At 37.7% G+C, this 72,089-nt stretch overlaps 1 protein-coding gene across 1 annotated transcript; it reads right to left on the bottom strand.

Moving 5' to 3' along the window:
* Positions 1 to 22,223: 22,223 nt before the first annotated feature.
* TRUB1 (TruB pseudouridine synthase family member 1) lies at positions 22,224 to 58,625 on the bottom strand. Its single transcript, XM_019806031.2, has 8 exons — positions 58,290 to 58,625; positions 54,911 to 55,009; positions 46,506 to 46,561; positions 37,138 to 37,219; positions 27,377 to 27,449; positions 25,783 to 25,922; positions 23,672 to 23,728; positions 22,224 to 22,922 (listed from the first exon to the last, which is right to left on the bottom strand). Exons 1-8 carry the CDS (start codon positions 58,573 to 58,575, stop codon positions 22,663 to 22,665), a joined length of 1,053 nt encoding a protein of 350 aa, XP_019661590.1. The 5' UTR covers positions 58,576 to 58,625; the 3' UTR covers positions 22,224 to 22,662.
* Between the last annotated feature and the right edge of the window lie 13,464 nt (positions 58,626 to 72,089).

The raw sequence follows: 72,089 nt of genomic DNA, 5'->3' as shown, positions 1-72,089 counted from the left end.
AAATAGTTCACTTTGATTAAGATCAAAATTCCCAATAAAAGCCACATCTGATGGTTCAATTGATGGTCCAATAAACAAGTTTAATCCTAAAAGTCTCTAAGCAGGTGTACTCCACTAATTTTACTCTGTGTTAAACGATGTCAGAATTGGCTCAAGTTTAACCATGATCCTGTGCAAAATACTACCTCCTCCTGATGCTTAGGTAAGATTTCGTTTTCATGGGGCCAAAAGGACTAGTCCACTTATTTTTTAAATATGAAATGCTTCTACATTGAATGCGAAGGTTGAGTTCATTATTTGATGAGCCACGTCCCATAGTAATGCGCCTTCAGAGAGTGAAGGTGGAATTTATTAAAAATAAAATTATTTAAAAAATTGATATGCTTTGGAAAAGTGGGTCTGTTTTACAGTTCTGCATTTTTATTTGATTAGTGGCATGGCTGGTTCCAGCAGATATTCTAAAAAATCTTCTCAGTATATTTAGCATACACACAAATATTATATCCATCTCTAATTTATTTCGTATAAGAACTTAGGTAGGGCATCAGCTTATTTCTTTCCAGTGACCAGCCAATTATCTCAATACCAATTATTGCATTTCCCCCCACTGGTTTGCCATGTTACCTTTATTTTACATTAAATTACTTTATGCACTTGAGTCTATTCCTGGACTTGATGTCTGCCTCACTGGTCTGTTGGTGTACTCCTGCAGCAGTTCTGATTTAATTACTGTCGCTTCATAATACATTTTAATATTTTATATTTTCCATTACAGAAATTTGATTAATCGTTCTTAGGATTGGGATCTTTTGCTGTACAACACTGGGAAGGATTTAGAATGCTGGAGATGGTTCAGAAGCACATTTTAAACTTTTTATAGCACCAAGCTTCTCTTTAACAGAGTGGTTTTGTTCTTTTTTATCTAAGACAGTTGTGATTTGGGGGAGTGAATGGGAAGAAATCACGAGTGCTCTGCCAGTGAACTGCCTGCCTGCTCTTTCTCTCATTCTGTCTTCATAATATCTTGATTATATTAAAGTTGAACCAAAAACTCTTCATAGTTTGGAGGAGATGGGCAACCACTCCAGGGGGTTCAGCACCTGCCATGGTTTCACACTTCTTTGAATCTCCTCTTAATTTTACTCACAGCTCTGATTACTCCGAAATGATTGAAAAAGATCTCTCTATAAATTTTATTCTATAGAAATATACGAGTAGAAACAATATCCATTTTCTCTGATGTTGCTTTTCTAAAAATAGGTCATCTAGGCTATTGTTTTGTTTCTCTCTTTCCTCTCTTTTGCCCTTTTTTTTCTCCCTCAGTTTTTAAGTATCTTTTCATTGCTACTAGTATCCTACCTAATTTATGCTGTCATTTTATGATCAATTTTTAGCTCTTTTACTTCATTCAGTAAAAGGTAAGTGATTTCCATGTCTTTCCATTTCCAACAGAGAAGAGGGAGAGGCAGAAATCATAGCATAACTAAAATAGGTTCCGAAGGTACAGAGCCCAGAAAGAGGGAGAGAAGGAAGGGAGGGAGAGAGGAGGGAGGGACAGACGGACGGAAGGAAGGAGGAAGGTATTTATGCCTTTCCTGTCAAGCTGGTTGCCAGGAGGGGTGTCAAATCCTTCCAGGTGTCAGAGAGTCTATCTGCCAAGGAATAAGATGAACCTTCCATCTGCCCTCTCCCTCCTGCTAGGAAAGGCCCCTGTGTCTTGCCTTGTAAGGGCAGGATGACTTTCCAGTACACGGTGTGCTCCAAACTCTGATTCTAAGAAAGAGAAAGACAAAAGTAGACCTGGCAAAGATGTAAATATCCATGGGCCCCTGGAGTCAGAAGGCCTTCTCATAAAAATGGTCAGGATGGACTGAGTGGCCCACGGGTTCTTCCAGTGAACCAGTCTCTGAGTAGGTGATGGTGACAGCCCTTTTCTGGGAACCTGTTTCCATGTTGGTGTAACTGCTCTGCAGAGAAGAGGATCTGACACCTGTGGGTCTCTGAAGGGGGTCAAACTGCAACGCCAATGAGTAGATGTGGGAAAGCTGCCCCAGAGAGCCGGAAGAGCAGACCTAGAGTTTCTCCGTCCGCTGGCTGTTCAGAGGCTGCTTTCTACAAAAAGCCCCCTCCACCCCAATGTGGATCCAGCTACAGCAAGCATGTCTCTTCCATCCCTCCTCTGTGCTTCATGAGCACAACTTGGTCTGTTTCACCTCAGGACCTTTTGGAGACTGGGTCCAGTCTTCATCCATTGCTCAGGTCCAGAGGGGCCTCTTTCCTCCTAATTTTTGTTATGTCCATGTTGGTTTGGATACTATGTGATTTTACTGCTTTCAGCAAAAGAAGAGCCGTCAGCATGCAGTGTGGAATATTATAAAAGACCCAAACGGTTAACAGTCTGTTGTTACTGGCATGCAGTCAAAAGATAAGACATATTAGAAAAAGAAACTGTTAGAAGCTCCTTATTCGAACAGCCAATTACACCTACAAGGTAATAGGAGACCCAGAAGCTTGATGACAAGAAGTGAAGACTGGTCAATAAAAATTAGACCTGTGGCTCTACATCCCAAGTTAGAAAAATGAATAATTTGAAAGAAACACACTATCAGCGGGACTGAAGATTTTTTTGTAAGAATAAGAAAGGAACCAGAGAATATTCCGAAGATACTCAATTGTGGAAAATCTTACTTTAATGTGCTACTTCCAAAATGAATATGGAAATGGCTGCCTGAGAAACATGAGAAAACATGATCAAATACTTCCCTAGAGAGTGTCAACACTGAAGCAAGCTCTCTTGTCACGCATGGCAAAAAAAAAGAAAAAGAATAAAAAGAAAAGAAAAGAAAAGAAAGGAAAGTCTTCCTATATTGGGTTTTGGAGCATTTCATGCAGTATGATTTGGAAATTTCCCTGGGTATGGTGCTCTGAGTGCAACTGTTGACAAAAGTTTTAAGAACGAGAGCACATTTATTCTACCAGATCCATGCAGGAGTAGAGACACAGAGCCCAGTGTTGGAGCTATATCCGCACAGGGGTTTATATTCTCCACGAAGAGGAATCAAGCTCTGCACAGTTGTGATCCACAGTCGGAGCTTCCAGCCTCTGGCACAGGCTTGGGTGGGCAGCACTCACGGACAATCCCATGTCTCTCCGTCCCACCTGGGCTGCTGCAGATGTGCATCCTGCTCGAAGCTCAGAGTTCCTCTCCTGTCCTATTGGAACCATGAAGCTTGGGCCTGGGCCAAGCACACAACGTCCAAGAGCCACTGAAGCCAACCCTTGGCCTTCCATAAGACGTCTCTTCCGAGAGGACGGCCACAGACGTCCAGCGCCATGTGGCTCCTAAGGTATCGTCTGCTGTTTGACCCAAAGGAACATGACTGCCAGAGGGAAGGAAAGAACTACTGTTGAGCTGAGATCAGCAGTGTTTAAAGATCTCCAAGAAGCCATGAGCACAGCAGACCCTGAGTGTGCTGAGCGAAGACGGCCTGGCTATTGGCACATCCGTGTATCACTCTGTTGAATCCCCTGTTGCTATTCTGACTCATTTCGCTCAGTTTGGGATTACTGCCAAAATTAGGGTACCCCGCTCCTCGACTGTGGGTAAGATCAAATGAGATAATGCATCTGCAGCGCGGCTTTCTAAACCTGGCGTGTCGCGAGCACCCAGCGAAGAGAGAAAATCATGGAGCTTCTGCAGCAAGTAGAATCAATAGATTAGAAATACACAGAGCAACAAGGATTAATCTTAAAAACCTAGTTGAGTGAAGGAAGGAAGAGAAAGATCTGTAACGCCATACTATTACGTAGATTGATTACACAGGTTGACAGGATTTGTAAGAATACATGCAAATAACTAAATACGTGCGCATTAGAACAATTACCTATGCGGGGGGGGGGAACAGGGTGGCAAGGGGCGCAGTCTGTGAGAGAGCAGGAATGAAGAATAAATACATGAAAGCAGAGCGAGGACTGGAAAATATAGCAATGCAAATGTGCCACGAACTGAGGAGTGTAATTAACACAACTTCCTGCATCTGAGCTTAAAAATAAAAAGATAATAATAGTTATTATTAATAAGACTCCTAGATCTTCCACATCCTTTCAACTGTAAAATGTTGGAATATCCTTCGGATGGCACCCTTTTTGAACTTGCTCAGGCAGGGGAGCATTTCCCTCCAGCTTTCTGGGTGATTTAACACATCAGGGAACGAGTATATAAAAAGGCATGGTGCTCTCCCGTGTAGCCATTCTGGACTTCAGAGCTAAATTGTGAAGTCGGCTCTACACATGTGATTTCATCTATGAAATTAGGGCAAGGTGGGAAACTGACACAGAAAAAACGTGATTTATTATATTGTTACTATCCCTTACAAGTAGAGGGTCAGATGCCTGTTTTTGCCCATTAGTTTAAGGCCAGCTTGACTTAACGTGGCTATTATCACAGTCCTTCAAAAGCCCCCCTCTGGTCCAGTGTCTGCAGGAGCCGTGCGCATTCCCCATCTGCACGGACAGGGACACAGATGGTGCAAACTCTCGCACTATGCTTGATCAGTGCTGACACAGCAGAAAACAATGGATCGAAAAATGTTTGGATTACAAAGGTAACAGAAAGAAGTTGGAAAATAACTACAGGCCAAGCCTGAGAGGTTTGGCGGAGCCTAGTGCAGAACTGTATTTTTCCGTTGACTGCTGAAAATGAGCCTGGCTTCAGGGGAGCTTTTTCCCTTCCTTCCTCAAGGTTACCTACAACTCTAATAATCAGTTCTCTCGGGAAAGCAAGAAAATAGATTTGGGGGTTGAGGTCTGTTGTTGTTCTATCATCTGTTAGAGGATGGAAATGTGCTTCCCCCACCAAGTTTTCTGCTTGACACAATACTCTTTTCCTGACACTGCTGCATATGCTCTGGTGTTACTGGTAAGGGGAGCATGGACTTAGCAGCCCCCAAAGCAATCGTGTCCTGCCACATCCGACAGTGCTGCCACTCTCCCCTGGGACAAAACATCTCACCTCTGGCGCTTTGCTGACAAAGTCCTATCCCTGTTCCCCATTCGTCTCCCTCCATCTCTTTAATGGCTCATTTCTGTTCAACTCTCTCCTCCCACCAGCCCCATCAGAGATATTCGTGTGTGTGTGTGTGTGTGTGTGTGTGTGTGTGTGTGTGTGCGTGTGTGTGTGTGTTGTCAGTCTGTGTATAGATACATGTCAGAATCTGGGAATGGACATAGAATTTGAAACCAAGCAGCACTTTGTCCCCTTGCCTTGATTTCAGTCACAATATTTAATATGACTTGGATTATAAATAATATACAAGGGAGGATATGAAGTCTTGTGCTCATCAAAGGGGAGGTGAGTTTTTAGGAGTCTAAGAAACCTGTCTCTGTATATAATTTTAACGTTTAACCTCCAGCCAGTGATGAGTTCACTGCTTCTGCTGTTGGTGGGTCTGTGTTTTCGTCACTCTTACTTTCTGATTTCACCTGCTCTGACAGCTTTCACTTTTACTCCCATGTGAACAAGTCCTAATTCTCAAGTCCCGAGGCATGAGCACACTCTGCCATCATCTTCTGTGAGCATCAGTCTCGTAATTAAGAGCGTGGGCTCTGGAGTCAGGCTGCCTGGGTTCAAATCCCAGCTCTGCACTAATCAGCTGGTGTAACCTTAGGCCAGCTACTTAATTTCTGGGCCTCAGTGTTGTCATCTGTAAGCTGGGGACGATGGTAGTGACCTCGGAGGGTTTCTGTGAAACTTCAATGGGAGTAATACAGTGCCGGGCAAGTAAGAACCACTCAATAAGGACTTGTTGGTTTTCTGGTCTCTTCTGCACACATTCAACAAATCTTGCACATAATTTTAAGGGGTTTTCAAGATTACTAACAAACTCAAGTTCTCCAGGTCCAAGGACCGCCTCTCCGTTCCGGTCTTACTAGTTCCCTCAGTAGCACTGACCAGTCCCTCCTTGAAGAACTTTACCCCTCCATTCTCGGGATTCCATCGTTCCTGGGCTTTCCCCCTGCAGCATCAGACTGACTTGGAATAACTAAGGATTCAGAAACTGTTGAGCCTCTCCATCTATGCACTCACAAGGATGATGACCTGATCCTATCCCACGGTTTCAAACACCTGTCATACGCAAGAGTCTCAGCTCTTCAGCCCCCATCTCTCCCTTGAGACTCATCTGACTGCCAACTCGTGGATATCTAACACTTCTGTCTAACACTTCTCAAATCAGCATGTGCACAACAGTCTTATTCTCCTCTACACTTTCACACCTGTTTCTCCTCCCTGCAAGTTGTGTGGGAAGCAGAGTGCACAAAAGAGAGAAAGGAACCCATTGCAGGAGTCCAGTCAAGAGATGTGTGTGGCTTGGACCGAGTTGTGCAAAGGAAAGATGAGAAGTGGGCATATCCCCAAATCCTCCTGGCAAGCGATGGAGTGAGGAGGAAGGTCTCCTGGAGCCGCGTGCCAAAACACAACGCACATGACACAGGCAAGGTTAAGAGAGAAAGGCAGAGGACATCAAAGGCTGATAAGGACAAAACAGCAGGGAATGTCCTGGGAACCCCAAAGAACGTGTGTTTGGCTACCTATGATGGAATGGGTTTGTGAGAAAGAAGTCTCTTTTCATAAGTGGTTTTAAGAAAGCCAAGTTACAGGGAAGGTGGCAGAAAGGGGAAAGTCATCACAAATCCTTATAACCAGATGTGATTTTCCACTTCTCTAAATCTTCATGGTACTACATAGACATAGATTCCTTTTGAGTTTTTTTGTTTTTTTTTTTTTTTTAGTAGTCTCTACACCCGACATGGGGCTCAAACTCATGATCCTGAGATCAAGAGTCCCGTGCTCTTCCAATTGAACCAGCCAGGCACCCCCAAGATGCTTTTAAATTATAAGATATTTCAAACATGCAGTTATTATTATAGACTAATGTTATAGGTATCTTTATTCCTACACCCGGCTTTAATGTATGCTCCTTTTTAATGGTACCTGCTATGTTGTACCATGTTTTTATTCATTTTATTTCCTTCTATTACAGAAAAGTGCCTTGAGGGCAGGGGTCACTCTCCCCTTTGCATCTTAGAAGCACCTTACACAACAGCTTACACACATTAGGTCTCCCGAATATTTGCTGAACTGAATTGTGTTCTTGAAAGACCTCAGAAACCTTCAGGAAAAAGGAACGTGTGGCAAGTAGCATACACCACTCTTACAGCTTTGAGGAGCTGCAGCTATTTTAAGGTATATGAATTCAGAAGGAATTACTGTAAGTGAAAATAGGACAGTGGCTGCATCTCGTGGCATGTAACAGTGAAAACATATTTCATTTGCTGACATCCTTGGCTAATGTTTCTGATTCTGGAATCAAAGCCATAGGCAACCCAAATCCCAGCTCTCCCAGTAGACAATTTCTGTGCCCTTCTCCATACTAAGTGCATCTGATTTATTAAGAAAGATGGTTAGCCAATAACAATAATTTACTGTCAGCTGTAGCAGGTTTATTAGACAATGTTTACACCCTTTGTTAAGTCCCAGTTGCTTTGTCTTCTGCCCTAACATGCCTCTTACCTGCTACAAATCCAGAAAGTATTATATTGCCTGATGTATTAAAATTCCTACCGTATCACTCCTTGACACCGAGCTGCATCAATGACTTACCAAACCCCCAGAATTCCCAGAAGAATGTGCTGCATATCACGGTAAATAAGACCTTTAATGGGAGTGGCAAGCTTCCCAGTTAGGGTGACAGTGGCAATCAGGTTTGTCCTGGATGGTCCCAGTTTACAAACTGTTGTAGGTCAAGTGATGTCTCTTAATTATTTAGCATTCCCCTCTCACTCCCTGGGTTTAGATGATAAGTTCTATGGTCATCCTATTGATCTCGCCACCTCAACTTTTCACATCACCTGACTGCCTTACGTGGGTGGACTGCCATTTTTCTTATTTGTGCAATGTCCTGACAGACGGGTGAAATAACACCCTCTGCGTTGTGAGAGGGAGCCACACTAGACTCACAAACAAGGCTCCATTTCTGGCAAGCTTTCCCAACATAACACAAACTAAAATAAATCCGCTCACCCAGATGTTACCATCCTGAGTTGTGCTGACAACACCACAGGGAAAGAGTAAACCACCCCAAACAGTAGGAACTAAAACTTCAATTACACAGTAAAAATATTCACATTGAAAGTGCAGGACTCTGCTGGCTGATGTAAGTCAAAACCAGCTTAAAATTTTAAAACAACAAAATCCAGGGGGGCTTTTTATTAGACACAGGATTCTCTCCCTCTTTTATTTCATCTGCATCGGCTCCAGAAAAGGAAAAATAATACAATATTAGAATAACATGGAGTTATAACTATATTTTCAGCCCAGCAATTTCAGTCCAATTTCCAGCAGTAATGTTCATTAGAATCAAACATTTCCTAGATGGTTTAAAAACACAATGAAAATCTGGCACTTTGGGAGCTTATGTGAATACAGCTTTAACTTCTTAGTTTTGAAGAAAAATGAGATTTAATATTAAAAAACTAAAGCAATGTCCCCAAAGCTTCTTTAAAAAAAAAAAAAAAGGAAACAACTTGCTGTACACATTAAATAATTCAAATCAGTGATCCTTTTAAGCCCTTAGCAATGCATGAACCAATGGGGGCAAGCAATCTAATACTTCATGCATTTAGGGGACTGCATCAGAAAGACTTTTAGTCTGTTTCTGCTTTTACAAATGCAAATGTATGCAGAGCAGACAGATTGGGATCTGTACAATTTAGCAATGATCAAAACTTGTAATTTTTGAAAATGGGACAGATGTCCACACTAGTTTTATTAAGATGCTTCTTATTGAGGAAGAAACCAAACAAACAATCCAATTCTTCCTCCTCCTTAAAAAGGAAACAAATAAACAACGCTACCACCAATTAGGATAAGTTACATATCACCTTGTTTCTTTCATAGATTCATATAGTGAGAGGCAGCTTAGGGTAGTGGAATAGATACCTCTAGCATGTAACACTGCATTACTCATCCTTCTGTCCCTAAGACATAGAAATGGGGGGAAATATTTTCTCATTCAAGGACCAGCAATAGGCTCAAGGTTAACTTAGAGGTCAGCTAGATCCCTGGTTCTGTATATCATGCTCTTCTTGAACTACAGACAGGAAAGCAGCCTGGAAAAAAAAGTAAACAGTCAGTAAATATGTGCTGAATAAATGCCCCTCACTTTAGTCACTCACACTTGTTGAGTGCCCATCATCTTCCCATCCTTGGAACACCACAGCTCGCAAGGTTTATCTGATGATAATGACTGCCTAGAATGTACCAGGCAGTGGGGGAAAAGAGATGAAATAGTATTTGCCCTCAAGCGGCCCACAGTTCTGGTGGGGAAAATGGGTCTGATTAAAATGGGTTGCTAAGTATGGCAATGAACGTATATACGAGGTGCTACGACAGCCAAGATGAGGATGAACTCATTCTGCCTGGGCCATTGGAAAAGACTTCGCTACTATAAGTTGAGTCTTAAAAAATTCCTGAGTGGACGAGGGAAATAGCCACCTTCTGGGCAGAGACTGTGAAGTACAAAGGGAGACAACTGGGAGAGGAGAGGCATTGAGGTTGCGTGCACTGGATCAGATCTTCACTGAATAATGTCTACATGCCAGGCAAGGTGTGAAGCACCAGGGAAATAGTAAAAACTAAGATATGGTCCTTGTCATATTTTATCCTGTAGGTGCTAAGAGTTTAAATAGAGCAGTGACACAATCAGCTGTGTTTCAGAATAGCCACTCTGGATGGAAGGTGGAGGATAAAGGCATGAGGAAGAGACTGGGGGTAAGGAAGCCCAATTATGGCGACTGTATAGCCCTGGTAAGACATGATAAGGGCCCGAGCTAAGACAGTGACCCTGGGCTAGAGAAAGGATGTCTGGTCATGGGATGGCCTCAACCAAATATGTCCACCATTCAGCATCTGCTTCATTTTCAGACAGCCCCAGTGGTTACAGGGTCCATCTTTACACTCAGCTGGAATCAGCCTCATTCCAGCTGTCACGTGCTGGCCTATTTGTGCACTTTGGAAAAATTCAGACATGACAGGTCCTCAAATACCAGGTCTGTGTTCATGCTTGATTGCTACCAGTGAAATTCAGATAAAATATTTATATTCCTCTACAAACAAAAGAGAAGAGGGCATACATTCCACAAGCTTCCTAACTCCCCTGCCCTAAATATTTAGATCTGCCTAGAGAAGCTAAGGGAGAGAAGATGGTTTTTTAAAATCTTCTTTATGCTTTAGCTTCACAGATGACTGCTAGGTTTTGAAATCTTTCGTTTTATGAATTACCCCCTTCTTATTTTTCAAACTCAACAAACAAAAGGGAAAAGTGTTTCTTCACTGAAGAGAACAAGATTTGTCCATTCCAAGTCACCTAGACCTCTGCTCAATGGCCAGTATTTTCCATAAACAAGGGAACAGAGAGGTCAGTTGCTGATGGTTCAACAACCCTACTCTCTGTTCTTGTGCCTTAGAAATTCTACCTCCTGCAGCTACCACTAAAGGCTTACAAGTAGAATAATTTTCTTTTACTTCTATCTACAGTTGTAGAGTCCTTCAGCCCAGCTCAATCTCCAGTGCCAGAGCAAGATGGTGAACAGAGGCACCTACCCCCACACTGAAGGCCCTGGTCAACCAGAAGTCTACCTGTGTGGCAGGAAGGCTTTTCTATTCAGGGAGGCCAGGGATTAATATACTACTGAGTTTTCTTGAGGAAAATATAATTTAAATTTTTTTATTATGGAAGTTTTCAAACATACATAAAAGCAAAGAAAAAAGTAAAATGAGCTCACACGTTGCCTTCCTTTAGATTCACCACTATCAGCACTTCGACACACTTGCTTCATCTCTTTTCCTTTAATCTTTTTTTCTCCTTCTTTCTCTTCCTCCCTTCCTTTCCTTTCTTCCCCTCTCTCTTCCTTGCTATAGTATCTTTAAGCAAACCTCTTACATCACGTGATTCTACCCTTATATTTCAGAATACTTCTAAAAAGCGACATGTTTTTGTACAACCACAATACTATTACTACACCTGACCAAATGAATAATAATCCTCTCATATCATCTACTTCCCAGTTTCCAGGAAAGTTTTAGAAGTCATAAGGCTTGAGATTTCTATTGCTTCTCTAGGGAAAGGCTATGCCACAGATAGCCTTAATCAATTATCAAGCAATTTTTCTTTACGCTCAGCTTAAATTTTCATCCTATTACTGCATATTATACTCATGTATCACGCTAAATAATTAATCTCCCTTTTTAATGTCTACACATTTCAGATATTTGTATACATTTAGTTTGTTTTTCCTTAGTCTTTGCTTAGCTGAGCTATACATATTTAATTCTTTTAATCTTTCCTTATTAATCAATGCCATCAGCCTCTTAATCATTTTGGAGCTTTGCTTTGAACCTCGTCCAGCTGGTTTCCATAAGCCTAGTAATGAGTAGCCCAGAACCAGATGCAGCGTTCCAAGAGCAGTGTCACCCAAATCAAACCGCTCCCCATTTCTTCTCTGAATGTTCAATCCCAAACCACAAGAGCCTTATTTTCTGTCATATTATAACAGAAACAAATGCCTTGTTTTCTGCTTTTATGCCCAGTTATTTTTTGGCATTACAGCATGTGTTTCATTCCTCCCACTAAACATCTGTGCTTCAGATCACTTTTCTCCAGATGTAACATAAACAGTATTTTGGAACCAGATGAGTACAGAGACCCAGCTCTGCCACGCTGGCTATGCTACTCCTGGCAAGTCACTTTGTCCTCAGTGCCATGCCAAGTTCTTCACCTAAATGACAAGTAAAGACTGATGCTTCCTACTTTACAGGATTGTTGGAGGGTCAAGTAAGATGATATAAATGCAAAAGGTTTACTAACTTGCATGGCCTGTGTGTGTGTAATATACAGATTTAATATACACTTAATATCAAAAGGTAAACATCTACCTTCTCTAAAGACTTTTTCTACTTGCATCGATAGCCTATTGCACCATTTAATCATCTGTACTGTCAGGAGTTCTTTGTTTCAGCTCAGTTCTTCCTACCAAAACAGTATCTTAGAAAGTGTTTTTTGAAATGTATACTTTGAATGCATAAACCATGAGAATTTCAGGTTTATCCATCTCTTATGTATAAATAAGGTATATGGCATTTGCTTCTTACTAAGTTCTAAGTCATGCTAAACACTTTACGTGAATGGCCTAATTTAGACTTCCTAATTCTATGAAGTAGACGCTATTAATATTCCCACTTTACAGAGGAGGAAAGGGCCTCAGAAAAGCTAATTAACTTGCCTAACGTTAACAGTCGGTGAAAAGCAGAAGAGCCTGGAAAACCTACAACCATAAGCATGATTTACTATTTCACATAATTATTGCGAATCCTTAACTACAGATGAAATTCAACAAACCTACTACGTGCCAGGCACTGGAGTGAAGTGAGAAGGCACGGCTCCTTCCAGGAGGCTGTTTGCTCACAGAGGAGCTCATGGCTGATTAAAAAGGAATAAGGCACAATAATGGTTGTCGTTAGCAAAGGCAATTACACCAATTACCCAACTCCCAAGAAAATACTACTCTTATACAAAAATTCAGATTCATTCCTTTTAGGTAAGCTATTTGATGGCTATCACTAATCATTTTGCCCTCCAATTCCCTGGCCCTCAACTATCTAATAAATAAATTGAATAATGTCAGTTTTCCTTTAAACTGTTCACTCAAACATCCATTATCTGATGATACTCTGGTTTGGAGATTTTTATTATCTCAGTCCTGGATCAGTGCACCAGACTCAGTTCTAATTGGGCTCTCTGCCTCCTGTTTCAACCTCTTCAGTTCTGGCCACACATCACTGACAGATTAATCTCCTTAAAATAAAGCTTCCATATAAACCAGTCCCTCCTCTGAAGCTTTACTCATTTCTGGCTTTCAAGATTCCAAACGATGTAATGCCAATCACATCTTCACACAAGTGCTCCTCTCCACCTGGACTTTCTCTTTCCTCACTGAATATGCCTTGTACACGGCCCTCTTTGCTGGAACTACTTTCCCCCCCGAACTCCTCACCTTTCTTAACTCTTTGAAAATTATCTATTGTTTAAGGCCTTGTCCTCTATGCACCTATCCTGATCACTGGACATCCTGTGTTCTCCGTCCTCTGTTCTCATTAGGAGCTTAACAGATGTTTGCAGAATTAATTATTGCTCCATTAAACATCACTAGCATTTTCTGGCAATATCACTTACTGATACTCATGTATTGTCTTGTACCATACTTATCTTTTTGTATGTAGTCAGTAAGCAAAGTAATTAAGTGAAAGCTTCTTAAAGGCCTGGACTGTGTCTTCAAGACTTCTTTTGCATGCTATATATTGTTTCCCCATGCAAAAGTACTCATATTTGACAACTGACATATTTTAATTATATAAAACAGAACACATATATGTCACCTTTAGATCATATATCCAATTCCATGAGCCAAAGGATTATTAATGACAAGCTATCTGGCTTCTAAGTTCTATTCTTACTAATGCATTAATTTGGAGTTGGGAAAAGTTACTTCTCTATGCCCTAATTTTCTCACCTACAATAGAAGAATCTGAAGTCAGATGATTTCAAAGCACCCTATACATGTGAATGCTAATTTATTAAATGCCTTGCCATGAGTCAATGGATCGACAGATTATTTTCTAATCATGTAAAATTAACTATGACGTTAAGAGTATTGCACCTCAGGTACATTCCCCTCACTACTCTTTAGATATGGAGAGTTCTGTTTCTAGCAAAAACAGGGAACAAAACAGCCTCAAAACCCTTGCAACTACATATGCTGGGAAAAATATTAAAGCATCATTTAAGGTTCTGCTTGCACTTAGGACACAGAAAGCTTCAAAAGAATGTTAATCCCACCCTAACAGCGAGAAAAAGCTGGATAACTTTTTGAGCCCATCAGAGAGGTAAAATGAACTCAAATGCGTAACAAGCTCCTCTGACAAGAGACGGGAAAGATGAATTGTTTCAGTCTTGGCATAGTACAGAAGACAGTCATCAGAAAAGCAGGTTAAGACGAAAACAACTGAAATTGTAATAAATTCTTCAAGGCCAAGAGTGACAGCTTAGGAATTTGGGAAGTCCCAGACACAAAAGAAGTCGCTTCCTAGCTCTTTACCTTGGGTCTCCATCTATAGGATACACTGGGGGCAGGGCAGGAGACCTGAGAGAGACCCTGTGGGTGGCACAAAGGCATGAAAGCCACCCCCTACATGACCCCTTCCCTCACATGAAGCAAAAGCCATAAACTTTGGGCAGGCGAGAAGAGGCCCAGGCAAAGACCCATTGCCTTTGAAGGGAGGGCAGAAGAAAAAGCTGCCTGCCACTGCAGGGTAAAAAATGAACTTGGCTCAGGATCCTGAACTGACACAAAGCAGAGATCTGCAACCACTGGTGAAGGGGCAGAATTGCTGAAAAACTCCACCCCTGATGTCTAGGAGCACAAGGCCTAAGACTGTGAGGCTGGCATGAGAGAACCAAGAAATACTTCCTTGAAGCCCACTGAGTAACAAGCAACAGCAATTCCCCCTTGTGAAAGGTGAAAAAGCATGGGTCAGATTCCTTCTATGGCATATGTATGAAGGACTTGCTGAAATGTGAGCATGTAGAGAAAAACTGAGAAAAACCCTCCCACAATCCATGTGTCCACTAAACACAGTAGCAGCAGCAATCAGAAGGCTGGTATGTGGATTGTAAGATTAACAACAAACCCAAACCTATCTCAACTACTGACTCGAGTGCCCCCCAACGCCCCACACTAATGGCTGGAGAGAAGATGTGTGCCCATTTCCAGATGGAAATACTAAGTAGCTCAGTCTGTCTTATGCACGATATTTGGCAATCAAGAAATATGAAACACACACAAGTAAGGAAAGACAATGTGACAAGGCAATCAATATAACTAGACTAAGATACGGCCCAGATGCTAGAACTATCAAAGATTTTAAAATAACTTTAATATGTTAATGAACCTAGTGGAAAGGTAGACAACATGCAAGAACAGATAGGGAATTTCAGTAGACAGATGAAACCAGAAAAAAAAGAATTAGATCAAAATACTAGAATTAAAAACATATCAGTGATGAAGAATTTCTTTAACAGGTGTATCAGCATACTGGACTGAGGAAAGAATCAGTGAACTTAAAAATAGGTCATTAAAAATTACCCAAACTGAAATATAAATTTAAAGCAAGAGCAGAGCATCCAATACCTGTGTGCCAATATCAAATGGTAAATATAACAATAATTTGAGTCCCAGGGTAAAAAAAGAGAGCATGGAGTAGAATAAATATTTAAAAAGATAATGGCTGAGAATTTTCCAAAAGTGATGAAAGAAAACAAACCAAAAATGCAAGAAATTCAGAGGCCCAAAGGGTAAATACAAAGCAAAACATACCTAGACACATCAGAGTCAAACTGCTAAACACCAAAAAATAAAACCTTGCAGGTAGCCAGAAAAACTACAAAAGTCAGAAGATAATTGACATCATTAAAGTGCGGAATGGGAGAAAAAAAAAAAAAAGTTAACCAACCCAGATTTATATACCCAGCAAAAATAGCTTTCAAAAATGCAGGTGAAATAAACATTTTTCAGACAAAAGCTGAGAGAATTCATTGCTGTCAGACCTGTGCTATAAGAGATATTAGGGGTATCTGGGTGGCTCAGTTGGTTAAGCGTCCAACTCTTGATTTCAGCTCAGGTCACGATCTCAGGGTGCTGAGATCAGGCCCTGCATTGGGCTCTACCACACTCAGTGGGGAATCTACTTGGGATTCTCCCTCCTTCTCCCTCTACCCCTCCCCTTGTTCACATGCTCTTTCTCTCTCTCAATAAGTTGAAGTCTTCAAAAAAATAAAAAATAAAAGAAATACTAAAGGAAGTTACTCAGGGGGTGCCTGGGTGGCGGAGTCATTAAGCGTCTGCCTTTGGCTCAGGGTGTGATCCCAGCATTCTGGGATTGAGCCCCACATCAGGCTCCTCCTCTAGGAGCCTGCTTCTCCCTCTCCCACTCCCCCTGCTTGTGTTCCCTCTCTCGCTGGCTGTCTCTGTCAAATAAATAAATAAAATCCTTAAAAATAAATAAATAAAGGAAGTTACTCAGGAGATAGAAGTATGATAGCAGTAGAAATTTGGTTCTACGTAAGAAAAATGAAGAACACTAGGACCTAGAGAAATATAAAAGATTTTTTTTAACAATTTTTAATCTCTTTAGGATAACTATCAGTCTAAAGCTGGGGTCAGCAAGCTACAACATGAGGGTAAATGTATTTTATTGGAACATAACCACATCCATTCATTTATATGTATTGTCTATGGCTGCTTTCATGCTACAGTGCCAAAAATGAGTAGCTGTAAGAGAAACCATATACCTGCCAACTCTAAAACATTTACAATCAAGTTTTTTACAGGAAAAGTTTGCTGAACCATGGTTTAAAGTAATAAAGTAAAAACAAAGAACAACAACAAAAGCCCAATATATTATAGGGTTTATATCATATGTTAAAGTAAGATGTAGGAAAAAAAGCACTAAAAAATAGGAGATAAGAAAAGGAAATATACTATTGCTAAGTTTCTACATAATATACGCAGTGCTACAATGAAGGTAATTTGTGATAAATTAAAGATGTATATCATGAATCCTACAGCAAACACTACGACATTTTTAAAAGAAGCAGAATATAAAAATGAGACAGAATGAGTGAAATATAATGGAATACTAAAAAAATATTGAAAGCTGAAAGCTAATCAAGTGCCCATCATTCAGTAGAGTCAATAAAGGGTGGTATATTCACACGATGGAATACTAAACAATAAGGAGAACGAATAACTTACAACCACAGGCAACAAGATGGCAGAATCTCATAAATGTAATTTTGAGCAAAAGAAGTCGGACATCAAAGAGTATATACTGCATGCTTCTATTTATATAAAGCAAGAAAGCAAATTAATAATCTATATTAGAAGTGATTATCCTTGGTGGTGGGGTGAGGGTCAGTGGCTAGTGACTGGAAGAGAACTTTGGAGGGCTTTTGGTAGACTAGTAATGTCCTGTTGCTTGATTGGGTTGCGGTTACACATGTGTTTGCTTTGTGAAAACTCATCAGGCTATACATTTATGGTATATGCAATTTTCTGTATAGATATTATCAGTAAAAGTAAAGAAAATGGATACTGAAACTATATTTAAATATATATGCATATTTAAACTAAAATCTGATGAAAGAACAAGACAACCCACAAGAGGGATTTTGAAAAAAAGGTGATATTCTAGAACTTTTCTAAAAACACAATAATCATTAAAATGAATATATAAGTAAACAGTTAAGTAAAATAGCAGAAGGGATTCATCATCTGGAAAAGATTCAAGGAAATTCCCCAAGCTACGGCACAGAGGGATAGAGATAGAAAATATGAAAGAGTAATCAGACACATAAAACAAAATGAGGAGATAAGACATAAATCTAGTACGACAACTGGATGGAAGAGATGCAACATTCAAAGAGACGAAGGATATGAATCTGATGAACAACATGAAAATTCAGGTTACAAGGAATGAGTTTCTGAACAGAATAAATACACATTTATTTTGTATTCAGAAGCCTACTATTTCAGAGCTGGGAAAGTTCTTAGACTAGTCCGGCCCTTTGTTTCAAAGATAAGAAAACTGAGGCCCCAAAAGATGGACGTGATTTGCCTGGATCAAAAAGCTGATTAATAGTAGAGACAGAAATGATCTTAATATGTTATATTTTAAGAGTCATGGATAAGAAGAAAATAGTTATTTCTGACTTCAACTCTCCTGCTGGTATCACCATTTACAATAGCAATCTGAAATATTCTTGTTCATAGAATTTAACTCAAATTGAAAATATGAAGGCATTACTGATTCAAACGCCATGTAATAAGTGTTTAACAAATGACACTTAATGATTAGGCCAGACTAGGGCTGCCCGCACATAATGTAAAGAAATAGTTTTAAGACAAGTCTTCTACAGATTAACTGTAAGGCCATCATAATGATTTCAATACATAAACTATCTATTATATTCCTCTATTTAAATTTTTCAACATTTCAGAGTGCTTTTTGAATTACATTTTCTCTATTATATACATAATGACAGAAGGTAAATTACTTTCTTCCTTTGAAACAGAACAACTCACTATTGAAATGAACCTCTAAGTGCCCATTGTAAGTCTGATACAAATTTCAAACTGGTCAGGAGTATAAAATGTACTGAAGACCTGATATAAAGCACTCTTTATTTTATTTTATTTTACAAAATTAATCATTTCTGATGATGGATTAGTAGCTTGTACTAATTCAAGTATTTAAGAAGAAAAGATCTAGTCAGTATAGGAAAATGTGAGTTTAGCCCTTATTCAAATTTTATAATTTTGAATTAGCAGAGAGAAAATCTGTATTATTTTATGCTCATGAATTTTAAAATCAAAAGTAAAATAATCCTAGGACCACCTCTGACAACTTTTAAGACAAAAATATTTTTCAGAAATAAAAAAATTTAAAGTGTAAAAATTAAATAATTTGGTATGTTCCAGGTTGAAACATTTTCCAGAAGTTCTTTTTCTTACAAGCGAAACACCTTTATCATATTATTAAACTTCAGGCCTAGAACTATATAATGAAAAAAAACAAAATAGTTGGTACTTAAATACTAGCCTCTCGGAAGAGAACGAATCTGTTTTACTGATGAGCCCTGAACCTTTCAGAGCCTCTTGATCAGTTCCAGGTGTTTATGACAGTTAAGAATATTTTAAAATTAAAAACCTTTAACTATTTGTATTCATAAATATGATAACTATAAAAGGGGAACAGTTACTAAAATTAATTAGCAAATGTAGTAAAAATGAAAAATGAAATGAAAATTAAAAAGACAACAGCCCATGAAAATACTTCTACCAAATATTTTCTGCATAAATAACTCATACAAATGTATCAAGAAACCATTAAGACATTTATTTCTATAAATGAACAAAGTATATGGAAAAGTCACACCAAAGCTTAAATAAGAGCAATTTTGAACTCTTATACTTACTGAATTAGCAACAACATATAAAACCCCCACCCAAAGCTGTAAACTTTTAATGAACAGATATACTCAAATGGTGCCACTGTAAAATGTTAGAACTCTTTGGGAAAGTAATAAGGCAAACATATTAAGAGCCATAAAACTGTTCTTATTATTCCACTTAATACTCCCATTCCCAGGAATTGATCCTAATAAAATCGAATGTAACTTAAGTGTTCAGCAATAGGGAAATGGCTTAAATAAACTGAAAATGAAGTAATATGATTAAAATAATAATTATCAAAACTAAATACAAATGAGTTTGATATCATGAAATGAAAAAACAGTCAATCAGAAAAATCTAGGTGTCAAGACTGCAATCACGTCAACAAAAAATGGGAAAACAGGAATACAAAATTAAACCTCTGAGGTCACTGCATCAGGATGGCGAGGCTTATGGGTCATTTTTCCATTTGGCAAAATTTCCTTCAGTATTTTCAATATAAAAAAAGATATAATCTCTACTCTTCTCCACTAGTAAATTATACATGCCAATTTTTAAGTTAAGAAAGAGGGCACAAATGGCTCAGTTGTTCTCTAAAACCGGAATTTTCCTCTATTTGGACCTTAGCGGGCAGTGCAGGAAGACATACCATAAACTGTGCGGTTGTAGCAGGCAGAGGTAGCCACTGCCACGTCCAGCCAATGCGAACTGCAGGGCACGAGATATGAATAAGTAAAATTGTAAACTTTCAACTTATAACTATGTATTTGGTATGTTATGTTATGGCATCAAGATAGCTAACTCTTTTTCTTATCATTTTGTGCGTCATACTTAGTTTTCATATTTTCATTTAAAATACGTTGCCGAGGGGTACCTGGGTGGCTCAGTCAGTGAAGTGTCCGACTCTCGACCTCAGCTCAGGTCTTGATCTCAGGGTTGTGAGTTCAAGCCCTGCGTTGGGCTCCATGCTGGGCATGGAGCCTACTTAAAAAAAATAATAAATAAATAAATATAAATAAATAAATAAATAAATAAATAAATAAATAAAATATGTTGCCAATATGATGAAAATGCTCTACTGAAGCACAGAACTTTTTATATTGAATTCATATTAGGTTAACTACAAATAAAATCACATTAGTTTACATGTTTAAATTTTTGAGTTAGAGGTTGAGACAACTACTTTTAAAAGAAAAGCAATCCATAAAAACCTAGAAACTCCTATTTACGAAATTTTCAACTATTCTTCCCTTAGAAACTATATTTATCTGAATTAGTGAAGCAGGATTTGGACATTTCTAAAGACTGACCACATAATATATTCCTTTCCCAAAACAAAAATATGAAGCACTCATTATATATGAAATTTGCCATTTTGTAACATGACTACTTTTCAAAATTATGTTAAAAAGGGACCTGGAACTTTCAGTAAGCTATCTGAAGGAAAATGTTTGAGAGGCACCTAGGTGGCTCAGGCGGCTGAGCATCTACCTTGAGATCAGGTCGTGGTCCCGGGATCCTGGGATTGAGCCCACATCGCATCGGGCTCCCTGCTCAGCAGGGAGTCTGCTTCTCCCTCTGCCTCCCCCATCTTGTGCTTCTGCTCTCTCTTTCCCTCTCAAATAAATAAATGAATGTGATCTTTAAAAAGAAAAAAGAAAACATTTGAGAATAACTTTTAAAATATTTAGAGCAGGAGAGATTAACTGGAAATGCAGGGCAGCTATCTCAACATCTATAAATATAATTTGAAACAGCAAACTAACCCCCCCCCAAAAAAAACCGAAAAGAAAAAACAACCAATGTCATGGCGATAAATGCCCTGTAGAGATATAAATACTAAAAAATAAAGAAAAGAAATTCTAAATTGAAGACACATTCTTTAGCTTACTTTTTAAAAATTACACTATTTAATAACCTGGTACAGGGTGGCTGACTGTGTTGATGAAATCATCAGGAAAGATCACATAGCTGCCAAAATATAAGCCACAGGGCTGTCCTTTGCACTGATGGTAGAGGTGAATCTAATTATTAGTCTTCTATTTACATTCTATTAGTGGTAGCAGCAATAATTTATTTACAAATATTTATTATAAAAGTTTATTAGTTTCCAAGATCTAAACAAACATACCTATTACCAGGGTAGCACAGCCTTATCAAATAAATGTTCTTAATAACTGTAAACTTCAAAACATGAGTTAAATAATGGCCTTTTCAAACATAAAGAATTTCAATACAATAGAGCCACTAGGAAGCCAAAATAAAGTCAAAGTAACACTAATTTACATTCACTTTTGTGACACCAAAGAAACATGTAGCTCATGTTTCTTTTTTCATTGATTAGAAAACGTGTTCACATGAAAAAATGTTCAAAATCATTAGCCATCAGGGAAATTCAAATCAAAACCACACTGAGATACCACCTTACACCAGTTAGAATGGCAAAAATAGACAAGGCAAGAAACAACAATTGTTGGAGAGGATGTGGAGAAAGGGGATCCCTCCTACATTGTTGGTGGGAATGCAAGTTGGTACAGCCACTCTGGAAAACAGTGTGGAGGTCCCTTAAAAAGTTAAAAATTGAGCTACCCTATGACCCAGCCATTGCACTACTGGGTGTTTACCCCAAAGATACAGACGTAGTAAAGAGAAGGGCCATATGCACCCCAATGTTCATAGCTGCATTGTCCACAATAGCCAAATCATGGAAGGAGCCGAGATGCCCTTCAACAGATGACTGGATTAAGAAGCTGTGGTCCATATATACAATGGAATATTACTCAGCTATCAGAAAGAACGAATTCTCAACATTTGCTGCAACATGGACGGCACTGGAGGAGATAATGCTAAGTGAAATAAGTCAAGCAGAGAAAGACAATTATCATATGATTTCTCTCATCTATGGAACATAAGAACTCAGATGATCGGTAGGGGAAGAAAGGGATAAAGAAAGGGGGTGTAATCAGAAGGGGAATGAAACATGAGAGACTATGGACTATGAGAAACAAACTGAGGGCCTCAGAGGGGAGGGGGTTGGGGGATTGGGATAGACTGGTGATGGGTAGTAAGGAGGGCACGTATTGCATGGTGCGCTGGGTGTTATATGCAACTAATGAAGCATCGAACTTTATATCGGAATCCGGGGATATACCGTATGGTGACTAACATAATATAATAAAAAATCATTAAAAAAAAAAAAAGAAAACATGTTCAACTTTTTCCAGGAAAAGACTTGGAAGAAAAATCAAATCAGAAGATGTGATTTTCCTGAATCCAATCTAACAACATAATAACATCCTAAAAGAACATTCCGTAGTAGAGCAAAGAACTGAAAACTAACTGCAAGGCTATTTATAATGTAGAGCAGATTAACTGTACACCATAGAAACTGTAAATGATGGACATTTTTCTTCACACACACACACAGACAAAATCATGTGGAAAAAAAAATAGTTGTTTGTCTTTTGCACGTAGCTTGTCATTCTGTACACAGGATTCAAATGTCAACCAAGAAATGACGACAATCCCAAACCAATCTTAAGATGTCTTAATTACATCATCTTCTCCCTTTGTCTCACTTAGAGTCATATATTCACAGCTCAAAACTTGTTCATTAGACTCCTCAGGTTTTGACTTTTTAAGTGCCAACTCTGCTGGGAGAAGAGATGAGCAATGTTCCAGACACTGTGCAATGTCATCAATAGTCCATTTGTCTTCAGGAAGGGCATGCTCTTCTAGTGTAAACGGTCCCTGTTTGGTTCGGGTCAGCTCTAGGACATTGGCACAGGAAGAGAGTTCTATAGCAACAAAAAGGGAAAAGAAAATCCACAGGGCAAATGATTCAGTATCATAGTCATGCTCGTGTTCAAATGACAGAAGATCTTGATTCAAACCTCTCCAAACCACCTCAAATGTAAAACTGTAATAATCTAATCTAAGAACCAAGAGCCTTGAGATTAAGAAATGATAAAGTAGCAAAATAATATCTAGTAACTCACCTTATAAACTGCTTTAAAGTCTACAAGGAACTGGCACATACTTTTCTTATTTAGCCATGAAGCAAGCCCACGAGGTAAGTATTACTCTCATCTGCAGGTGAGGTAATCTGACCTGTCCGGTGCCACAGCTGCCAGCAAATGGCAGAGCCAGAACCGCAACTTTCCAGCTGTTTGTAAGACTGTGGCTTCCGGTTTTTAAAAATTTTTTACTTATATCAATGAAAGTAACTTGGAAGGATAAATCTTTTAATCTTACCCCTTTGCGCTAAAATATTTTATATCTGAAATAATGTTGGCTCTTACATTGATTATCCCCATCTTCATTTCCTGCTCCTTTTTCTTTCTCTCCCGTTACAAGCATTTCACGGCAGCTGCTGATGCTGATAATTGTAAGCCATAAACCTTCAATGCTTCTGAAGCTGAAGGCAGCAAGAGTACAGCTCCCTAAGGCCAGCACTCAGAGATATGAAAAATAGAAAATTCCCTCTTCCCATCAAAAAAGAATATTACTCTCTAAATGATAATTCATAATTCATCTTTATGCTTACCTTTGCCAATGTCACTGACCAAGCTTCTGATATAAAAACCTCCTCCACATTCAACATCTGGAATGTTAACAGTGACATGGTAAATTGCTAACCTCCTATGAAATCCACTTTACATAGAAATGATGCCCCTAAACAAATGTAAAAATGCACTATGCAAACAATCGAGTGATAAAATATTTATGCGCTAAAACATAAATTATTCATCCAATAGCATATGTGTTTGTGAGATTGAAAAGTCAGAGTGTGGAGAGAGCAAACAGCAGAAACTCATGAACACATTTTAAATTAACTGGCAAGTCACACCAATGTTAATACTTCAGCCTTGTTCGTCTAATAGGTTTTAAATAGTTGGAAATCTCAGCTTTGCTATTGTGAGCTGTACATTTAAAAAGTATTTTCATATTTGTACACCTTGTTCACTTAATTAGTTTTAAATAGTTGGACATCTCAGCTTTGCTATCAAAGCTGTAGATTTTTAAGATATTTTCAGATTTACACACTCAAAAAATACATCAAACAAAAACCCCTTATCAGGGACAATAATTATGTCTGGGAAAATATACTACATGGAGAGCTCAGTCTATTTAAATGTTCTCTTGGAAATATTACTAAAGAAATCATAAAATAACTAAAATTACACAACGTTCCAGAGTGAATGCATATCTAAACATCTTCTTAACACAGTATATTACACGTTTATTGGTTAAGAGCAAGACTCTGGATTGTTTTTATTCATCCACAAGATATCCTGAATTTCCACACAAAAGGACTACATTCCTGCTGCTTACAGTCTTACCATACAAAAAAAGCCACTTGAGGGAATTAACCAAAACTCACTAGATAGGGATTTTAATTCTTTTTTTTTCCCCATCAGCTCAAGGCTGGGGCCCACTGCTGAGATAAAAAATGAGCACTGGGCTCAAAGCAGGTATATAAACATTCTTGCACTATATTTGACTTTGGTGAAAAGACAGCTCTTTCCGCCTATGACAACCTCCAAGTGAACAAAGTAAGTGTTTACAACTTAAATGCAATTGGAAAAATTCAAGTTTCTCTTCCTTTCATAGATAATATCTACTGTGCCAACCCAGCTGCTGCATTTTCATGGAATGAAGCATTTTTTAGTATGTTTTTCTCATTATCTGTCAAACATTTTAAAGTCAGGACACTAAAGGAAAGAAGTGACTTCATTTTTTAACTGTACAAAAACCACATTCTATAGGAACTTTATATACATTAAATACTCTGTCAAAGCAACAGAAGTTGAGGGAAGAAAATTTGGGGAAATTATCTCTAAAGGGAATTCTATTTAGTGGGCACTGTGAAATTAAGAGCAGGATCAGTTTAAGCAAGCCTGAGAATTTAGAGGAACTACAACTTTTGATTCTTCACGGCTCGTATATGTTCATGACTTCAGCTACTACTTTTCGCATCTAGGAGATCATAAAATTTCCAAACCACAGAAACAAACTTTTTGTTTTTTAAATTTATTTCAAATATAGATTTATAGATAAATTCAAATTGATAACCTGAATTAAAATTTATCGCATGTCCAAGAATACATTTTTCCCTTACCCATTATTTCCATGTTATCAGGATTTTTAGCAGTAACTTGCAGGTAACATAGAAAGGGGAGAAATAATCACTCCGCTCTTAAAATTTCCTGCCCCCAAAAAACTAAAAATGCTTTGTTTTAAAAAGACAAATTAATTTAAATTTTAAAACTGAAGGTAAACTACCAGGTACTAGCCAAAATGGGGGAACAAACATCCATAAGATAATAAAACACAAACTATAAAATTTTGAAAGTATATACCCCTTATCTACTCTTTGCAATTAGAGATGGAAGGTATGTTACTGCCAACTTTAGAAGATAATACGATATACAAAAAATTCAGCCTATTTAGAAAAGTATTTCTGAACTTCCATGTAGGTATCAGTATTTTCATTAAATGTGTTACCAAAAAAGTATTAATAAAATCCTAGCCTTACTTAAATTCAAATTTTAAAAATCTCCAATATACTAGGGATCCATTAAATTACCCAAAAGCAGCCAAATGCAGAATGAAGGTACAGGTCACTACAAATGATTTCAGATTTTCCCACCTTACCTAATGTGAAAAACGGTGGCTGGAATTTTTGAAGGGAGAGACTGTATACGGTAACAGGCCTGGCAGGCTTGGCTGCTACTACTGCGCCTCTCTTCATCAAGGTTGAAAGTCTCTGTCCATCCTTCTTTAATGCGGAATAGCTTGCAGAGATAAGAGAGAGAGACACGGAGTGAAGGAGAGAGAAAAGATTAAGAAAGAATGAAAGAGAGTAACTCCAGATTACAGCAGGGGAAGAAAGAAGGACCAGCAGCCCTTAAATTGAATCTTTCTAAATATGAACTATGTTTTTCTTCTAATCTACTCCATGATGGTGCCAGGATTGAAACTAAAGCTCAATCTGCTACCCAATGAACAATAGTGTCAATTTTACACTTTAACCTTCTCTCTGGAAATGGTCTATTCATGTGTTCACTGGTCCTCATTCCGGGTTAAGGGCACAAGGCCTCTGGTCACAGTGGTCTCTGCTATATTTCCTTGAAACAACTTCCAATACAATAATATTCATTTTCACATAAAAGTTAACAAATTATTTCTAAAATGCAAATCTACTTAACAGATCTTAAGCTTTGTGTGATAAAATTTTATTAGCCCACAAACTCCTTGGGATAATCAACAGAGAAAAAATTTCTAAAACTGCTCTTATAAATAGATATAAACGTGCAATTCATTTTAACAATAATGATAAAAAAAATTTGCTCATATACTGCAAAGTTTTTAAAACTTTTATTTGAGGCAAAATTATGAAGACACATTTCCCTATAGATATTTCAGCGTTCCTGAAAAAAAAATCAGGATTTTAAAGTAAAACATAAATTCTAGGGATGCCTGGGTGGCTCAGTCAGTTAAGTGTCCAACTCTTGATCTCAGCTCAGATCTTGATCTCACGGTCGTGAGTTCAAGCCCCACACTGGGCTCCACGCTGGGCATGGAGCCTACTTAAAACAAACAAACAAACAAACAAATAAATACTAAATTCTAAAAGAACTGTCAGTACTTCTCCTGACACATAACAATTTAGCCATTTTTTTAATAAGAAGCAATTTGCTTGAAATGGTAATGTGCACAAAAGATATGGTTAAGTTGTACTCAATATTCTTATACTTTTAATAAATTATAAATCTCATCTGTTTCATTTGTTGCAGAGAATTGTGAAGCATAAGATTCTGGGCCTAAAAAAATGGTCCCCAGACCTGGAAAAAAGTACCAACTGGACTATGAATCATAGCTCTGACACCAATACTAGCCTGGACTGGTCTCTTCACAGCAATTCCGGGAAGACTGACATCTCTGCACTCCAGAGCTGCCCTGAGGGATACAGATGGAACCAGAAAAACCAATAAACAATGGAATAGCACAGATGTCAGGCTGTGGCCATATCCAGAGACAGAGCAAGCCACATTCCACTACCTGAGAGAGTGTTGGAAGCTCTGCAACCTATCTAAATCAGGCTCACCTTTACTTGATCATATGTATATCAGATTAAAACACGCCTCACCATACATAAAAGGAAGCCCGCTTTTTTTCTCATTAAAGTGATGTTAAACATTGAAAAATAAAAATTAAACATGTATCCAAATTCAATAATGGAACTTACAGGGGAGGTACCTGCATTATATTCCCAGTAAATTTCTGTAGAACGCCTTCAATATCTTCTTGTGTTATTTTATCTGCCAAAAATGAATAAAAAATGTAACACTAAAACAACCACACAAGTATACATGCTGTTTTCACAGCACTGAAAGTTCTGAAAATTCCATTTAAAAAGTTTCTAACAAAATGTATTTGTATGCCAAATTCTACCTTGTTGAGATGAATATAATTCACATTAATGAGATAAAGGGGGAGAAAGTCTTATGTTATGGAATATTAAGACTAAATTTCTTTTGCTTCAATTTTTTCCTCCAAATTTTCTCCAAAACTTAACCAGTCATCTTATACCCATTTAGTTGGTTCTTACTATAGCCTTTAGGAGACCTGAGAAAAATGTTGTATTAGTTATAGAAATAGTACTGCAGTATTCGAAAATGAGGAGATCGGAAGGTAAGCAGAGAAATAAAATAAGTTCTTTTTTCTTTTTTAACTGAAGTATAATTGCATACAATGTTACTCATTTCAGGTGTACAATGTAGTGATTTGACAATATACATTACCTAGTGCTCACCACGATAAGTGGTGAGAGGCAAAATAGGCAAGAGGGATTAAGAGGTATACACCTCCAGTTGTAAAGTAAGAAAATTATGAGAATGAAAAGTACAGCATAAAGAATATAGTCAATAATATGTGGTAACTTTGTATGGTGACAGATGGTAAGCACTGAATATCTGTTATCCACCTGAAACTAATATAACATTGAATGTCAACTATACTTCAATTAAAAAATAAATCATTTAAAAATTTTTTTAATTAAAAAAAGTTAATTTAAAAAAGGGGACGCCTGGCTAGCTCAGTTGGTGGAATGTGTGACTCTTGATCTTGGGGTTGAGTTCAAGCCCCACCTTGGATGTAGAGATTACTTAAAAACAACATCTTAAAAAAAAAGAAAAGAAAAGAAAAATATCCATAAGTTGCTTAAGTTTCTCCAGGCATCAAATACTGTTAATAACTTAATGCAGTATTGAAGATTATTAAGTATTAACCACATTAAAAACTTTACCTGCCAGATTTCACAACTGTACTATGGTATGGCATAAAATTCACACATTCACATTCAATTCTGTCCCCAAGTAAAGTTGTATTTACTTGTCTCCTTCCCTCCCTTCACTGCTCTTAGAATTTCTCTGTTCTTTTAAACAAACACTCCCAGGAGTCTGACTTTAAAGATAAGCCAGTGCAAAAAAAGAATATACACAGCAAGGATACCAGGATTACTAAGCATTTTTTAAACAATGATTTAGAAAAAAGCCTTCAGTGTCTGTTAGTCATGTTTTCAGCTTTTGTTTAATACTCTTTCCAAAAGATTATTAACTATATTATTACCTATAAAATGTTATTACTATAATATTAAAGTATATTTCTGTAATTTTAACAAGTAAAAACTATAACACACTGAAATTCAGTATTTGGGATTTTCATATTCATAGATGACTTTATGTATTTCATATTCAATAAATACAGAAATATTCTGTAACTTGTTTAGGTCACAGTCAATGGAAAGAAATTACAGTGTTTCTTTTTCACTTTGCAGGAAATTTATTTAAACTTTTTATTCTAATACATACATGCTACATTTGATTTTATTAAAAAATATTTTAAAAAACCTAATGTGCTTTGAAGTATTGTGGTAACACCAGAACAGAAATTAAAAGACAGCATGGAATATTATATTCAGGTTTCAAAATCAACACAAGACAGTCTTAACTTCAGTGGGACCTGGATCCTCAAGTTAACACAAACAACAGACTAGAATCTACTAGACTCAAGCAGAGAAGAGCTACAGAACTCAAGAGAATTTCTCCAACACCTAGCAGTCCATAAAGACACATCTCAGATGGGTATTCTCTTCATACTCTTTTTCAGACGGATGTAGCTCATGATATGATGAGGATTTTTCCATGAAAAATTTTCACTCTACTGCAACATAAAACAATTACTGGTGGCATCTTAGTGATGCAAAACTTCCAAATCTAGACAGCCAATGCTACCTCCAAGCTGACCACTGCTAGAGAAACGCTATTACTGAGAAAACTGCAATACTTCATAACTTTGCAATACATTTTTAAATAAGATCAAACGGCTTTCTACTTCTGCTAGGTTGGTCTCTTTATGAACATTCCTGCCAATGTATACTCGTTTTCCTGCTTCGGTGGCTCTCTTTTACTGACACTTCCTGACACAAGATGACAAGATATGCTCTTTGTCATTCTACTTCTGCCAGTGCTTCTTTCTCTGACTTAACATCTCAGGCATTTCTGGTTTGTTCTGTTCATTCTGCAATTAATCATACACAATTTTTAACTGTTACCTAATATGTATGCAGGTATTATCTCACCAATGAAACTCCAAGCTCCTTAAAGGCAAAGGCAGTTCTTATGCAATGTACACAATTACAGTGGAACTCAAGACATTCTTGCTGAATTAGCCAAGGAGCGATAAAATCTCAAGGTCAAAAGGTCATTTAAAAGTCACCTAGGCCAATTATTCATCTGATATTTGAATCACCAGACAGAAAGCCTATGCAGCAAGGTGTTTTACAATAAAGGTGAATTTAATACAATAGAATACAACATGATTATTTTTAATCATATGATTATTATATTCACTACATGAGTATGTCGTGAAGCATGCTGGCTATCTCTAAAATGTGATATTAGTCCAATCCAAATAATAATAAATAGTAAGAATAAAGACACTAGGGGCGCATGGGTGGCACAGTCAGTTAAGGTCCAACTCTTGGTCTTGACGTGGGTTGTGATCTCACAGTTGTGGGATCGAGCCCCACATCGGGCTCCTGCTCAATGCGGAGTCTGCTTAAGATTCTCTCTATCCCTCTGGCCCTCCCCCACTTGTGTTTTCTCCCTCTCTCTCAAAAAAATAAATAAATCTTAAAAAAAAAAAAAAAAGAATACAGGCTTTACCTCCAAAGAATTTAAAAAGAAATGGAGAATAAAATCTGTAAAGCAATTATATCCAATAACTACCCAAAAGAAGTAGATTTGATAAAAGAAGATGGGTATGATAAAACTGTCATAGGATTTGGGTAATTATTCTTTGTTTAGGGGCTAATAAATCATCGATGTGCCAGTATTCATTTGAAATTAATTTTAAAAAGTCATTCTCATAAAATTAATATATGCAAGATCATGTCACACATTAACATTCGCTTAAAATTTGTTGACTCTATTTACATCATGATAGCTGGTACTTAACTGAACTATGGAGTTAAAAGCAATATTCAACCGTGGCAGAGTAACTGGTACTGGACAAGTATTATCACTATAAGCAGCTGTTTAATTGGAAAAAATATATAGGATACAACTATTTTTGAACATTAGACAACAGACAGCAAAGAATGTAATCCCTCAGAGAAGAAAAAGAAACAAGCAAGGCCTTTCTGAAGATCACTTGCTTTCGCTTGCAGATGTTTTCTGAACCATGGTGCAAGGAGGGGAATCCGAAAAAAGCACTGTGATCTTGCTAGAGTAGGGAGATAGACATGAGCAGGAAGGGAGAAATGAGGATGGCAGATAGGAAACTGCCAGCGAGCACCCAGTCTTCACCCAGAGACCACCCCAACTCCCTTAGAGCAACCCCTTTTGCTACATTTCTGGAGTGTCCCTCCCCTTTGCTAAATAAAACCTTTGCTCCTTTAATTCTCTTAAGTCTCTCAACTAAATTCTTTCCTTCAAGAAGACAAGAACCAAGGAATTTTACAATCCACCAACTGGTAACAATCTCACTGAATAAAAATCAGAGTCTGGGGAAGAAGAGCAGCTGGATTTTGAGAGAACCACACAGAGAAAGAGATGTCTACAGGGGTCCTCTGAAGACTGGCTACACTCCAAGCTGCACATAATACAATGAGTTGCCACAAAATTAACCAAAGCATACTACCAAAGCTCTTATAAGGCGGGCTCTTACAACCATCAAGAATGAAGAAACTTGGCTGAATGCAATTAGGGATTTCATATACAAAAGAACTGAATGATCTACATACAGAAAACTATAAAAATAGGTTTGATATTATTTCAAAATAAAAAGACAGGTCACAGAGGAATAGTATAAACAACTTTATACTAATAAGTTTGAAAATTTAGATGAAATGAACAAATTCCTAGGGTAAAAATCATCTACAATGACACAAGAAATAAAAAATATTGTTTGATATTTAATAAAGAAGGCCAATCCATAATTAAAAACCTTCCTAACAAAGAAAACTCCAGATGTCTACCAGTAAATTCTACCAAACATGAGGGGGGAAAAATGCCCATCTACACAAATTTTAAGGAATAAAAAAAAGACAAAATTTTATGAAGTCAGCATAACTTTGATATCAAAACCAGTCAAGGATATTAACAGGAAGGAAAAACAGAAGGTAATCTCACTCAGAGACAAAGATGCAAAAATCCTAAACTAAATACTGGCAAACTAAATACAACAATTTATACAAAGGATAACATACCATGATCAATTTGGGCTTGCTCTAGAAATGTAAAGTTAATTTAATATTTGAATAAGGAGAAAAATCAACAGATACAGAAAAAGTATTTGATGAAATTCAATGTCTGCTTGTGATTAAAAAAAAAAAAAATACAAGAGTTGGAGCGCCTGGCTGGCTCAGTCAGTAGAGCACGTGACTCTTGATCTCAGGGTAGTTAAGTTCAGGCCACACGTTGGGGGTAAAGCTTATTTAAAACAAACAATCAAAAAACAGTAAATTAGGTACAGGAAGCAACTTTCTTACTCTGATAAGCTGTAAAAAACCTATAGAGAAAAATCTTTAAAAAATTAGAAAGACTTGCTTTTTCAGATATCAAGATCTATTCTAAAACTACAGCAATTAAGATAGTTTGGTGTTACCACAAGAACAGACAGACCAGTGTGACAAAATAGATTCCAAACAAACCCGTTATCTATAAGGTGCTTGATTTTTGACCAAGGAAGCAATGGAGCAGGGAAAAGTGCTTGGCCATATGGGAATACCCATGCAGGATATCCAGATAGGGGGAAAAAAAAAAAAAGGTGGATTGTAGATGTAATGTGAAAGGCAGAGCAATAAAACTTTTGGAATATAGGAAAATATCTTCATACTTTTGGGGTAGGAAATTTTTTTTTAACTGGGCACGAAAAGGACTGGACTAATCACAAAGGAAAAGACTTGACAAAGTGAACTAAATTAAAACTAAAAACTTCTGTTTTGAAAGACAATTAAGAGAGGTAAAAGATAAGCCACAGAGTAGGAGAAAATATCCATAAGACATATAACAAAAGAGCATATATCCACAGTATATAAGGATCTCATACAAATCATTATTTTTAAAAAGTCAAGTCAATACAGCAAGGAAAAAAAAAAAAGAAGAGGCAAGAGACCGGGACAATACACAAAAGAAAATGGCTAAAAGCCAAAGCACATATGATAAAGTGCTGAACGTCATTAGTAATCAAATGAATTCACAATGAAATACCACTACACACTTATCAGAACGGCCAACATTAAAAACACTATTAAGGCCATGTGTTGTCCAAGCAAGGGGAACTCAAATTTATTGGTGGTGAAAATGCAAAGTTATATGATTACGTTGAAAACTGTTGACAATTCCCAGTACAGTAGGATTACCCAATGACCCAGCAATTCCACCTGGGGGTATATCCAACAGAAATGAGTACATGTGTCTACCAAAAAAAGAGGTACAAAATACACACAGCAGTTTTATTCATAAAGCCTCAAACTGGGGTCAACCCAAATGTGTATCAACAGAAAATTGTTGTATATGGAATGGGGCTTGAAAATTGTTCCTATGGAATCTTGACTAGACTGACAGCTGCAGGGATAGTTTGCTTTGTGATAGATAGTTCACTGAGCTGTAAATTTAAGTTTCATTCATTTTTCTTCATTTGTGTAACACTTCATAATAAAAAGGTTTAAATACAAACAAAAGGCACCATAAGATGATTGATACCCAGGTACACGTAGCAGCCCTACTAGAGTGTGGGCCCTATTTGTTTAAATCACAATTCAAGACCCAATTCAACTCACCAGCTTCCTCCAGGAAGTGTGGGCAGCCAAAGCACAGTCCAAGAGGAGCCACTACCATTAGATACGTTAGCTAGAGAAGACCTTGGTAATACCCTACCTTGGGACCAGGGGGTTGCAGTGTTTAGAACAGAGGATTAGCACGAGATACCCCTTTCCTTTCACACTTCTTGCCTCCCAATAAAAAAGCCACAAAAGAGATAGAAAAACCCATTCTTATCGCAGAAGCAGTCAGGACTTCTCAGAAGCCTGGCCCACATCTAAGACAGCCTGGGACGCCATGGCCTCGTGTCCTGAGCTTAGCGAAGAGCAGATGAGCACAACGAAGCCAAGTGTCCTAAAAGATGCCAGCAACACATGCCTGAGACTTAATACCTAGACATGAATAAGAGCAGCAGAAGGTAGGAAGATGCTTTGCCTTTTGTGTGACTTAGCCACAGTCATCTCTGCCATGTTTATTTACTGCCTGCCTTATCTATTCACTCTGTGCTTTGTTCTATATGCCATACATTGTCCTAGAAACCAAGAATATAGTGAGGACCAAAAGAGACATGGTCTCAGCCCCATAGTTCAGGGATTAACATGCAAATGTGTATTTATAAATGGTGAAAAGCTATTTAGGGATAAAGGAAGGTACATGAAAGAGAATACAAGGAAGGGTCCTATTAATATGGTTTGAGCTTTGAGTCTACTGAGCCAGACTCATTTTCTTATTCTTCTGAGCTTTCAGGTATCTGAAACAATGGCTAAAAATAGTGTTTGTCTAGATAGAACAAAAATTACTTAAGAGCATTCATTTGCCATTTACTGCATCCTGCCTTATTGCCTCACCCATATGTCAGTTGTCCTCAACGGGTCAATTAAGAACTGCATTTTTTTTATTGTTACAGTGACTTGGTGGGGTGGCAGCATCAGCAGCATTTCATGGTTGAGAACCAGGAATGCTGGATGTCCTACGGGACAGCGCAATCGAGTGTTCTGTGTACCACATAACTTCTGGATGTCTGCCAGATTCATGTAGTTTCGTGAAAGCCTGTTTATAATCACTTGAGGCTAGAATCTAAGTCTGTTTTCCACTTAAACACAAAGTATTTTTTGTAGTTTTTCAAATACTGAATTTTCCAATACTGAGTCATCAATACAACACACCTATATCAGTCTGCCTTTATACCTGTGGCATTCATATCTGTTAAGTGTCAACATCAGACTAGTTCATTACGACTTTTAGTGCAGAAATAGCCGTGCATTTATATAGCAACATACCTATTTTATTATAGATTACTTTTATTTCTTCTTTATATTCTGTTTATTGTATTATATTGACTTTTTTCCTAGCATGTAGGTAGGGGAGAGTATCTCTGAATTTTAATTCAAGAGAGTGAGGAAGGCATTATAAAATATTGGTTATAGGTCTCAGTATTGGGTTTCAGAGGGTTGAGAACATAAGTCCTAGTTCTTCATTAGACAGAAGCTCCTTAAGGACACAGGTTAGGTCTCATACTTCTTTATCTTTCCCTTGGTACCTGCTATAGCAGCTTAAATTGATGACAAACATTTGCTGATTTACTAAAATCATACAGAAAACTCATGTCAATAACCAAAATTCTCTGACCTTTCATTTTCTGGGACTATAAATACTATTCAATAAACTATAGTGAGGTCTCCCTTTCTGGCCTGAAGAAAGTTACTTGGTTTTTCCATGACTTACTTCAACGTATAATGAGATGATTTTAACAAACTAAGTTTCCTTTAAAGTAAGTAAGTAATGTTACAAATTACACAATTCAAAGTAGAGTTTTTTAAAATTCCAAAACGCTTAAGGGCAGGAAGGAAGGGAATGTTTAAGTGCAGCTGACTCTTGAACAACACAGGGGTTAAGGGGCACGGAATCCTCATGAAGTCAAAAATCCATGTATAACTTTTGATTCCCCAAAATTTAACTACTAATGGCCTGCTGTTGACCAAAAGCCTTGCCAATAACAAACAGCTGATTAACACATATTTTGTGTATTATATATATTATATACTATATTCTTAGAGTAAAGTAAGCTAGAAAAAAGATGTTGCTAAGAAAATCATAAGAAAGGGGCGCCTCAGTCAGTTAGGTGCCCGACTCTTGATTTCACCTCAGATCATGATCTCAGCGTCATGAGATCAAGCCCTGTGTGGGGCTCCGCACTTAGCACGGAGTCTGCTTGAGATTCTCTCTCTCCTGCTCCTCCCCCTGCTCACAAGCACGCACTGTGTCTCTAAATAAAATCTTAAAAAAAAAAATAGAAAAGAAAGAAAATCATAAGGAAAACACATTTACAGTACTGTACTGTATTTATTTTAAAACTCCATGTATAAGTGGACCCACACAAGACAAACTCGTGCTGTTTAAGGGTCAACTGTATTTTCATCACCTTGGTCTTCTTCTAGTATCCCTACTCAATGAATTGCACCACCATGGAACAACTTTAAAACCTAGAAACCTAGGTCATGGTTGACAATGTCCTCTCCCTCACCACCCCATCCTATCAAGAAGTCTTACCAATTTTACTTCCTCACCATTCTTCTGATTATATAGGTACTGGCGTATACTTTAGTATACTCTGGAAATCTCTGACATCCTCCTACTGTCCTAGGCCTCTTTAATCTCTTAAAAGCTTTCTGGTTGAAAATCATGGCTGGGTTTCTATTAAGTGAGAGTCTGCTATTACTTACTAGTAACAGTAATTTCAAAGATAATTCAACATCTATTTTATTTAAACTCAACATAAATCAGTGATTTATCTTTTATGTTGCTTGATTAGTCAAGTAAGATACTAAGTTACATATAAATGTTAACAAGAAGCTACTATGACCAAGAAGAAGGCTGGTCTCAGTACTGGGGCTGTATGTAATATATATTAAGGACACTCAACACAAAAACATAGGAAAGCCAGATGCTGAACTGGCTAAATTAAAAAGAGGTAACATTAAACACAGGCCAAAACACAAAACAAAACAAAACCCCAACAACAACCAATGAGAAAGCCTACAAATAATTCACAATTGATGACATAATAATGGAGGTGAGCCGACTGCACAGAATGGCAACCACTGTAATATTAGAAAGAGCATCACACCCTGAAAGTTGCTAGGAAACCATTTCACTTATCTACCCTTATTAAAGTAGTAAAAGAAGGAATGGTAGAAAAATTAAGGTGGGCCCCAGTGAATTCTGTTTTACCTCCAGAGAAATAGCTTTCCCTCTGCCATATTTTTTTACATACTCCAAAAGCACAGGAACGTGATTGGTTGTAAAGCACTAAACCTGGTTCATTTCAAAAGCTAAGAAATAACTGTAAAAAAATAAGTCAATAAACAATGACAAGACACAGGTAAAATCCCTAATTCTTAGTTATACATTTTTTTTGGCAAGAGAATTATCTGGAAGAACTCTGAACATTAAAAAAATTGATTACAGGAAAAGAGGCAATGATGATAAATCTTTATTAACAAACTCAAATCAAATAAGTAAAAATGTGATCAACGACTTTCAATCCTATTAACCTAAGAAAATGTACTAAAAACTGTAATAATCACTGGTAATATCCGGCAAGAGATTTATTTTAAAATTCTGAATTCACAGAAACTTTCTCTAAGTGTTAAAAGACGACTACATTAGATGAACATCATACCATAAGGTTTTTCTTCTGTTACTTTCCCAGTAGAGTCTAGCGTGTCAGTGGCTTTCCCCAGTTCTCCAATGGCAATATACCTCTAGGGGAAGAGAAGCAAGGGAGAAAAATAGGTCATAAGAAAGAAAAACTGTTCTGTATGTCTTAAAGTTTTATACAGAATTTCACTAGTACTACCAACTTGACACAAAATAAAGGCAAAAATAAGAGACTACAGCTGTTTGTTCATTTTTGATGCGCGGGAAGCACGCGCGTAAACCTCCCACCCCAGCCAACGTGACAAAGAAAAGCCTGATTTTACTGACAATTACGGCTTATAAACACAGTTCTTACACACTTATTTCTAAAACTGGTTTATATTAGGCAGTTTTGATTCTGAAGGAAAAATTTCAAATGTACTTAGGAGTAGAGAGAATGGTACAATAAATCCCTGCATGGCCATCACAAGACTCAAAAATTTTACCACACATACAATTAAAATTAATTTAAAAATAAATCAATTTACTACTTCTTTCATGAAATACTAAGACTAATCTCAGTAACTTGTTTAGATATTTAAACAAAAGCTAAATATGTAGAAAGTGGGCCAAACTAGTACAGCAGAGGCAGTGTGCTTAATATTAGTGTGTTTTCTTCATAAAGAGAAACAGCTACTTCTTGAGCTCTCTGAAAGGAAAAAAGTCACTTCTAAGAACTGATCATTTATTCATAAGCAAAGAATTAGAGCATTCATAGGTAACTGAGGACTATTTTACTTCTCACCTCAGGGCACACTTGTATTACATATTCTTTTTTTTTTTTTAAGATTTATTTATTTACTTGAGAGAGAGAGAGAGAAAGAGCACACAGGCGGGGAGAGGGGCAGAGGGAGAAAAGCAGACTCCCCACTGCTGAGAGCGGAGCTTGACGCGGGGCTCAATCTCAGGACCCTGAGATCATGACCTGAGCTGAAATCAAGAGTCTGACGCTCAGCTGACTGTGACACCCAGGTGCCCCTGTGTTACATATTCTTTATACTGCTCTCTTTTGATCATATTCAAGTTTTACTTGGAACATCACATGAAGCAGTAAGAAAAATTCAAGGAATGTAATACCCACTGAAAATAATCTGTAGTTATGTGGATAATTTTTTAAAGAGGAAACTCAAAGACTTTGCAGAAGCATAAGTTTATTTTTTTTCATAATAATATTTTTATTATATTATGTTAGTCACCATACAGTACATCCCTGGTTTTTGATGTAAAGTTCGATGATTCATTAATTGCGTATAATACCCAGTGCACCATGCAATACGTGCCCTCCTTACTACCCATCACCATAAGTTTATTAATGACAAGCTTATTATGCTAGTGAAAGAACCAAAGACAAAAATGAGAAAAATATTAAAACTTCAAATTCCCATAAACAAGCATTTTATACCAGCTTTAGAGCCCATTGATGAAATCATCTTCTGTTATATAGCTCACAATAATTTTTTTATGACTTTATTTATTTATTTTTAGAGAGACAGAGAGCACAAGCAGGGGGAGAAACAAAGGGAAAGGGAAAAACTTTCCAGCAGGCTTCTCACTGAGTGCAGAGCCCAACATGGGGCTCAATCCTGGGACCCTGAGATCATAACCTCAGCCGAAATCAAGAATCAGACACTCAACCAACTAAGCCACCGAGGTACCCCTCAAAATAATTTTTTTAAACAATGGAATACAGGAGAGAATGTTCCAATGTATTTGAATTAGCTTTTAAAAATTTCATTGGTATTGTCAGCGAAAGACAAATACCATATGATTTCACTCATATGTGGAATTTAAGAAACAAAACAAATGAACAAAGGAAAAAGAGACGAACCAAGAAGCAAACTCTTTTTTTTTATTTTTTTTATTTTTTTTATTTTTATTTTATTATATTGTGTTAATCACCATACAGTACATCCCCAGATTCCGATGCAAAGTTTGATGCTTCATTAGTTGCGTATAACACCCAGTGCACCATGCAATATGTGCCCTCCCTACTACCCATCACCAGGCTATCCCCTTCCCCCACCCCCTCCCCTCTGAAGTCCTCAGTTTGCCTCTCACAGTCCATAGTCTCTCATGTTTCATTCAGTCTCATCACCTGAGATGCTCCACTCCTGCTTCCATTTTGGAACAATCAACCTGGATTAAGTGTACCATGGAGAGAAGTGCATACAGCAGGGTGAATGGAAAGAGGGTGGACTCAAAGGTTTGAATCCTGAGTCCATCACATGCATAAAGGAAGTTAAGGCAGTCTTTCCTGTTGGAGCCTTGCTGGCCTTATCTTAAGATGGAGATGATAATAGTATCTCAAGAGGCCAGAGCCAAGAACAACAGGACCTGGCCATGGTAAGCAACACTGAACAATACTATTATCATCATTATTATATATATATATAAAAGATACAGAATGATTCACAGTAACAGTGGTTAGAGTAACTCAACTAGTTATAGTGAGGTTCCATAAGAAACAGTAAAGCAAGAAAATGCTCTGATTTTTGCCTTAATCATCTATCTCGCTGTGTGAGAAAAACCGTACAATCATGTATACTGTGCCTTGAAAAATTTCTGTGCTATTTTATGTAACAATTTTTAACCAGGAACCTTTTAATCTTGGAACATGCTTTCCAATATGTAATGTTCATTCTCATCTCCAGGCTCCAGGGGTTCTTGCACATGGTACTTTCCTAGCCTTGAGCTTCCTCTCTTTTCTAAGAATCAAACCCTATCCCGTTCGTCTTTCAAAGCCACCCTATTAATTCATCTCAACTTCCAATTACCTACCTGGCAGCAAAGCTAAGAGTAGGTGCTCAATACAAGTTTCTTACGTAAGAATGAAGGCCTGTATCAAACCCACATCATGTATTCATTCATTCATTAGTGTGTACTTTTATTCAATCATGTTTCTTAAGGACTGTGAATGTACAAATTATTCTCCTAGGGCTTATGAGAAATACAAAGATATGCATTGATCCTTATCTTCTCCAATTACAAACTATAGCTTGGATTTTGCATTGCTGTTCTATTGCGTTTCCTACTAGACGGAAACACGGTAGCTACTTAATAAAAAGTTGTTGATAGAATCATATATGCTGGAGAAGTTCTTATCTGTGCATTTCACCATAGTCTGGGATATCCACATTGTACCTGCCAAGTTTCAAATCCTTCCAGGTTGTCTGCTTACAATGAATCTGGTTACATGCTGGATTTTTTTTTAAAGGGAAATAATACTTAAACCAGCAATTTTCAAACATTGTGGTTTTAAACCCCTATATACACTTGAAAGTTATTTAGAAACCTTAGCACAATTTTTTTATATGAGTTCTATCTGTTGATAGTTACTGTGTTAGAGATTAAAACACAAAAATGTTTAAAACACTGATATACATGCAAACATTCCATTAACTATCAGAGCTATGCTATCAATCAGGTAACCTCCGAAAAACTCCACAATATGCTCATCAGATTGCAAAGCTATGAAAACAGTTTTGACTTCAACAGACCCCTGAAAAAGCCTCAGATGTCCCTGGACCATACGTTGTGAACTGCTGATCTAAATTATAGCTGCTTTCTAGCTCTCCCTTGTCTTCGCATCTAGTCATAATAATCTTTTAATTCTAGTCAATGGTCCATGAGCTACTTAGAAAAATCCACCCAGACAGGTAAGCCTCCAAGAGAAACAAAATCTCACCAGCAAGAAGATATGGGTTAGAAGAAAAAAGACATGGGAATGTGTATACACACACCACCATTTTATCCTACGGGGTCAAAGTATTTCTGTTCACTGTCCTAAATTCTACACAGAGACAGGATGCACACCTGGTAATTCTGAATTCTATTAAGGTATTCATTACAACATAATTTGACCACAACAAAACAAATGGAGGTCCTATGGAATTTTTAAAGAAGTTTCCAGCCCACTGTGTGCTCTTTGGGATTCATGGTTTCTCTCTGCTACTAGTACTACTCTACTCTCTACCCATCTCAGGTTCCCTGAACCCCATAGCAAGATACTAGCTAGACAGTTTTAAGAGCAAATTGGCTTCTGTACTCTTCAGGAGAAAGGAAACTGTTTTTATATTACAGAAAGGATACATAATCATTTCCATCTCAACTAGGCAACTGCTTTTTCCAAGGTTTGATTTAAAAGCTTATGATTCAAAGTTTCACAAACAAATGAATATTATTTACGATAAAGAAAAAAAAAATTTTTTAAACCTACCAGACCAAGAACATGTCACTTTGAATGTCTTCATTAAAAAAGGAATAGCTCTTTACCGATCATAAATGTAAGCCCTTCAAATTTTCAATATAGTACTTATGAAATGTATGAATATTAACAGAGTGTAAAGACAAGGTACAAATTGGACTCGCCTCTGGAGAAAACGATAGAAATGCACAAGTCCTGGAGAGTTGGTTTATATTTCACAGGAGCAATATTCAAGTCACACTTCAGAGTTGACATTGACTGGTTAACCTCAAAACACTACTATACTTGGAGGAAGGTTACTGTCTTTTGAATACATCAGGGTGGCAAAGTTTGGATACCCCTTTGATAATATTTGTTCAACTGCTGGAGGGATACAAAGCTGCTCTCTGAGGAAATGCTGGCTTTGTCTACAGGTACTTCAGTTTATCTCCACAGAGATAGGAGAGTAGTCTTATATCTGCAAAATGCTAGTTAGTTTTCACATGGCACCAGTGATTTCATAATGGGACATCAGCCCTTCCATCTACTCATGTGGTTTCTAATGCATGTGTAAGTAACTGACTTTAATCAGCAATATAGAAAGCTAATAAAGGTAGTACTACCAAATCTCATCAAAGTCTGTTACTTCTAAGTACATCTACTATCCAGCTTCTGCTTAGTGACTGGCTCAAAGAAAATATAATTTAGGGAAGCTAGTAGAGGAACCATGCAACCACTGCCTCTTCTAGGTATATAGATCAAGTTAGGCCAAAGGGACACATTAGTCTAACTTCTCTCAGAATTATCTTACCTAAGTTACATTTTATAGAGATCCACTCCTATATGTGTTATAAAACTATTTTTGAGAACCACTGTCTGTCATGCAATATCCCTCACAGTAAGAAACTTCTTTCTCACTTTAATGCCCAGAGAAACTGTTTCTCCCTAAAGAACTGGTAGGTGATGCTTCCTGTTTCTGATAAGTGCCATGTTTTGCACAGGCTACCAGAAATCATAGATATGAAAAAGGAATGAAATTAACTATACTCAAGATTTCCAACAGAACTTGCTTAGACAACATAAATGTCAGTGTCTCTGGAATATGTAGTTACAGAGCTCCAATAGGCCTGGAACTCAAGAGAGAGCTCTGGGGATACACAAAATACTTGGAAACAGTAATATTACTGATCCTTGAATAACATGAGTTTGAACTGCGTGGGTTCACTTATAGGTAATTTTTTATAGTACAGTACTGTAAATGCACCTTTTCTTCCTTATGATTTTCTTAATACCACTTTCTTTTCTCTAGCTTACTTTAAGAATACAGTATAAAATACAAATAACATACACAGTATGTGTTGACTATTTATGATATCAGTAATGTTTATGGTAAACAGTAGTCTATTAATAAGTTAAATTTTTAGGAAGTCAAAGTTATACGGTGATTTTTGACTGCGTAGGGGGTTAGTACCTTTAACCCTTGCATTTTTCAAGGGTCAACTCTTTATTTTTTTTTTAAAGATTTTATTTATTTATTTGACAGAGACAGATACAGCCAGCGAGAGAGGGAACACAAGCAGGGGGAGTGGGAGAGGAAGAAGCAGGCTCAGAGCGAAGAGGCTGACGTGGGGCTCGATCCCATAATGCCGGGATCACGCCCTGAGCCGAAGGCAGACGCTTAACCGCTGTGCCACCCAGGCGCCCCAAGGGTCAACTCTTAATAGGATTTATTGATCAGCTTCTGTACTTAAGGAATTACACAGAAAACCTAGATGCTTTTTATACACATTATACATGTAACCCAAAAGAGCATGCAGTAAAAAAAAAAAAGGCTCAAGAGAAACATGATAATTGGCAAAGCAAAGAGTACTATAAGATAGGAGAGGAAGCAGTGAAGAACATAGAGTGGGACTCTTAGATCGTACACTGATCTGAATTGGAAAGAATGAAAGAAAGGAGTTGGGTGGTTTGAATGGTCTCTGGTCTTCAAAGAATAGAACCAAATCATCTGATGGCATAAGGATCTTATTAAAAAGGTCAGCACTCCACAGATTAATTGATAGTGGCTGTATGAAGTGGTATTATGTTGAAATGAATTCTAAGGATGTTTCTTGGTTCAGCAGGAAAGAGTGTTAGGCCATGTTCTATTAGCAACGTCTCTAATCAGGACTGGATGGTAAGGGAGGGATGCACTGTGATATGGCTGTAATGTGAACACTGAATATCTGCCATCCGAGAACAAAATAATTCTACTCTTGAGGTAACTCTACCTGACACATACTGTAAGACCAATTTTTCTAGTAGCATTGTGATGTAAATAAAATTCACCTGTTAAGGTGGAGAAAGAGTCAACATTAGGTCCACTGGTAGGTCTGGCAGGTCCGTGCCTAGTTTGGAGGCTGCAGGCACCAATATTTTTTAATGAAGTAGAAGGAAAAATACCAACAGTACATTGTACATAGGGTTAAGGCTGCTTGACGAAATTTTTGCTTTTTGTTTTTTTTAAGATTTTGTTTATTCATTTATTTGAGAAAGAGAGAGAGAGAGAGAGACACCGAGCATGCACACGAACAAGGGGGAGAGATAGCGGGAGAGGGAGAAGCAGGCTCCCCCACTAAGCAGGGAATCCAACCAGGGCTCTATCCCAGGACCCTGAGATCATGACCTGAGCCAAAGGCTTAACGGACTGAACCACTCAGGCACCCCTGAAATTTTTGTTTTTTATACGTGTAGGTGTATATAGGGTCACAATGTAAAATGAATTTCCAACTATGGGTCTTGGTCAAAAAATTTTTGAAAGCAATCTCTAAGATTCCTTCCAGTGCTAAAGACAAAATCAATTTTAAAAAATTCATTAAAAATTTTTAACTACTTTTGATAAAAATGTAATATTCCACATACTTAAATTTAAATGACTTAATTTTTTAAACAGATACATAATCTAAAATTAAAAGTGTAAGAAAAACAAATAGCTAACAAGATAAAAATGTCTATTTTTGAAATGTGAAGCATCCAAGAACTAGGTTTCTGTAATAAGATGCACCTGGGATTTTCTATTTAGGATACAGTCATCCGAGGATCAGTGATTTCACTGTATGACATTAAGCTTTCCTAGCTGAATACCAAAATGGTTCGTGATAAATAAAGCTTAAACTACAGCCAATGATGTATTTACATTTCCGGTCATATATTTCTGCAAATACGCCTGGAATTTATATGTAAGGTTTTACATATACAACAGTGTGTTGTATTTGTGCTTTTGGGAGGAGGGGAGAAGTGAATAATGAATATTCCAATGAATGCAACATCTTTTATCTTGGAGTAAAAGAAAAAATCCTTAATGCAAACATATCTTTTTGGTTATAATTATAAAAGAGATTTGTTCAGTGTAAAGATTTCGGAAAATACTAAATAATGTGAAAAAAGAAAATAAAAATCATTCATAATTCTGCATCAATGTAACCACTGTCTATACTTTGGGAGAAGTAACAAATATTAAGAAGAAACAAATATTAAACAAATGGCGAAACCCTGTATCAGAGAAAAATTTTAAAAGCCATGTGTAAGTATTTAAGCACAATGCACAAATTTAGCAAAACCATCAAACTCTGCCATTCTAACACAATTCTTATATTCTGTGATTTTTTCAACACCAACATTTTAAGATTATGCAGTAAGACAAACTGAAATTTTTCCATTTATCTAAGGTATTAAGATCCTTTCCAACTGAAAGATACAGGTTTCTATTCCAAATGATAACTAAAATGGGATGTCAAAGACAGTATGTTCTCGAGGGCTTTTTATTTTAAGAAAAGCTTACTTAGACCACTGCCACTCAAAGTGTGCTCCATGAGCCAGCATCCGCAATGAGATAAGCTCAGAAAATGAGGCTGTTTAGAAACTTATTTAGCAATTTGATGTTGCCATAGCATTTAAATTATATTTTACAAAAGTCATTAGTCTGCAATAAGCTGGAAGGTTTATTTCAATGGTCCTTGACCATATATGTATTTAAGAAACAATTTAGACAAGTTCACTTTACCAACTATTCATGTTCCACTTAGAGGAAGGGTTTTAAAACACATAAAAAGTCCAGGAACTTGCTGAAATTCTTCTCTACCAAGTGGTTTATTAATCTTCCCTGCATAGGCATTTTCGCTGGTCCCTAGCCGCAACTATTATAACCAGCACCTCACTGCCAATCAGAATACAGATATGATTGTCTCTTTTGGAGCTGCAAGAGACCCTAGAGGGGATCAAATCATTCTTCCTAAAGAAAAACTAAGAGGCCGAGAGAGGTTAACCCCTTTGACAGGCTGACCTCTATTTCAATGTTCCTTCTACCCTGCTGTTTTGCATGAGGGTTCTCGCTTACTGCCTGAAGCTATCCACAGATTTACAGCTCTCCTGTCCCTGCATAAACCTTCCTCTCTCTCCTCAACTGGATCAAAAACTGCTTTTTGATTTAGCCAAGGTTACTCTCACAGATGAATGACGTAACTTATCATCCTAAAGAAGCCTCACTTGTCTTTAGTAAACATTTTGTAACCAGTGAACAAAGCAGGTCTTTTGCTGAAAAGTGTATGGGTTACAAAATGGTATTGTTTCTTTCTTTTTTTAATGGTATTGTTTCTATAAAAATTTCAAGGTTTAAAAAAAATCTGCCAATAGAATTTATGATCTGTAAGTTCTCTTTCATCTAAGAAATATATTAAAAAACAACAGAATTTTTAAAATGATAAGCACCGCAGAGTTTTGCTTCTATAAATCAATTTGTTGAAGAATTTCCAATTTATAGTCTCAATATTTTGAATCTCAGATATCATGACCAACACAATTAATATTCAGGAATAACATCTGTAAATGNCCAATAGAATTTATGATCTGTAAGTTCTCCTTCATCTAAGAAATATATAAAAAAACAACAGAATTTTTAAAATGATAAGCACCGCAGAGTTTTGCTTCTATAAATCAATTTGTTGAAGAATTTCCAATTTATAGTCTCAATATTTTGAATCTCAGATATCATGACCAACACAATTAATATTCAGGAATAACATCTGTAAATGCAATGTACACAATTTTTTAACTGATTAAAATCCAAAACATAGGTCATTAAGAAAAACATTCAAGAGAAAAGAAAAACAAAAGTATTCTAGTGTTCTTACCTTGGACCCTGACAACATACTGGTCAACATTTTTGTTCCCCTTCCAATTCCAACCACTATAAATCAAAGAAAGAAATATTATGACACTCTATTCTGAAAACTAGATTTTTGAAATATCTATATATTTTGGTCATAATTTTTTGGTACATGTAATATAAAGTTGGAAAGAACATGTATTTTGCACAACTAGAGGGCTCCTATTACTCCAATCAGTTGAACTTATCATGCAACTTAGAAATTCTAAAGAGAGGATGGGTGGGACACTTTTTTTTTTCCCTCTCAAAGTGTTAAACATGATAGAAAACACAACCCAGGCAATTACATAATGAAAAACTTTAGAACAATCTCAGAGGACTCACTGGAATTTTATATGTGGGTCAGTGAAAAATACATGGTACAATTTAAACCACAGTATGAGAAAGCCTTTTGATAGAGATCATTAACAAACAAAGCAAAAGCCATCATCATAACCCCCTCTCAAAGTGTTAAACATGATAGAAAACTCAACCCAGACAATTACATAATGAAAAACTTTAGAACAACCTCAGAGGACTCACTGGAATTTTATATGTGGGTCAGTGAAAAATACATGGTACAATTTAAACCACAGTATGAGAAAGCCTTTTGATAGAGATCATTAACAAACAAAGCAAAAGCCATCATCATAACTAATGAACCATTTAAAAATGATTAGTGTCCAGCAGTATACAATCAAGAAAACAGAAACATAACAGATCAACCAAACACTAAGAAAAATACAAGGTAAAATGAGAGCTTGGAGAATGTATACTCACACAGACCACATATTAGGTACAACAATGTCCCACCTCTCGCTTCAATTTCAAATATTATTTATCCTCATGACAACACATTTCACCAGGAGAGAATGAGAGTTTACAATCATATCTTCACTTAACAGAAAGCAAATTTTCATAAGAAATGAGGTATTTCTCATCAATGGATACAATTTTGTAAAGGAACACAGTATAAACACAATTCAGAATTGCAAGAAAAAACAAGAAATGATTGACCAGCTAAAAGAATTATCACAATTATTTGTAGCAGATATCATTCATTGCATTTACCATGTATCAAATTCCAGTCTAAATGCTTTCCATTCATTAGCTCATTTAATCCTTATAACAACTCTAAAAAATAATACAATTATCCCTATTTTATAGATGAGGAAACTGAGACAGAGGGAGACTAAGCACTTTGCCCAGCATCTAACAACTAGTATGTGGTGGAGTTGAAATTCAGACCAGACTAATAGTAGACCCCCTTTCTTTTCATTCTTCTGCCACCTTACTCATCTAAGCTTTCTTTCCACTGCCATTAACCTAATTAGCCTAAACCACTACCAACCTGACTGCTCTACATTCTATCCCTTTCTCTTCCACTGCATACCATTTTATAACCATTTCTGATTACCTCTACTGCACACTACAAAGCCCCCCAACACCCCTCAATAGGGTCCCAATGCCTACAGTACCAACTACTAGTGTTCAAAATCCATCCTTCGAAACCCAGCTCAAATCTCAAACCCTACGTAAAGTCATCCCAAATGCCCCCAAGCTTCTATGATGGAGTCATATTAGTTCAATGACTAGATAAAAACAACGGTCTGCCTTTAGTGTCCTTTGTTGAGCATCATACTCTTCAAATGATAGCTGCTACTCTCCAGAAAAAAACTTTGTATCATAACAAAGATCCAGTGCAATTGTGTTCCATTCAAGAATCCCCAGTCAGTATTTCTGGAGCAGCTACTATGCACACAGTCCCAAGAACAATACTTTTAATGGAATAGAACATTTCCTGATGTTGAAAGAGTTTATAACCTCATGGGGAAAATAAAATGCAGATAAGGGAAACTGCAAGTGTGCAAAAAAAATGGTGTATGAATAAATGAGTGAATAATGCTAAATAGCAGTAAGATAGTTTATGAATAAGAGTCAAAATGAACACAGAATAATTGCTGTAGGAGGTCAAAGAAGGGAGTACTCTAAACCGCTAAAGAGGCCAGATAAATGCTTCATTCAAGCATTTCAAACAGAGCTTGAGATAGGCCTTAAAGGATGTTTAGAATTTGAGCATACAGACAGGCGCCTGGGTGGCTCAGTCGTTAAGCGTTAAGCGTCTGCCTTAGGCTCAGGGCAGGATCCTGGCGTTCTGGGATCAAGCCCCACATCAGGCTCCTCCGCTAAGAACCTGCTTCTTCCCAGACAGGCGCCTGGGTGGCTCAGTCGTTAAGCGTTAAGCGTCTGCCTTAGGCTCAGGGCAGGATCCTGGCGTTCTGGGATCAAGCCCCACATCAGGCTCCTCCGCTAAGAACCTGCTTCTTCCTCTCCCACTCCCCCTGCTTGTGTTCCCTCTCTCGCTGGCTGTCTCTCTCTCTGTCAAATAAATAAATAAAATCTTTAAAAAAAAAAAAAAGAATTTGAGCATACAGAGAAGAGAGAAGCATGTCCTAAAAAAGGAACAAACTGTACAAATTCTCAGATACAAGAACGAGCACAGTGGGTTTATCAACCAGAGTGCAGGTGTCTTAGAAGAGGCTGACATGTTTGACTTCATCATGGTTGAAACACTGATTTCTCTGCTAGGTCAGTGATCCCGAATGATAGGATTTGAAACAAGAAGGCATTTTAAAGTTACCCAGCTTAACCTTCTCATTCTATAACCAAGGCCCACTGAAGCCAGGTGATTAGTGAAAGCAGAATTCTAGGAATAGTACTACAAAAGTGGTATGTAGAAAGATTATTTGGAGGTGAGGGTCAGCCAACCAGTAGCTTTTCATTCAAGGGACAGTTTACTGGACAGAATTTTTACTCAGCTTTTTTTCTCATTCAATCATTCAACGTTTTATTCAGTACTTATTATACAGACACAGAAGTAAGTAAGGCCTGGTTTCAGCCCTTTGTGAGTTAACAAAAACAAAGAATAGAATGAAGTTTTACATCAGCACCATGAAAGAGTAAGGTGGGCAGGCTGCACGTGTAGGAGAGAGCGTTTCAGCGAAATATGGAAAGGTCAGTAGGATTTCTAATACTGAAAAAGACAGAAATGAGCAGTTTGTCTGAAAAGAAAGGCATGAACAGAGACACAACAGTCTGCAAAGTGGGAAGAATTGGGAGAATGAATGAGTAAACAGAGTTTGCCAAGCACTATCTCACAATGACTACTCTCTTCATCTCCCCAACTTCCTGTGGTCAAATGCCTGCCTATAAAAAATCCACTATCTCCAAACGTATCCGAATGTCCTAGTATTCTACTTTAAATGATGAGAGCCACTTTGGAACAGACAAGGGTATGACATATGTAATTCCAAAGCTTTTGCAGTTGAAAGTTTCAACCATCTTAAAAGACCTGTCTTTCCACTCTGGAAATCTATCTTAATAATCCAAAACCAAATCCAAAATTAGTCTTACAACAAAACTCTGCTAAGATCAATGACCTCAAATAGGGAAATGGTTAAATAATTGTATTTGACTTCTAGGACAGAACATTGTGTTGCCCTCAAAAATAATGTTTACTTCCCTCTTGAAACTGCTTTTCCTGTATCCCATAAGTTTTGGTATGTTGTGTTTCTATTTTCATTTGTTTCAAGATATTCTTTGATTTTCTCTTTGACCCACTGNGAATAAGTCTTACAACAAAACTCTGCTAAGATCAATGACCTCAAATAGGGAAATGGTTAAATAATTGTATTTGACTGCTAGGACAGAACATTGTGTTGCCCTCAAAAATAATGTTTACTTCCCTCCTGAAACTGCTTTTCCTGTATCCCATAAGTTTTGGTATGTTGTGTTTCTATTTTCATTTGTTTCAAGATATTCTTTGATTTTCTCTTTGACCCACTGGTTATTCAAAGTGCGTTAATTTCTACATATTTGTGAGTTTTCTAGCTTTCCTACTGTAATAGATTTTTTAGTTTCATACTACTGTGGTTGGAGAAGATACTTGATATGATTTCAATACTTAAAACATATACAATTATATTTGTCAATTATTCTTCAGTAAAATTTAAAAAAAGAAAAATGTCTACCAAAAGTTCTTTAACATAAAAATGATTGTGATATGATGTTTAAAAAAAAAGGATACAAATGTACATATAATAAAACAGCTCAACTTAAAAATTTTGCAATAGATATAAAGCTAGGAGAAAATGTAGCAAAAATGTCAGTGACTATTGCTAAAGGTGAAAAATAGATAATTTTTATTTTTAACTTTATGGTTTTAAATATTTTTTAAATTTTTTCAGTAATTTTATAACCTCTAAAGTTAAAATAATAATAATTTTTTAAAAGATTTTATTTATTTATTTGTCAGAGAGAGAGAGCACAAGCAGGGCGAGTGGCAGGCAGAGGGAGAAGCAGGCTCCCTGTTGAGCAAGGAGCCTGCCACACGACTCGATACCAGGACCCTGCATTCATGACCTGAGCTGAAGGCAGGCACTTAACCAACTGAGCCACCAAGGCGACCCCCAAAATAATAATTTTAAAGTGACAGGCAGAAACTGAGATTCCATTTCAGGTGATTTATAATAAATGGGTGTATTCGTTTCCTACTGCTGCTGTAACAAATTACCAACTTAGTAGTTTAAAACAACAAACTTACTATCTTACAGTTCTGGAGATCAGAAGTCTGAAATGAGTTTTACTAACCTAAAAATCAGGGTGTCTACATGGCTGCAGTCTTTTCTGAAGGCCCTATGGGAGAATCTCTCTAGAGCCTTTCTATGGGAGGCTCCTTGCCTTTTCTAGCTTCTAAAGGCTGCTGACATTCCTTGGCTCAGTGACTCCCTTCCTCATTCAAAGCCAGCAATCACATCACTCCAACCACTGCTTCCACTGCCACATCTCTCTCTTCTGGCTCCTCTTCCACTTTTAAAGACCTCTGTGATTACACCAGGGTCCACCTGGATATTCCAAGATAATCTCTTTATCTTAAAGGCAGCTCATTAGCAACCTTAATTCCCCCTTGTAATAGAACCTAACATACATTGTGACAGAACCTTCATAGATTCTGGGGGTGCTGGGTGGCTCAGTCAGTTAAGCATCTGCCTTCGGCTCAAGTCACAATCCCAGGGTCCTGGGATCGAGCCCCAAGTCGGGCTCCCTACTCAGCAGGGAGCCTGCTTCTCCCTCTCCCTCTGCCTGCCACTCTGCCTGTTTGTGCTCTCTCTCAAATAAATAAATCTTAAAAAAAAAAAAAAAAAGAAGAAGAACCTTCATAGATTCTGGAGGTTATGACATAGGCATATTTAGGGGGCCAATATTCTACTTACCACAGGATTTTTAAGAATCTTGCAAGCCTCTTTATAGAATTACATAAGTCATATATATTATATATAATATAGGTTAATAGAATTATAAACCCAAACTTCAGATCATATCTTAAATTGTCAACTAAATTCTTAAATCTGTACCATTAATATTACAAAGGAAAAAAATCCCAGCAAAACAGTCTACATGTTGAAAGTAAAAGTGTATTTTTTTCACATAGGACCAGTTTTGTCCAAAAAAAAAAAAAAAAAAACTTTATAAAGCACTTGACAGAGTACAGCATATATCTGTACATTATAGATATCTCATATATTTCAATAAATCTACTGAAAGTTAATGGTAGATGTTACTTACCCCTTTCAAGAGATAAACAATAGAGATTCAGAGAGGTTACAGATTTTCCCAGGCTGTGTATACTTAGTAAGTAAAGCAGCCAGTTCACAAACTCATGATGATGAGAACCCAGTGTTTATTCCACCATANCATTATAGATATCTCATATGTTTCAATAAATCTACTCAAAGTTAATGGTAGATGTTACTTACCCCTTTCAAGAGATAAACAACAGAGATTCAGAGAGGTTACAGATTTTCCCAGGCTCTGTATACTTAGTAAGTAAAGCAGCCAGTTCACAAACTCATGATGATGAGAACCCAGTGTTTATTCCACCATAAAACAAAAATCAACTTCTAAGTCTCCAGAACTACTAATTTGAACAATGAATACCCTTTATTCTATGACTAAATATCTACATTTTTTTTAACTTTATTCCTCATTGGGAACTACAGGTATTAGAAGAAAAATTAAGAAATTTGACATATGCACAGATTATATCATCATAAAAGTTCCTGGGTATCAAATATAAATTAAGCCTTCAAATAGGAAATGATGTGCAATGCAATTTCTTCCACTCATATGAATCTTAGCCAAATGCCAGCCTTTCATAATACTAAAATGGAAATTTCAACAAAATCACTTAACTTGAGGGTAAAAAATAAACTTATTTATTCACTGCCTTGAATATCACTATTTTCTGCATACCAATGAGTAAATACTACCAGAAATGAATACAATTCGTCTGTTCATAAATAAACAGCAGACCTTATCCTGTCTCTTATATTTTTGGTGTTGTGCCTTGGAAAGCAGTAGAACAGAATGGTTAACAATGAATAGGCTTCAACTCAAGGAGAACTGATAAAAACCGTGAAGCCATTTTTAGGACCAGTCGCAAAGAACGCTGTGACTGCTAGGTAATCCTGCCATGGGCATGGCAGGAGGGCAGGAAGCCCAGGTATCTGCCATGCCAGGTTAGGGCAGAAGCTCTGGAACTGAGCACATCTGGCTTGACTCTGCCACATCTGACTCTGCCACAAACTTTGACAATGCACTCTCTCTCTGGGTCTTCATTTCTTCTTCTGTAAAATGAGGAATAATAACACCTACCTTATAGGTTTACAAGAGGATTAAAGTATATAATTTATGTATGCCCTAAGCTGAAGACTTCACACATAGTATGTTGCTCATTAAATGATTATCATTAATTATGGTAAGAAGCAATAACTTTAAGTTGTCAGAATTTGCCTATATAAGTTCTCTAATTCAGGAAAATGGACTTATGTTTTTTTAAATCTATGTAAAGATTTTTCTCCAAATGTATTTGGAGAAAATGTAAAGATATTTCTCCAAAGGAATTAAATAAAAACTGTAATTTTTGAAAATGCAAAATCATACATTGTTTCTAACTTTCTTGAAGAACAGAATTTTCTTCACCAAATTTATCCTTTTCTTCTAAATAAGCATTCATTTCCTTTGGATGGCTTAGATGAGGTTTGTCGTTTGTACCTAATTTTTTAGCTCTAATAAAATGGACTGGCACTGTAGCGTAGTATTTTATAAACCATGAATCACAACCCATTAGTGCATCATGAAATAAATTTAGTGGATTATCAACATGAAAAAAAAATGAAATAAAATACAAAACACCAAACCATGTAAAAAAGTAAGTGCTGTCCTACAGAACTGCTTCTAGGATGTGGGGACAGGAATCCCAACATATGTATTTCTGTGACTATGGAGAGAGTTCTACAAAAAGTTTGCAAAACATACCATAGCCTGTGGATACACACTTAAGCAGTCTGTAAAGGTAAACTTTAGAACCTATGCCAGAGGCATTAAAAAAAAAAAAAAAAGAATAAAAAGGGATAAGTGATTTTTCTCCTGTTAATCAATTCCACCAATTTGCCTCCATAAGCAATAATGCTCACTGTATCTCCAAGAGAAAGTGTGACTTCCTCTCAGGAACCATAAGGCTCACATTCTCAAAAGAGCTGATCTCAGAGATGAAATCTGAGGCAAAAAAAAGAGCAAAATACCTTCTCAGGAATCCCCAACAAGACACTCCACGTTGGAAGATTCATACATGGCTACTACAGGGACATAGTAATAATTTTACATAGTAGGATCAGAAGGGAAAAGGACACTGGAGAAATCCACACGTAGGTTTCCTTATTCTCTCTTCCTACTATGACGGGGAACACTTGAGCATGCTCCTTTCTCCAAAATGTAAAAAGTGTATGCAATGTTCCTACTCAGGGAAGCCTATTAGAAACTCAGCACCCAAAGTTCTTAATTGGGGGGGATGAGGATGGTTACCCAGACACACCTGCCCAAGGGGTAGGTCAAAATTCCAGACTCCTAAAAGGAAAGCAGGTGTTCGGCATACACCACACTGTTCACACCAACAGCTGGGGAACAGCAAACCACCCTTATCAGATAGGGAGGGATGGGAACACTCTCAAAATCCAAGTTCCCAGATGCCTACCAAGAGCAAGCCTCGCAAGCAGGCCTTTCTAACCACAGTGATTTCAGACCTGCTACATTAATTCTTTTTTTCACAGATAAAAATCCTTTCTCAAAATCCCATCCACACACAAAGTGGCTATTTCTAATAGCTTTGTATATTTTTATCACTTAAGGTCTTCTTTATAAGATGGCATTATAAATCCAGTGGATCTGAAATACTCCAAAAGACTGGAAATGGCATGGCTTTATCTGTTCTCAATCAGTATTTTTCTCTATAATAAGTGGTAGTTACATCAAACTTCCATTCATATCTCTTACCCAGAACTCCTCGGGCTGCACTGTCTAGCGTCCCTCCATGTCCAATTTTCAGAGTCTGCTTTTTCCTTTTGGTCCATTCTGGAGAAGGCATTCCAGCTTCTATGAGAGTAATTGGATGAGAAATAGCAATTAGCAAGACAAATGAAGAAGATCTCCATAAATATGGGGGGAGGGTGGATGGAGTACTCAAAACAAAAATGATTGTACAAACTTAACAGATTAGGGGGGAAATTTTTTTTTTAAACGTGAGTGAATATCCAGGCTCACCCTGAAAAACCTAGTAAATTCCTAGGAGTTGGGTGGGCTGTTACAGAATGATGAAAAGAAGTTAGTTTTTATACAGGCAGTTAGTTTTAAAAGTTCTTGATTTCATTTCTAATTCTCTCTGGTTTCCTGGTATTCTTTGCTGGTACCCCCAGCTACCTAACGTCAGGAGTACCTTTCAAAAGGCTACTTCTAAGAACATTAAGTTCCCAAACTATTTATTTTTGTTGCCCTTCTCTCCAAATAAAACTCTCAATTCCTTTAAGAAGCCTATCTTAACAAAAGGTTATGTGGGAAGTAGGTTAACAGTTAAGTTGCCTCTTATGCCTCTTAAACTCTGAAGCATTTAGATTTTAAAAAAAAGAAAATGCCAACCTGGGCCGCCTCATCTTCCTATTGTAAAGATAAACTGAAATAATGTTATCTGAAAGTTCTCTGGAAACTATACAGCACTCTGACAGTAAGTTATTATTATTATTATATATATCAACACATTGACAGAATATCGGCCACTGAACTTCAAATGAGAAAGGAAAGAACAGCTGTATTGATCTACATCTCCCAAACTCATCAAACTTCCCTTATAACCACTGACACAGAGAAGATAAAAAATAGAGCAAAAGAAATGAAAAGAGAGGACAGATAAAAGAAAAGAAGGGAAGCAGAGCAATGATGGAGAAAACAGAATAGACAGCCAAAAGGATGTGCTGGGTTGCCTGGCCTGACAGCATAATTACAGAACACCATCTGTCTGGAACACAGTCCTCATGCCACTCTCTGATTACATCACCATGCTTGGAAGGGCCTGGCTGTCTGCTTTAACACAAACCCATTAAGGACAGGCCCAGGCTTCAAACCTTTCACCTTTCACTTGCAATTCACCATGGACCTCTCATCTATACATTTATAGAAAACTTTTGGAGAACTCTTCTGTATTTTTCAACTTGACACTCCTTAGAGTATGAAGGCCAACAAACCTGCTTCTTCCTTTTGTGTCCAAATTTACCTCTCTCAAGTTTGAAGACACATCACCTCTACTATATTGGAATTTGGTTCATATTCATTACCATATTGGTAACATTTATGGAAGAATTTCTCCTAAGGTCTTTTCTAGCTATAAAATTCTTACATTTTGGGCCTTGAAGGATTCACATAGACAAAAAAGAGCAAGGATTTTAAGTATAATATGAATCAATATAGGGAAAGGCCAGAAGTGTTAATAGAGGCTATGACCATTAACGGTGGCCTGAATCAGTGGGTGTCAAACCTGGCTGGCATCAGAATGTGTGGCCTTGAAATTTGTATCTTTTAGAACCTTCCCAGGTAGCCTGGTCTAGCTGACATACACATAGAATAGACCAATCAAAGCAATATAGAAATGGAGTAATGAGAATATCTGCATCTGAGTGAGAGGCTTCTAGAAGATGGCCTCACAACAGCCTTGAAACAAAGTTTTAACCAAGTTTCAACAAGGGACTTTAGCTCTTAGAGGCAGATTAACCAGAAGGCCAGGATATGGCTTTAATCCCATCAGACTCCTGTCTGAGAGGAAGAATGGTAAGCATTACCTTGTGAATCAAAAAAGCCCTAATTCCGCTAACAAATCAGGCCAAATGGAAGCAACTGTATGTAGGAAACAACTCTATGATGACACCACAAAGTTTATTCTTAATGCAAGTCCTTCCTTCAACACCCCCTATATGACCCATTCTTACAGGTTACAAAGTAAAAGCAGAGTATAACAAAAGAATGAGTAGATATAACACTGGAATTAAACATCTGCAAGAGTGTACCTATAGTTATTAAAATGCCATTTGAATCCGTATTGTGTCAGTTTTAATCAACAAATTCCTATCAGAATAATTTGTTTTTGCATTTTTAAAAAAGTATAATAAAGTTTGCCAAGGCACACTAAACAATGTTAAAAAGTTAGTTCCTGGGTCAGTCAGTTAAGTCAGCTAAGTCCTGATTTGGGCTCAGGTCATGATCTCAGGGTCTTGAGATCAAGCCCCTCTTCACGCTCCATGCTCAGCAAGGGAGTCGGCTTGAGAGTCTCTCCCTCTCCTTCTGCCTCTTCCCCCTGCTTGTGCTCTCTCTCTCTCTCTCAAATTAATAAATCTTTAAAAGAAGGAGGAGGGGGAAGGGGAGAAGAAAAGTTCCTGTACTGTTTTTTAATGGAAAGACAGGGCAGGGCCAAATTCAGGAAAGCCCTGAATATGCAACTAAATAGTTTTATCACCAAAGTCTGCAGAAATTTCTATGCTATAACTCAGTTAAGAGAAAAGGCTGTTATCTTTCATCTTCACAGCTCTATAGGTTAGATCTGGCTTGTTGTAGGTGTCCAATAAATCTAAAGTTCCCTGATGTCACTGTCAGAAATAATCTACTGGGCTGATGAACTGAGAGATCCTCCAGGCTTTTCCAATATTCTCCCAGTGTACGTGAAGAAACAAACAAAAAAGAATGCTCTTAAATTACACTTAGTGTTCCTCAAAACGTGGTCCAAAGGCCACTTACACCAGAATCACACGGAGGAACAGTTTAAAAATGGTTTCCTAAAAAAATACCCCAGAACCTCAAAATTACAATTTCTGGGAGGGCAGGGATCTGGACTCTGCATTTGCACAAGGGGCTCTAAATAATTTCATGCCCCCGATGTGAAAACCACTGCGTTAAAGTCTTGGTTAATTAAGTAATATCTGCATCTCCAAACTATTTTTAAGAATGCAACTTCGGGGGTAGAGAACCAGTGCTTCCTTCAGGTGGGTTTTATCAACGTGAGCCAAACAAAAGGCTCCTGGGCGATCAAATTACAGAATATTAGTTTGTCTGCCCAAGGAAAGAGGTTTATTTGTGTAAGTGTGGGGTTTTGTGTTTTGTTTTTTGTTCTTCCCTTGAGAACGAAAACTGCCAACTAGGCTACAGGAGTTCACGTCAGGGCAAGTCCAAGCCCGAGATGCCCCAGATTTCTGTCCACAGCTAATTCGGCGGTCATCCTCCCTTTCCCCTCCTTTTAATTCTCGAGCCACAAGTTCGCAAAAAAGTCCATTGGCTCTCTGCGGCTTCCGCTCCCGCGGCAACCGCCTCAGCCTGGACCCCACCCGGGCTGCAGTACCTGCTAGCAGCTTCTCCTTCAGCCGATTCAGCAGCTCGGCTGAAGTGGGCCCTTTGGGCTTGTGCACGGCGAACACGCCGCTCAGGGACAGCAGCTTAGTAGCCAAAGCGGCCTTGGAGACCCTGGCTTCGGATCCGGTTCTGGCAGCGGCCGCAACGGCCGCGGCTGCAGCCGTCGCTGATGAGGTGGCGGCCATTGCTGCGGCTGTTCCTGCAGTTTCAGGGACCAGGGCTGTGTCTGTTTCCAAAGATGACGACGATACCACTGCCGCCTCAGCAGCTGCCATACTTTGTAGCCCAGACCTATTTTGTATCTGGAGTCACACTCTAATGACGCAACAGGAGTGCGCCCGACGTCCCTCCATCTTTCCCATACTTCGAAGTTGTGCTGGCGGGAGGGGCAGTCGCAAGGGCATGTGGGAATTGTAGTCCATGGCCTTCTGCTGTAGGCTGAGGGGACTGTACCTATTCTGAGGGCTCGGGTGAAGTAGTTTTTCTTCTGTGGTCCTATCTGCCTCCTAGGTCGGGTTAGCTCGCTGCTGCAGGTGTAATTTGGAGTTCCAGTCCTAAACTCCTGAACCCAAACACGAAGTCTGTTTATATATTCGGCGGGCAATCTCCTTGCATCCCACCTGCCCACCCGTCTTCCAGAACTAAGAGGACCCAGCTTCCAAAAATAGAAAATTTAAAATACTGATTTTGCCGCGGTTTGTAAAGAATCATGGCTCCCTCGGTTCACTGCTTCATTCGATTTATCGTGCCCTCGGATTCACGATTCAGAATTCAAATACACCTAAAGGTAAGCTCTTTAAAGAAAGGAAACTCCCTGATCACTGCTGTATCCCCATTGCCTCATACATAGTAGGTGCTTAACTAAATACTTTGGAATGAATAAATGGATACGAGTTCTTCAAATTCCCAAAAGAAACTTGTAGGCCAAGCCAATGCTACATCACTTGAGCTTATTTTGATGCATTCCTGTCCACCCCACCCCGTACGACCCTCGCTGTAATTCTTAATAAGTTTAAGATTTTTAATACTTAAAAAAAAGATTTTTAATACTAATTCTTCTGTGGATTGAATCCCTTAGTAAACCATTGCTTAAATATCAAAAGGCACTATTGCAATTCATAAAATTAAACTTTACTTTCGATTTGAGACTTTGTTTCTGGAAGTTATTTATGCCCCCATCGAAATTCAGGAACATTGCTCTGATCCTGGCACAAGGCAGAGTGGAGAAAAAGTCTTCATTTTACTTCTGCTTCAAGTACATTAAATGATAGTATGAGTATTGTGAGACAGATAAAGTTTGTCTTCATTGTTTCCCCAAGTTTCTTTACAGCCACCCTTTCTCCTTATCATCCTCTTGCACCTTAAAACCTACTATACTACACTAATGATGCCTCTTTCCTGCTCAAAATTACCAATTATGGATCTTGCCCCATTCGTTCAACAAATACACAAAACAACGTTTCTTTTTTTTTAAGATTAATTAATTAATTAATTTATTTGACAGAGAGAGACAGCCATCAAGAGAGGGAACATAGGCAGGGGGAGTGGGAGAGGGAGAAGCAGGCTCCCAGCAGAGGAGCCTGATGTGGCGTTCGATCCCAGAACGCCCGGATCACACCCTGAGCCAAGGGCAGATGCTTAACGACTGAGCCACCCAGGCACCCCAAAACAACGTTTCAAATATAGTATTTATTTCTATATTTTCACCTTCCCCATTTTAGTCAATTTGCCAGACTCTCATTAAGTCTTTGGGGTACATGCCAGTGTAAATGTACTTAATGCCACAGAAATGAACACTTAAACATGGTTAAAATGGAAAATTTTATGTACTGTATATTATACCACAGAAAGAAAGGCCAAAAAAATCTTTGGGGGAGTTTTTGCAATGTGGAAAGCTGAATTGGAAATGGTAGTCACTTACTGTTATGGTCTATTCTAAAAGCCTAAGCTAAATAAAAACATTATGCATGGGGGTGTGTTGGAGGCCAGAAGAGAATAGAATTATTTTGAGAATAAAGAGAGAGAAAGTGAATGAGTTGCAGGTCCCATGATTACCTGAGTGGATACTTGAGCCTGCTTCCAGACTTTTCCTTTCCCAGGAAGGTGCCACAACTTCAGAAGGGATGACTGCACCCTAGGAAGCAAAACATCCTTTAGCCTCGGCACAGATTTCTGTGCTCTCTTGGCCAGAAGCAGAGAGCCATGGACTTAAGAGAAAGTTTAAAGCAAGATTGAACAATATCAACTTGGGGATTAGAGAGCCTTTTCCCAGTGGTCTAGACATCAATAATCTTCCCTAATTCTTTTGTGACTCCAGGGTGGAGAGAGTGGAGGGAGAACAGAAATAGAGTTGAAATATAATGCTTCCATATGAATTTTCCACCATGCCAGTGCAGAATCAGAGTTAATTCGATTAAAAGAAAACAGAAGAGCTCTGGGTGTCATATGTAAGTGAAAAATCACTAAATTCTACACCTGAAACCAATTTTACCATAGATGTTAACTAACCAGATATAAATAAAAACTTGAAAAAAACCCCAGAAAAATGGATGTTTTTGCACATTTTATTTCTGGAATGCTAGGGAACAGCAAAATTAATTCTACTCTGCTATCAAATCTGTACTCTTGGCATCAGATGCATCGAGCTCTTATTTTCTGAGGTAACCAACATCTCCCACATTGAGCAAGCCTTGAATTTACAATTTATCTTACTTAATATGTGTATGAATTAGGATTCTTTGGTTGGGAGTGACAGAAATTGATCCAGTTTAAAATCTGTCAGAAGGATTTTTAAAAAAGGATTTATCAGAAGTATATTGGAATGTTATGCAGAACCTGAAAAGTTCTCTCTCAGGTTCTCTTTCTCCACCCACATCCTCTTTTTCTGTTACTCTCTTGGGTCTTCGTGCTTCTCTTTTGCTTCTAACAGGCTTTTTTTTTTTTCTACTCCTCATTCCACAGTCTGGGTTTAAACCATCCTGTTTTGATCTAATTCCAAAAATACCCTGGATGAAGTCCGCCTTGGCCACCTACGGAACATAGTGCTTCTCTCACTTTGTCCCTTCATCTTTCTTCACTTTCCTACTTGATTTTTCTCCATAGCACGTTTTACATGACATACCAAATATTTACTTATTTTGTTTAATGTCTCATTTCCTCCATCAGAACGTAAGCTCCATGAGGAATTTTTTGTAAATTTTATTCATGGCTATGTCTCCAAGGCCTGGTAAAGTGTCACACATGGTACTCAATAAATAGTTGTTGAATAACTGAATGAATAAGCATGGCAGCTTCAAAAGAAACCATGTAAATACAGGGGAGTTAGTGACAGTTTCCAGAAAAGTAGAGTGCTGAATACATAAATTAATAGACGTGTATTCCAAGTGTAGCCTCAATGCTTTTATCTCCATTTTTGTGTATGTATGGAACTGATGCAAAGAGAAAATATGATCACTTCATGCTATATAATTAAACCCCAACTTTCTACACCAGCCTCCATGCTGCCCTCAACTACCCAGTTATCTCCAAGGGTTGTTCATTAATGAGACTTAAAAATTGATAATACTCTCAGGTTTGATTTCAAATCTGTCACTGGCTCTATCATGATTGCATTCTTGGGGCACTTCTTTGATCCTTGCCATAGGCATGTATGCCTGGGAAAGCTGTTCTTTACAAAGTCTTCTCCAATTATTGCTCATCTATACAACTTCCTATAGACAGTAGAAGCATAGAAAATAGTGCTTGGGGGTGCCTGGGTGGCTCAGTCGGTTAGGCGTCTGCCTGCAGCTCAGGTCATGGTCTCCAGGTCCTGGGATCAAGCCCCGCATTGGGCTTCTTGCTCAGTGGGGAGTCTGCTTCTCCCTCTCCCGCTGCCTCTGCCCCACACTCGTGCACTCTTGCTGTCTCTCTCTCAAATAAATACAATCTTAAAAAAAAAAAAAAAAGAATATAGTGCTTGATGAGAACTTCTAGACCATATAATGTAAGATCCTCACTTTAAAACTGAAGCATGAAAGGGTGTTCCTGATAACCAAAAAAAGAAAGCTGGAGATGCTCAAATCTCTACGATGGCCTTGAGAAAGGCATATTTTTTAAAAGTTCAGGGAACAGATGGGCATGTTTCATTACATGAAATTTGAGAGAGCTGAAAAACTCTCCCCGCAAAAAAAGAAAAATCTTCTGTCTCTGCCATTTCAAATTATCCTAATAGAGAAGGAAATTATCCTAATGGGGAAGGTAATTAACAAAGCCAGTGGTTACATAAGAAGGTCTGCTGTGAACCAAGTTACTTAAAGGAAATACATTTGTGGTTTCTTTAGAGTTAGACTCCTTTAAAACAGTTTTATTTTCTAAGGTATAAATATTTTTAATGTTTAATTCTGGTCATAAGTTTCATAATTAAGGAAAAATAGTAGCAATAATGTAAAATTTTTAATTAAGTGAAGAACTTTGTTTTAAAAAAGGGGGGTAGATAATATCACAAACATGTAGGAAGGAGTAAGGCCAGAAAAGTTAAAGTCTAAAACATTTGGGAATGGGGGGAAAAAAAAGAAAAAATTCCAGAGACATTAAAAGAAAACAAAAGGAACTTTTAAAGAAGATCAAGAAAGATCAGTTTACTGCTTGAAGCCAAACAGATGGCAAAGCTCAAGCAAAGCTCCTATTTTGCCTGACTTCTCCATCAAGGAGATGATTTGGGGATGAAAATGGGAAAAGTCAGCCACTGATAAGAGGAGAATGAGGTCCATGAGGCATGAAGAGTTTGGAAGAAGACATTTCTGCACTAGGTGAAGTTAGATCTCCTGGCCCAGAAATGTTATCTTGGGGCCAGGGGAGGGAGAAGATAGGAGAATTTGCAAAAGAGATTGCTTAAGAGAACTTACTTTTGTTGAAAAATATATATATATGTATATACGCTATGTGCTGGCACTTTATATTTTCCTAGAATTTCTATAGTTAACTCTTAAGTAATGCTTGTGGAGAAAATAAAGTATAGGCTGGGTCCCAGAACTTCACTACAAGGTAGCTACTATAATTATTATCATCCCCATTTACTGATGAGAAAATGAAATTAAATGAGGTTAGAACATTTGACCAAGGATATATAGCTAGCAGAGCATAAACGGATGTGTGGAGGTCCCTAAGACCAACATCAGAATGGACTCTCTAAAAGGACTCATAGACTTCAAGAAAGCCATAATACTTGTGGTCACCATTTATTACAGTGAAAGGGTACGGATTAAAATCAGCAAAAGTAAAAGGCACTTATGTTGAAGGCACCAGGAGAAACCACACATGAGCCTCCAGTTATCATCTTCTAGTAGGGTCACAAGGACAGTACTTACTTACCTAGTAATAAAATGTGACAACATGTGTGAAGTGTTGCCAGTCAGGGAAGCTCTCCCTTGCCTTTGTATCCAGGATTTGAACTGGGGATCTGTCATGTAGGCATACAGTACCTGCATTACTGACCTTAGCTGTTCAGTCTCCAGCCCCCAGAAAACAAATTAACATGTGGTCCAGGACCTCAGGCATACAAGAACAGGGGTTCACCCTAAGTCGTCTTGTTAGCATAAACTATCTTGTCCACCTGATAACAGTGTAGCCCAAGACCGCAGGCATCCTAAAGCATTCTTTCCAGGCAGGATATGCCAAGGGGTGAGAGGTTATCTCCTGGGAACCATTCAAGGACTAGTCTTTTCTTTGGAATGTGCAGAATTAGCACAGTAATTCATCTAATGCGCATGTAACTCATCTAACAACTCTGAGAAGTATGAGTGGAATGTAAAGGCGAGTCAGTTAAGGCTCAAAATGAGTAAGCAGCTTACCAAAGGTTCAACAACCAACAGTTGGCAGTTAGACTTAGTAAAATCCAGGTCTATCTGGCTCCAAAGTCCATAATCTTAACCAGTATTCAGTAACCACTAACCAGACTGTGGAGGCTACAGAACTAGGCTGAATTGAAATGATTTTTATAGAAGTGAACATTAATTTCTAGATGTTAAGAACCAATTTTCAGGGACAAGTCCTAGAAAACATGGCTTTGAATCAACCTAAATGAAAAACCTTGGGGGATTTCAGTCTACATCAAGCCTTACATAAGTGCACTATAAACTTTACATGAATATAAAATGGCCATATAAGACGGAATCTTGGAAGCAAAAATGGAATCATTAAGTCTAGAATGAGGGAAGTGCCATGGGTCCTGAAAACACAGTCAACTCTAGGCAATATTTCATACTCTAGATCTTTCCTGTCTTAGAGATTTCTTGTCCTCTCTCTTCTCAGTTCAATAACAAGGTAATCTCATGAACTATCCCTAAGAAGGTATGATGTTGAATCAAATAAAAGTACTACTTATGTAGGTCAAAACATCTGAATATCAGCAATTTTAATCTAATATTAACACCTGATAATAGTTGAAGGTGTCATTCCTCCGGGGTATTTGCAACCCGGTGGAGGAATCCAAGAAACAACAGTTCAGATTAGGAAAGGGAGATACTCGTGAACATGGAAACATTCTTGATGCTTGCCAGTCACATCATACCCAACCTACATTTTCCTGACCGTTTGTTCCATTAAGCTATACCAATACCTCTTTATGGCATTGTCGATTCATGTCCATTCAAATAAATTAATGTTCCCATCTCAGCTGACTCATTTGGCAGTAAAACCTGGTTCATGTGCCAATGCATTAGCTGGCTCACAGGACCTCTCTATCAAAAAAGCACATTTTCACAGTAATAAGCAAAAAGAAGCCACATGCCCTCTCTCCTCCCAATGTAGCAGTTTAGATTAAACAAATGTGAAAAATTTTAAGGGCAAAGTGTTGGAAGAGAGGGGATATGATACAGAAAGACTTGAGATGATAGAAATATTTAACAATGTATTAAATATAAGTCCTTGACCTTTTCTTGCTTTTTAGGTCCATGAAAATATCCCTGTAATTACTCCTGAGCTCTCAGAACATTCATTCAAAGGACATAATTGATTCCCTACAATGTATACAATGTTATCGAGGTACATTAAGGACATTGAATAAATTCTCAAATTAAACCAATATACCCAATTATAAACATTGAATTTGTATCAAATGACATTAATATAAATATTTATAGTCTAATATAAATAAAATATATGTGATTGTGTACAGTAGGTAAATTACAAACAATAGAATAAGCTACTCTGGGATTGGTCAATTGCATCTTTTTAATGCTGCCAAAGTAACACAGTAGATCTGATTGTTTTTATGTTGCTAAACATTGATTTGTTCATTCATTTGTACGACAAATGTTTATTGCGCATTTGCTCTGTAATAGGCACATGAAATAGCATTCATATTGACCACTGCTGCAAATAAAGTCATTTATAAACAGCTTGGAGAAAGTATCATCAGTATCAGTTTTTAAGTAGGCTCTGAGGATTTGGACTATTTAAAACCATTCTATATTCACATCCCAAAGATAATGTACAAATTGTCTTCATTGATTAATCCCTGCTATCATAAGCTGGGGAAATGTCATGCTGTGACTTCAGTTTTCTTTAAACATTTAATAATGGTCTCCACTTGAGGACCATTTTAAGGCTGGACTCAGAGGTGATGGATGTTTCCCATTAACAGGTTGAATGAAGAGCCTCTTATTTAGCCTGAACTATGCTTAGAAGCTAGCAGAGGAAGAAGGATTTACTCCCCTGTAATTTGTTATCTGGAAATTCCCGAAGGCTTCAACCTTTCCTATTACTACTTAATTGAATTTGGAAAATCATGATCTTCCTTTTAACTGTTTTACAGGTTTTTAAATGTACGATTGATTTTTTGGGGGTTGGGTCTGGAGAATGTTTGGATACGTTCCTCCTAATCTGTGGTTTGTTATCTATTCCACAATTTAAAAAAATTTCTTGATGTTTTGGCTAAGTTAGAAGATAGAAATATGTTCTCATTTTTGGAGTCAAGGCATATCTGTCTATGTTTCTTGATTATGCAGATATGCCCTGGCTCCAAAAATTTCTTGATTCTTGTGGTTGGTCTTAGGCATGGAGAAACATTTCAGAACAAGTGAAGCTTGAGTATAAAATTCTAAAATTACTTTTTACTATTTAACATTGAATTACATGTAATATATTATACCTTCATTACTCTGTAAACTTTATTGTAGGAACCTCAAGAATAGGTTCTGACCTCTATCCACATCTTCTATCGACAATAAGTGTTATTTTTTCCTTTTTTTTTTTTTTCCCTATTCTACTCCCCTACTTTGAACGAATACTAATTAACCATGAACACCCTGGTCATTCTCCCCCAAAATAAAATTTACTTCTCCTTTACAAAATTTCTGAAAGGAAAGAAAGCAATTCTCTCTTAGTACAGTTAAGATCATACTCAATGTTGGCTGAGCTTTGACCTGTTTCTTAAGCTGTAACATGGGAGTCTAGTTCATACCTGGGTTGTGAATTGACCATGACACCTTGTCAATGGTTTAACTGACTTAGTTTAGCTTATCCTGCTAAAGGTTATATCCCTCCTGTAGGGGAGGAAAAGGTTTTCCTTGATCCTCTTAGGGTTGCTGGCTGGATCTGAAAATTAAACTCACAAAGTAACAGGAAAAAAGCTTACAAAGTGTATCAAATTTTTACGTGAACAGAGGGGTCTTCACAACAGAAAAAATGCCTAGAGAAGTGGCTAGAACAGGAAGCTTTTATACCTTTTAGACAAAGAAACAGTAAATTTGTGAAAAATTGACAAGACAAAGGGATTTGGGCTAGAGGTAGTAAATAATGAAGAAATAGCTAGAAAGATAAGGGTTAGTTTAAGAAGGTTTGTTTGTACAGATTTCTCAGCCCCAAATTCCCTGTCTCTAGTTATAAGAATGTCTTCCTTCCTCTTGGTTCAGGGAGGGCACTTTTCACATGGGAGATTTATCTCCAGCTTTCAGGGAAGGAGAACGAGCGGGGGAAGGTCAGAGCGACCTTTCTGCACCTGCCATTTTCTCAGATTCCTTCAGCTTAAGAAATTCAATAAGCCAAGGTGCCATATTTGGGGGTAGCATATCCTGAACCCCATCATGCCCAACAAATTTATCTTTGACAATAAATAACAATTCAGGGGGAACATCTCCCCCTCCCTCTTATATATAGTTTTTGGAATAATATTGAGATCCTGCTATCTATATTATACAATAAATATTCCATATTTTATCAGAAAGCCAGGGTACTTAGAGTATTCATAAAGCTGCCAGTCTGTGTAATTCATCAAATAGATGAGCACACACATCTATGAAATTTTAGCCTTCCTTCATTTTAGTGTTTAAAACAAGCCAGCTAGTTTTACTAAACATATGTATCTAACATTTACATATATCCTGTGCATAAATTCTATTTTCTGATTGCTATGAAGGCATATTTAGTTGACACTGTAGCATATAACAGATAGGGATGCCAGGTAAGAATTTTTAGACATGGTGTCATTTTATTAAGAGATACTTTCTTTTCTGATAAATGGCTTTGAAAGCAGCTCTAAGACTTTTCCTCTCCTCATCTCCCCCACCTCACAGTGCACTTTTGTCAGTACACCTTTGTAACCTGCCTGGAGAGAATTATAATCTGCAGCGTGACTTTCCCTGCCATTAATCTTCCTCCCATTTTAGGGGTCTGAAAGAAGAAATCCCTAGAGCATGTTTTCTCCTGACCTCTGAGTCATCCTGTTAGCTTCCTTAGTCAAAGATAAAAGAGCAGTCTTGTGCACTCACCGCTGGTCTCTGGGGGCAGGGAAGCCATGCAACAACTCCATAGCTCAGATTTTTCCATGAAGGATTCATGCGTGTCACCAACCAGCCGAAAATCAACCCCATCAACTTCAGTTAAGGTGTCACTATAAGCAGAAGATGTTTTCATGGCCAGGACACAGCTCTGAAAATAAGGAAATGACACATGCAATTGAAATCTTAAATATATTATCATTCAGGGTGTGCAGAAAGATTTCTTTTAAAAGCTTTCATAAAATAACATTTTCTGCCAGCAGCAGCATTTTATCACCAGTTGCAATAACCAACTCCTTAAATGCATGACTTCCCTTAGAAGTCATGAATAAGCCAATTCTGATTCCTGGGTACATAAATTGTCCAAGATGTCTCTTCCAAGTACCAAATTATATGTCTATATTCTGCCCACAGAAGAGCCCTGAGATGATCTTATAGCCTTGTGTTATTCCCTGAAATCCTCCACCAAGGTAGGGCAAAGAACACAACTCCCAATCCACATAGTATGCAAACGGCACCACGTAAAAGTATCTGCAATGTCTGTCACTAAGTCCCACGATCAATATTACTGGAAGGTTCGCCAGTATGTCAACACTTCATTCTTTCTTCACCAAGAAATATGAGTTAAAACTCAGAAAAGACTTTTACCTCATGGGTCACCGGTCACTAATTGTTCCAGTCAACATTCATCAACACCTCCTGAAACCTCCCTTTGTTTCAGGCACCTGTCAGAGGAGCTCTGGGGCAGATGTGCCCGAAGGGGCCTGATCCTTCCAAAGGCCATAGTAACGGGCCCAGGAATCAGCTAGCAGTTTATCGTGCAGGTAACAGAAAAGATCTATTCTGGGTATCCTAGAGGTGTGTCTGGAAAATCATGTTGATTGCTTATTAATAGTAGCTAAATTTCACTTATTTATATTCATGGTGACTTAAACCAGGGCTTCTCAAACTATTTCTGGTGAAGTATCAGTTTTTTAAAATGCTGAATTCATGCAGACTTTGTTAAAATACAATAAAAATGAAGTGCTAGAAAAAATAATTTTAAAAAGATATAGAATGTTATATATATATGATACATATTATATATGTGTATATATAATGCCAAAATAGAATGCTACATTATATTATTATTATTATATCATCATCATTAGGCTATATTATTATATATTATTATATAATTATTATCATGACTCTAACAAATTGCTATTAAAGTTCCTAAATGCTTCCTCCCAGTTTCTGGGTTTATCTCATCACAGACTGATAACACAGTTCACCTACTGGTGCTGGTCTGTAGATCAGGCTTGAAGTAACACTGATCTAAATCATAGCCTTTTGTGCTTTAAATATCCTTACATGCTTTAAGTGTGTGTCTTTATGAATTGTAATCAAACTGTGATGCAAATATTTTCAGAGACATCTTTTCGCAAAACAGGAAAGATCACATATTTGCTAGTGCAGTGGTAAATATCCCCCAACCCCCTCCCTAGGAACAGAATATAATTATGGAATCAACATTGGCTTGGGATCCAAACAGACTGCTTGAATCCCAAACCAGTCATGTCATAACCGTGTGAACGTTGGTGAGTTAATTTACCACTCAGCTTTTTTTCCTATCTGTAAAATGGGGTTGTCGAATGACTTCCTCTCAAGATCGTTGTGAAGATTAAATACAATGATGTATAAAAGACCCTGGGAATGAAGTCCTCCTACAGCGGATGGAGCTATCATTATTATGAATGGTAGCCCACTAAACCGGGGGCTCCTCTGAGCAGGTTGTGGGCAAAAAACACATTTCTTCGTATATGCCTCAGCAGCTAGCTCAATACCTGACAATAAATGCTTACGGGAGTCAATAGAAAGGAAGGGGAAGAGCAGGTGAGTACAAAAGAAAGAAGGAAGGGAAGAAAAAAGAAAGCAAAGGAGGGGGGCACTGCCAGCAGTGATAGATCAAGATTTCTCTCCCTTTCATGAGTTTCAGAAGGTGCTTTATTATAACTTGCAGAAAATGGAATGGATGAGACATAAATTCCTTGGTTTGTAGCCAGTGAGGGTTCAAAGTAGGGTCACTATCTTTCCTTTGGCATCGGACACCCACTCTGGCTAATCCACAGTGTCACTGAGCCATGTACCCAGCATTGTGCTAGGCATGCAGAGCACGAGGTGGGGTGACTTTGGAACACACCTACTTAATTGGGGGGGAGAAAGATGATATAACTTGATATCATCTTGAAAACTAGAAATTATCCTTAGGTTCCAAAAGAGCCAGGCTTGGCAGTTTTTTGTGAACAAATACAAAGAAAGTGTGTCAGTGGTTTCCAATGTGTAACTGAAGTTGGGTATCATTATTCAGAAGGTCGATCTAGGAGAGCAGAGCTTGCTTCGCAGACAGAAGTGGCAGTGTGGACTAAGTGAGGTTATTTATAACTGCCACGGTTCAGGATTGCTGATGGAGGCTGCAGAGTACTATTTCTTTTTGCAGATGACGTCAATTATTTTGGTGTGTGTTCTTGGAACGTGGTCTTTTCTAAATGGCTGTTAACTGGCCGCAGCTGTTATAGGAAATGATATTGGTCTTTGGCCTTTTGTGATTACAGTAATAAAACCTGTAACTGGGTAATAGTGTTCAATGATTTATTTTAAGACTGCAGCCTGTTCGCTCCTCTTTTGTAGGGAAGGATTGCCTTTGGAGAAACTACATTTTATTCCTCTAAAGAGTCACCATTTCCTATATTCCCTGGAAGTATATAACCCAATGTCTTTTTTTTCTTGCGCTTAACAAAAAAAAGCATTTCTGTGATTGTTTTAAGTACTTAACTTGGTACTTCCAGTAAGAGAAAGATTTTAGTTTTCACTGCAGCTAACACTACAATATTTTATGATATTTACTTCTCTGTATAGAATTGATAATGGCATCTTTTCTCTGCAGTGATTCTCTTTTATTTTCAGGGATAGGTAAAGGAAAATAGATAGGCTTACCAGGGCACTAAAGAATACATCTCCATTCCTACAAGAAATTCTGATTTTCATCATGTTGAGCTTAGGAAGCTCTTTAGTTGCCTTTAATTTTGATTTTTAAAAAATTAATTCTTCAGTTGGATAAATCTTTCCAACTAAATCCAAGAAGATAAGTCCTAGAAGCTGATCAACGAAATGAAGGCCTTTGTAAAAGCCTTTTCAGGGTGCCTGGGTGTCCTACTCTTGGTTTCAGCTCAGGTTGTGATCTCATGGGACGTGGGATTGAGCCCCACGTTGGGCTCCCTGCTCAGCACGGAGTCTGCTTAAGACTCTCTCCCTCGGCTCCTCCCCCCTGCTCTCTCTCTCCCTCTCTCTCAAATAAATAAAATCTTAAAAAAAAAAAAAAGGTCTTTTCCCCTTTGATGCATTAAACGTTTGTAAGCATCAAAATTCTACGTGTACAATCAGTGATGTAGATGTAATGCCTCATCTTGGATATCGGCACCCTTCAGCCCACCAGGACAAGAAAGCAGGCAGCGTCTGATGCTGGAAGAATCAGATGGCCCAGGGGAAAATGATGAGATACATTTTACAGTCCTTTGATTTCCTCCTAACTCAGTGGGCCTTTGATTCCTTGTTTGAATTTATAAGATTTATTATCATTCTACTTGCAATAAAAATATGTTTATTTTTCAAGTAGTAATACTCTAATTAAGAATGGAGGAAGAAATTACTGTAACATAATGGAATGCAGAGCTTTAAGAGTTTCAAAAAATGACCAATATAAACAACTGGCTATTTAGGGTCGATGATGGATCTTCTTTTGTTCTGGCAAGATATAAGAGAGAAAAATGATTCCTATAGTTATCTTCCTTTGTCGGTGGTAAACAAAGATGGAGATTAAGACCCATCCTGGCATGGATACGTGCCATTCATAGTGAGAGTCATTTATGCAAACCCTGGAGCAGAATTTGGCTCTGTGTTGAAGCTGTGATGATCCCCATCTGGGTCCCTTAAATCGCCTAAGGGAGCAGGGTCCTATGTTTAACACCAACTCCCAATTTTTAATGATATCCGGG

The sequence above is a fragment of the Ailuropoda melanoleuca genome, chromosome 6 (assembly GCF_002007445.2).
Source record: "Ailuropoda melanoleuca isolate Jingjing chromosome 6, ASM200744v2, whole genome shotgun sequence".
Lineage (NCBI taxonomy): Eukaryota > Metazoa > Chordata > Mammalia > Carnivora > Ursidae > Ailuropoda > Ailuropoda melanoleuca.
The sequence above is the reverse complement of the archived record's forward strand: the minus strand, read 5'-3'. Positions and strand labels throughout refer to the sequence as shown.

Excerpts from the sequence above, each read along its gene's own strand:
- TRUB1 (XM_019806031.2), bottom strand. The coding sequence starts at position 58,575 with ATGGCAGCTGCTGAGGCGGCAGTGGTATCGTCGTCATCTTTGGAAACA. Across the intron at positions 37,220-46,505 it reads GTATGTTGTCAGGGTCCAAG|AGGTATATTGCCATTGGAGA; the intron begins GTAAGAACACTA and ends CTCTTCCCCTAG. Across the intron at positions 22,923-23,671 it reads GGTCAGTGACATTGGCAAAG|AACTCTCTTCCTGTGCCAAT; the intron begins GTAAGCATAAAG and ends TTGTTGCTATAG.